At 40.6% G+C, this 60,948-nt stretch overlaps 1 long non-coding RNA gene, 1 pseudogene and 2 gene segments (V, D, J or C); 3 read left to right on the top strand and 1 right to left on the bottom strand.

Annotated features, from left to right (window-relative positions):
• The first annotated feature begins 345 nt into the window (after window positions 1–345).
• LOC138602583 (immunoglobulin gamma-1 heavy chain-like) lies at window positions 346–51,113 on the top strand (annotated as a pseudogene).
• On the top strand, window positions 31,587–34,682 carry LOC138602772 (immunoglobulin heavy constant mu-like). The segment is given in 5 exon segments: window positions 31,587–32,018; window positions 33,062–33,343; window positions 33,511–33,795; window positions 33,906–34,217; window positions 34,325–34,682. Coding segments are annotated over 5 exon segments (1,272 nt in total).
• On the bottom strand, window positions 35,271–37,221 carry LOC138602774 (uncharacterized). The gene is made up of 4 exons (XR_011309215.1): window positions 37,155–37,221; window positions 36,562–36,651; window positions 36,373–36,460; window positions 35,271–35,730 (listed from the first exon to the last, which is right to left on the bottom strand). It is a non-coding gene; the product is annotated as an uncharacterized lncRNA (long non-coding RNA).
• Window positions 51,114–52,858: 1,745 nt separating the features above from the next.
• LOC138602582 (immunoglobulin heavy variable 3-49-like) lies at window positions 52,859–53,265 on the top strand. The segment is given in 2 exon segments: window positions 52,859–52,865; window positions 52,949–53,265. Coding segments are annotated over 2 exon segments (324 nt in total).
• Window positions 53,266–60,948: the final 7,683 nt, after the last annotated feature.

Genomic DNA, 60,948 nt, shown 5'->3' with positions numbered 1-60,948 from the left:
TATTATTCAAACTACAACAAATGAAGCTTTCAATACCAATCTAAACTCTGGGCAGATACCCAGAAACAAAGGAGACAAAACCTCCCACACATGTCGACAGTGAGATCTATAATGAAAGAACATCACGGGCAGTTAACACCTGATAGAGGTTTATATGGGAGCAGATCTTCTGGTGTCAATCAAGAGAAGAACTTACTGCTTCAGTCAGATGAACTGAAAATAACAGAGATAAAAGTCAAATGATATTCCTCCCTGAGGAGGAGTCAATGCAAACTGTGATGTCTTCCTCCTCTACTTATGTGACTGCAGAGAGGAGGACAGAGAACAGTGGACACACAGTTTAACATGATGGACTACAGGACAGGACTGCTGCTGTTAACTGTCTGCTGGGCAGGTGAAGATCATCACTATATTCATGTTACATAGCGTATATATCTGTCAGCAGCTGATTTCACTTGATGTTTTTCTCCTCTCTCCAGGTGTTGATGCTCAGACTCTGACAGAATCTGAACCAGTGGTTAAACGTCCTGGAGAATCCCACAGACTGACCTGTACAGGCTCTGGATTCACATTCAGCAACTACTGGATGAACTGGATCAGACAGGCTCCTGGAAAAGGACTGGAGTGGATCGCTTACATCAGGGGTGACAGTAGCCACAAATCCTACTCTCAGTCAGTTCAAGGCCGGTTCACCATCTCCAGAGACAACAGCAGACAGCAGGTGTATCTGCAGATGAACAGTCTGAAGACTGAAGACACTGCTGTGTATTACTGTGCCAGAGAGCCACAATAACACAAACCATCAGCAGAGCTGAACAAAAACCCCTCAGTGCCTGAACACTTGTAACATGAAGCCACCAGAGGAGGAGCCCTCAGACCACTAATGATTATAACAACAGTTCACTGTTAAGAACAGAACAGACATATTTAGAAACAGGAAAAGTCAAAGATTATAATGTATAAAAAGATATTTAATATACAGTGAAGTGTCAACATGTGAAATAGTGACATTATTTCTCTTCACAACTCTGTCTCAAAAAGGTTTCCATGAAACAAATGAAACATTAAAGATGGAATTTCTGTCTTTGACTAAATAACATGGGGTTAAATGGCATCTATGTTCTGAGGGCTTACACACGTTTCCTCACTTTGTTGTTAAAGCTTCATTAATATCCACAAATGTTTTCTACACATTTATTCCTGCTGTTTTTTTCCTAATGATGTTCTGAGAAATAAAACTGATGAGAACTCAGTGAGAAAATAAACAACAGAAAGAAAAACTCTGAAGGTTTGATTTGTTGGAAAAACTCACTTTGGCAAAACTTAAAAACTGATTAATTGTTGTCAAAGTCGTCACATCATGCAGCCTGAGCTCCAGAACGTAGAGCAGGGGTGTCCAAACTACGGCCCGTGGGCCATTTCTAATTAGCAGAAATTCCTAAACACAGAATGGAATATGGCCCGCATGAGAAAATAAAGCTTGTGCTTGACTGTATTGTACGTCTTAGTTTTGACACTAGGCGGCGCTGCTGTCTTGAACAAGGCAGCTTCTCTGTCCTCACAAAACAGGTGCAATCACTCAGAGAAGATTTTGCCACGGGTGATTAAACATGAAAACCAAAGAAACACAAATTAGCAAGTGAGTGCAGAAAGTTTCAGACACGGTGGGAAAATGAATATTTCTTCATGGAAGTCAAGGGGAAGTGTGTCTGTTGGATTTGCATTGAAACTGCTGCAGTGATGAAAGACTACAATGTTCAACGACACGATGAAACCAAGCATCAGTCCGACACGTCCTACACTGGTGCCGAGCCACAACAGAAAGTTAAGCAAATGGCAGCTAGCCTGTTAGCTCAACAACAGTATTTTTTCCATCCTAACAAAACACAAGAAGATGCCACAGTCACCAGATACGAGGTAGTTCAACTCATTGCCCGACACGGATAACCTTCCTCAGAGGGTGACTTCATGAAACAGTGCCTCACTAAAGTGGCAGGAATAATGTGACCAGAGAAAATGCAGGAATTCAACGTCAGCACGTCCAGAAACACAGTCGCCCAGCGAATCCAAGACTTGTCAGCTGACTTAAAGCATCAAGTGTCAGATGAAGCTCGTGCTTTTGATTTCTACTTGATTGCATGTGATGAGAGCACAGAGGCCACTTTGTTCTTTTTTTGTTTGCAGGAATAGACGAGAACGTTTGACAATAACTCTGTGCCAAGAAGGTCCAGCTTGGCGACGTGATGAACACTTCTGAAAACATATTTCGAGCTCGAGGGCTCTATCACAGAGAATTCCAGGCTCTCCTGAAATCGATGCTGAATACGGGGACCTAATCTTCCAATGTCCAAAGAGCAGTTTGTGCCACAGCTTTACACACACATGAAAGCCTTCTGTGTGAAGCTCCGTCTCTTTGAGACACAATGAGGCAACTTCAATGCTGCACACTTCCCCACGCTTTGTGAAATTTAATCTGCTTTTCCAAAGGCCAACTTCTCTGCTAAGAAAGGGAAATATGTGTCTGGGATCATTTTTCTGCTATTGACAAAGACATCCAGCTGTTCTCTACCTCCTTCTTGATGGATGCAGAAGAAGTGGATGAGAGTCTGCAATTAGAACTGATGGAAATGCAGTGTGAAGACTCTGAAGAATCAACATCAGCTTCTCTTTGTACCCGACTTCTACTGGATCTTGGAAGAGGCCAAGTTTCCTCTGATGAGGTGCCAAAAAGAATGATCAGTCTTTTTGTCTCTTCATACAAATGTGAGCAAACTTTAATACACGAGAGGTGAGGTAAATTAAAGTGGGCCAGTTTCTCTCTGTGAGGAGGAGTCAATGCAAACTGTGATGTCTTCCTCCTCTACTTATGTGACTGCAGAGAGGAGGACAGAGAACAGTGGACACACAGTTTAACATGATGGACTACAGGACAGGACTGCTGCTGTTAACTGTCTGCTGGGCAGGTGAAGATCATCACTATATTCATGTTACATAGCGTATATATCTGTCAGCAGCTGATTTCACTTGATGTTTTTATCCTCTCTCCAGGTGTTGATGCTCAGACTCTGACAGAATCTGAACCAGTGGTTAAACGTCCTGGAGAATCCCACAGACTGACCTGTACAGCCTCTGGATTCACATTAAGTAGCTATCACATGGGTTGGATCAGACAGGCTCCTGGAAAAGGACTGGAGTGGATCGCTTGGATCCAAACTGATAGTAGCGGCAAATCCTACTCTCAGTCAGTTCAAGGCCGGTTCACCGTCTCCAGAGACAACAGCAGACAGCAGCTGTATCTGCAGATGAACAGTCTGAAGACTGAAGACACTGCTGTGTATTACTGTGCCAGAGACACACAGTGACTGGAGGAGGCTGAGCAGCTGTACAAAATCCTACAGGACTCATCTTTACTGCACTGACAGACACTAGGAAACAGTTTAATACTAATATAACATATTTCATTAAACATCACCAACATAACCTTTAATCTCATAACTTAAAAGCTGTCTTTGTGTAATAATCACTTATATAACCAGCTTTTGAAAACAGACTCTGCTGTTCATTATTGTGCGACTCATGGACTGAGTTACAGCACTGCCATTAAATATAGATATTGAGATCAATGTAAAAAGTACATCCAATCTATTTCAAAGGATTCAGAGCTTAACTTCAGTCAACAAAGTGTTTTTAATGTAGAGAACAGAACTTCAAAGTGCACACTCGTGACACTCAGATATCTAAATCATCATCATTAATATCATCATCACATCAACAATAATCATCTGTCCATCCATCCTTTTTTTCTTCAGCTTCTTCTCCCTGTTCACTGTCAGGTCAGTTGCAGTCCCTCCATTAAAACTGTTGAGGGCAGACAAGGACTGACTGTATTCAGTGCTGATCACAGTAATGGCCTCCATGGAACGAGCTGTATGTACAAGTAATGGCCCTGAGGAAAACACTGACAGTTTAACACAGTTAACACCCTCAAACATCCTCTGAGTGTCTGTGATGCTTTCCTCATCCTGTCAACACACATGTATTTAGGTAAAATGGCTTTTGGAATCCTTTCAGGTGACAATATGTGTGAATGTGTTTGTCTCGTGTTTCAACTTGCTTGTTGAGAATGCAACGAGAAAAGTCCAGTCACCATGAAAAAGACAAAGTGGTTTGGAAGCTTGAAAGAATCCTGGTACCGCTCTACAAACAAAGTTGTGTCTCACGTCAGGCTATAAAACTCATTAGTGCAACGTGTCATTAATGAATGAAAGGGGTTATATGTTGCTTCTACTGTCTGTCTGTCTGTCTGTCTGCTAAAATCTGGCACCAAAGACTCGATCCATTCAGTTTGATTTATCGTGCACGTCTTGTCCAACCAGCCCTGAAACCTCCAATAAAAAACAACATGGAAATATGAGGCTAAATCTTCATGCTTCTATTTTCAGCTCTGTGAGGCGGAGTCAATGCAAATCTACATCTCTTCCATCGTTATTAATCTCACTGCAAACTGAGGACAAACCAATCCACCAACCAGACATACAAACACATTTTCACAATGACTTTGGATGTTTTTAGTTTCCATTAGTGCTTATCTTCATTGTTATAGCAGTGCTGATTCTAATAACATTTTCTATTGTCCATGAATGTTAAATTAACATGAAGTAATAATGTTTGTCATTTGAAAATCAACATAATGTTTCAGTATCATATTTCTTTCAATGCAAAACATTCAGACATTAATATTCTGTAAATGTTGGGACATTTAAATGTAAATGAAAATATCACATGTGAAGCAAAGGTGATTTCCAGGCATGTTTCCACTCGACTGCCCCTCCCTGCTTCACACACATAACATTCATAAAAAGGTTTAAATCAAGAATGTCATGAATTAAAATAAAACTATTTAAATAAAGTTATTTAGAGGAACACCAATACACGTATGCATGAAGTAATAATTCTGTAGTGCATTTGAATTTGTGTTTGCAGCTGAGGGGAAATGTAAACTGCAGAAACGAGATAGGCCTGAAAGTATGGCTGACATCTTAACATTAATAAGTCAACATCTGGGTAACATTGTCCATCGACTTTGGCTACAATACAGCCCCAAGCATCACTGATGTAAACACACAGTTTACAATGTGAACAACAGGAGGAGCCCTCAGACCAACAATGATGTCAACATCAGTTCACTGTTACAGCAGAAAGAAAAGCTTGAGACTTCATGAAAGAACTCTTCTGTTTCCATCAATAGAACTGATCATTATCAGAATCATGTGAGCATTGGAAACTGAACCAGAAGTCACCTTTATTATTCAAACTACAACAAATGAAGCTTTCAATACCAATCTAAACTCTGGGCAGATACCCAGAAACAAAGGAGACAAAACCTCCCACACATGTCGACAGTGAGATCTATAATGAAAGAACATCACGGGCAGTTAACACCTGATAGAGGTTTATATGGGAGCAGATCTTCTGGTGTCAAACAAGAGAAGAACTTACTGCTTCAGTCTGGTGAACTGAAAATAACAGAGATAAAAGTCAAATGATATTCCTCCCTGAGGAGGAGTCAATGCAAACTGTGATGTCTTCCTCCTCTACTTATGTGACTGCAGAGAGGAGGACAGAGAACAGTGGACACACAGTTTAACATGATGGACTACAGGACAGGACTGCTGCTGTTAACTGTCTGCTGGGCAGGTGAAGATCATCACTATATTCATGTTACATAGCGTATATATCTGTCAGCAGCTGATTTCACTTGATGTTTTTATCCTCTCTCCAGGTGTTGATGGTCAAACTCTGACAGAATCTGAACCAGTGGTTAAACGTCCTGGAGAATCCCACAGACTGACCTGTACAGGCTCTGGGTTCTCATTCAGTGGCTCCCACATGGCCTGGGTCAGACAGGCTCCTGGAAAAGGACTGGAGTGGGTCGCTTTCATCTACACTGATAGTAGCGGCAAATCCTACTCTCAGTCAGTTCAAGGCCGGTTCACCATCTCCAGAGACAACAGCAGACAGCAGGTGTATCTGCAGATGAACAGTCTGAAGACTGAAGACACTGCTGTGTATTACTGTGCCAGAAGAGCCACAGTGAGAGACAATAACAGGAGAGTCGTACAAAAACTACTTCCTCTATTTATCACCATCAACTTTCAGTTGTCTCAGCATCACTTTATAAAAAGGCCTCTACAACTTATATTAGACTAAATGTAAAATATAACAAATAAAAATGTAATAATGATCGCAGAGTTGAAGTTCATTGATAAAAAAAACAGCTGATCGGTCTGCGGCTAAGCAGCCCCATACACAACAATGTGATGCTCTGTGTGTTCTGACACCTGTCTATCCGAACCAGCATCAACTTTTTCAGCAATTTCAGCTACAGTAGCTCTTCTGTTGGATCGGACCACATGGTCCAGCCTTCACTCCCTCCTTGAGCGTACTGACCGCTGCAGACCGGGAACACCCCACAAGAGCTGCAGTTCTGGAGATGCTCTGACCCAGTCATCCAGCCATCACAACTTGGCTCTTATCAAACTCGCTCACATTCTTACACTTGACCATGTTTTTCTGTTTCCATTACATCAAGTTCGAGGACAAAATGTTCCCTTGCTGCCTAACATATCCCACCCACTGACAGGAGCCATTGTAACGAGGTAATTAGTGTTATTCACTTCACCTGTCAGTGGTCATAATGTTTTGGCTGATTGGTGAATATTAAATGACCCTTGGCTGCTTGATCTCGAGGAACTTTAGTTACAGATCAAGTCTGTTCCAGCTGTACGTTCTGGTGAGGAGGAGTCAATGCAAAACTCAGATGTATCATATGTAAAGCAGAGGTGATTTACAGTCATGCTTTCATTTAGTCAGAGCAACACTGATGCTTCATATGTTTGATTCTATGCAAACTCAGTGAGCTTCCTTGTTACTCGGCTATAAAAGCTTCACATCAGGCTGTCAGTGGAGTTCACAGCACGTCACTTTAACATAAAGCATGTTTTCTGTAGCTCTGCTGCTGCTGTTGGCAGCTGGATGTGAGTCTCTCTGGATTTGTCAAAGTCAACAGTTCTTCTTTTGCACTTTAACTTGATCATTTCTTACAAAACATGTTCTTTATTTTAACAGGTGTGAAGTGTCAACAGTTGACACAGCCAGCCTCTGTGACTGTGCAGCCAGGTCAACGTCTGACCATCACCTGTCAGGTCTCTTATTCTGTTAGCAGCTACTACACAGGCTGGATCAGACAGCCTGCAGGGAAAGCACTGGAGTGGATTGGAATGGCAGCTTCTGGATCCACAACAAGCTACAAAGATTCACTGAAGAACAAGTTCAGTATCGACTCAGACTCTTCCAGCAACACAGCGACTCTAAACGGACAGAATGTGCAGCCTGAAGACACTGCTGTGTATTACTGTGCCAGAGAGCCACAGTGAGAGACAATAACAGGAGAGTCGGACAAAAACTACTTCCTCTGTTTACAACCATCACTGGGAACATTCATTTACTCCAGTAGCTCTTCTTTTTTGTAATAACAATCGTGATAAACTGTCAGAGCTGGAAATGATAGAGTTGATTGAATAACAGAGTCTTATTTCATCTCATGTGTCTGAATGGTAAATACAATTCAATCATTTTCATTTATTTGTGATGTCACAGTTTCTCAATCATGTGAAGATGTTGCCTCTTCCTGCTCCACACACATATGTAGCGTTAAGGGGTAGCAAGATTAATAACTAATTAATAGCAAAAGGATTAAGGTTTACTTTAAATTCAGTGTTGGACGCCACCCAATTTTGACAAAACAGGGAAAACTTATAATTAGTTATTAATGACTTTAGGCTCATGATCTCAGGGTTGCTACGAGGTTCTTGGACATGGTGTACAGTGACTTTACCATTTCATACACACAGAAATCACATGGATCAAGGTCTTTATAAATGAAAGGTTTATTTAACTACTTCTAAGCGGAATATGAATGAATAAATGAACAGGGACAATGAATACAACGATGAACAATACATGAATGACAACGGACCACATTGTAGATGGTATCTGTGACTGGTTTCTTTGATGTTTAGAATTAAATGGGATTTAATGACTAATGCATCGCTCGGCAGTTGAGAGTTTAAAAGGGCACCAAGGAAGATTGTAAAGCAATTCAAAAGTAATTCTAATTTTTAAAGATTTTAGGTTTAATGTTTATTAATCCTAGTTAATTTAGCATCAAGCATCAACACATGGGAGATGTAATTGTATCACCTGATGATCATCTGATGGGTGTGGCAGCAGGTTCTCTTTTGGCGCTCGGGCCTTTTCAGGACGGCTTGTGTCCCTCGTGGCCGATTCGGCTTGAATCGGGTTTCTCCATCTCCCTCTCTCTCCAGCTCAGCAGGAAGCTGAATCATCTTCATCTTCACCCCCCTTTCTCTGGCTGGGGTGAAGTCTGTGGCAGTTTTGCCAGACGTTGTTCGGGAGTGTCTTTTGTGCAAAGTCTCCTTTAAAGGTTGCTAGATTCGGCTTCTTCGGCACGTTCAGTGCGGCACGGGATTAGCATGGTGATACTGGCGGCATTCTGCGGCCCAGTACACAATAAGGCCGTTCTTGACGGCTCAGGACTTCAGGAGAGGTTCAGGCTGCATAAGCTGACAGCAGAACCTGGGACAGGCCATGTGGCCAACCCTCCCCCCCCCCCCCAAGGGGGGGAAGAGAACTCAGAGGACTCAGGAACAAGAGTAACAGGACAAGACACAGGACCAAGAGAGCAAGAGGAAGTTGCTTGGAGCTTTATAACCTTGGGACCAGAGGGGTCTGGTTTCTGGGGTCCCTCTCTAGCCACACCCATGAGGAGAAGGCTCTGAGATAGAGATTATGTCTTTTAAAGCATTAAAATCAATATTGTCTACTTCACATATTTAATTCTTCCATATTTAAAAGTTGGGCTCTGTCAACTACAGAACGATACCAAACACTTTATATTAATTGTTGAATAAAACCTGTTGAAAAGGGATTAGATGAACTAAACAATTAAACAACAAGGTTGATGGCAACATCCATTATGACGACAAATAGTATATACATGTACACGTACACGTCTGCATATGCACAGGTAAACCTTTCTGCACATCACATGAATGGATCAAATGATCTCATGTGTCCACATGTGGTCTTCCTTTGTTAGCAGACAGACATGAGGAGGAGGTGTGATCAGGATGAGGAGAACTGCAGTTTCAGATTCACGTTAAAACAATTTTCTAAGTATTAAAATATGTTCGCTCAGCATAACATTACTTTAAGTACATTTCAATTGCATAGGAGAGTTAGTCACTTTAGTCCTTATATTCTTTGCAGAAAGGATGTGTCTGCATGTGAGTTATCTTCTCTGGATAACTGTGAGAAGGGCCGTAAACTTGGGGGATGGTTGGTACCTAAATTGACCATTTGTACCAGCACTCTTCTTACAGACTCTGCATGTGTCTGTTCCAATGATCAGAATACTTTGTAAAAAGATGCAGAATTAAGGTCAAGGCGATTCACGCTACACATAGAACATAAATATAACTATTTAAAGTTAGAATAACATAAATAAAAATAAAACTATATATAAGGTTATTCATATTCACAGACACCTTTACACAGAGAGGATAAATAATTATCTAGTGCATTTCTTAAAATGTCTTCTAGGGGAATGTAAACGGCAGCAACGAGATCGAGCTGAAAATATTTCTGACAACTGAACATTAACAACTCAACATGTGTGAAACATTGTCCATCAGCTTTGACTACATTTGAGCCCCATGTATAATTGATGCAAACACAGTTTACACCAGAGGAGGAGCCCTCAGACCACCAATGGTTTCAACATCAGGTTACTATTATAGCAGAAAGAAAAACTTTACACTTCTTCTGTTTGTGTTTTTATGTTGGAGCAGATCTTCTGGTGTCAAACAAGAGAAGAACTTGCTGCTTCAGTCTGGTGTGTGAGTGTGTGTTATTTGCCTTCTGTGTTGATGTTGATGGACTTAAGTTCAAGTTAGTGAATTTAAAACAGTGAAAGAAGGAACAAGTGGTATCTTAGTCAAATAGTTGTCACCCTCCTGTGAGGAGGAGTCAATGCAAACTGTGATGTCTTCCTCCTCTACTTATGTGACTGCAGAGAGGAGGACAGAGACCAGTGGACACACAGTTTAACATGATGGACTACAGGACAGGACTGCTGCTGTTAACTGTCTGCTGGGCAGGTGAAGATCATCACTATATTCATGTTACATAGCGTATATATCTGTCAGCAGCTGATTTCACTTGATGTTTTTATCCTCTCTCCAGGTGTTGATGGTCAGACTCTGAAACAATCTGAACCAGTGGTTAAACGTCCTGGAGAATCCCACAGACTGACCTGTACAGCCTCTGGATTCACATTCAGCAGCTTCTGGATGAACTGGGTCAGACAGGCTCCTGGAAAAGGACTGGAGTGGGTCGCTGCTATAAGCAGTGGTGGTAGCGACAAATACTACTCTCAGTCAGTTCGAGGCCGGTTCACCGTCTCCAGAGACAACAGCAGACAGCAGCTGTATCTGCAGATGAACAGTCTGAAGACTGAAGACACTGCTGTGTATTACTGTGCCAGAGAGCCACAATAACACAAACCATCAGCAGAGCTGAACAAAAACCCCTCAGTGCCTGAACACTTGTAACATGAAGCCACCAGAGGAGGAGCCCTCAGACCACTAATGATTATAACAACAGTTCACTGTTAAGAACAGAACAGACATATTTAGAAACAGGAAAAGTCAAAGATTATAATGTATAAAAAGATATTTAATATACAGTGAAGTGTCAACATGTGAAATAGTGACATTATTTCTCTTCACAACTCTGTCTCAAAAAGGTTTCCATGAAACAAATGAAACATTAAAGATGGAATTTCTGTCTTTGACTAAATAACATGGGGTTAAATGGCATCTATGTTCTGAGGGCTTACACACGTTTCCTCACTTTGTTGTTAAAGCTTCATTAATATCCACAAATGTTTTCTACACATTTATTCCTGCTGTTTTTTTCCTAATGATGTTCTGAGAAATAAAACTGATGAGAACTCAGTGAGAAAATAAACAACAGAAAGAAAAACTCTGAAGGTTTGATTTGTTGGAAAAACTCACTTTGGCAAAACTTTAAAGTGGCTATATGTAAGATTTTATTTATATTCATCTATCAAATATCTTTTTTTTTTAATTGCCAATGTGTGAAGGGATAGTAGAGGAAGTGAGATACGGCCCGTGGGCCAACAGCGGCCTTTGGTCCATTTCTAATTTGCAGCAATTCCTAAACACAGAATGGAATATGGCCCGCATGAGAAAATAAAGCTTGTGCTTGACTGTATTGTACGTCTTAGTTTTGACACTAGGCGGCGCTGCTGTCTTGAACAAGGCAGCTTCTCCGTCCTCACAAAACAGGTGCAATCACTCAGAGAAGATTTTGCCACGGGTGATTAAACATGAAAACCAAAGAAACACAAATTAGCAAGTGAGTGCAGAAAGTTTCAGACACGGTGGGAAAATGAATATTTCTTCATGGAAGTCAAGGGGAAGTGTGTCTGTTGGATTTGCATTGAAACTGCTGCAGTGATGAAAGACTACAATGTTCAACGACACGATGAAACCAAGCATCAGTCCGACACGTCCTACACTGGTGCCGAGCCACAACAGAAAGTTAAGCAAATGGCAGCTAGCCTGTTAGCTCAACAACAGTATTTTTTCCATCCTAACAAAACACAAGAAGATGCCACAGTCACCAGATACGAGGTAGCTCAACTCATTGCCCGACACGGGAAACCTTCCTCAGAGGGTGACTTCATCAAACAGTGCCTCACTAAAGTGGCAGGAATAATGTGACCAGAGAAAATGCAGGAATTCAACGTCAGCATGTCCAGAAACACAGTCGCCCAGCGAATCCAAGACTTGTCAGCTGACTTAAAGCATCAAGTGTCAGATGAAGCTCGTGCTTTTGATTTCTACTTGATTGCATGTGATGAGAGCACAGAGGCCACTTTGTTCTTTTTTTGTTTGCAGGAATTGACGAGAACGTTTGACAATAACTCTGTGCCAAGAAGGTCCAGCTTGGTGACGTGATGAACACTTCTGAAAACATATTTCGAGCTCGAGGGCTCTATCACAGAGAATTTCAGGCTCTCCTGAAATCGATGCTGAATACGGGGACCTAATCTTCCAATGTCCAAAGAGCAGTTTGTTCCACAGCTTTACACACACATGAAAGCCTTCTGTGTGAAGCTCCGTCTCTTTGAGACACAATGAGGCAACTTCAATGCTGCACACTTCCCCACGCTGTGTGAAATTAAATCTGCTTTTCCAAAGGCCAACTTCTCTGCTAAGAAAGGGAAATATGTGTCTGGGATCATTTCTCTGCTATTGACAAAGACATCCAGCTGTTCTCTACCTCCTTCTTGATGGATGCAGAAGAAGTGGATGAGAGTCTGCAATTAGAACTGATGGAAATGCAGTGTGAAGACTCTGAAGAATCAACATCAGCTTCTCTTTGTACCCGACTTCTACTGGAGCTACGAAGAGGCCAAGTTTCCTCTGATGAGGCGCCAAAAAGAATGATCAGTCTTTTTGTCTCTTCATACAAATGTGAGCAAACTTTAATACACGAGAGGTGAGGTAAATTAAAGTGGCCCAGTTTCTCTCTGTGAGGAGGAGTCAATGCAAACTGTGATGTCTTCCTCCTCTACTTATGTGACTGCAGAGAGGAGGACAGAGAACAGTGGACACACAGTTTAACATGATGGACTACAGGACAGGACTGCTGCTGTTAACTGTCTGCTGGGCAGGTGAAGATCATCACTATATTCATGTTACATAGCGTATATATCTGTCAGCAGCTGATTTCACTTGATGTTTTTATCCTCTCTCCAGGTGTTGATGGTCAGACTCTGACACAATCTGGACCAGTGGTTAAACGTCCTGGAGAATCCCACAGACTGACCTGTACAGCCTCTGGATTCACATTCGGCAGCTATGAGATGGTCTGGGTCAGACAGGCTCCTGGAAAAGGACTGGAGTGGATCGCTTACATCTACGATGATGGCAGCAGCAAATACTACTCTCAGTCAGTTCAAGGCCGGTTCACCATCTCCAGAGACAACAGCAGACAGCAGCTGTATCTACAGATGACCAGTCTGAAGACTGAAGACACTGCTGTGTATTACTGTGCCAGAAGAGACACAGTGAGAGACAATAACAGGAGAGTCGTACAAAAACTACTTCCTCTATTTACAACCATCACTGGGGACAGTTGGAACATATGTTTGTAATACTGATGTGCCATAATGTAAATTCTTATTATAGATTCAATGTTGAAGTCTTGTTTAATCTCATTCGTCTGAATGTTAAAGTCATTTTCATCGAGAATTCAACATCATTCATTTGTCATTGCACAACAGAGTTCCACAATGATTCAATGTTTTAGCCCATTCCTGCAACACACAGAACAAAAGGACACATTGTTTAAAGTAGAATAGAAAAAGATACATTGTCATATTTGAGTTATTTAGATACTAATACACTGGTTCATTAGCACAATTAAAATTATAATTCTGTTGCACTCTTTTTGGATTTGTTGTTTGGGGGAATGTAAACGGCAGCAACAAGATAGTGCTGATAACTTTATGCTGAAATCTGAACTTTAAAAACTTGACATCTGGGAAATATTATTAACTTTTACAATATTTGAGCACCAAGTATCATCGATAAAAACAGTTTCTCCCCTTGTGATCACTAACATGAAGCCACCACAGGAGGAGCCCTCAGACCACCAAAGATTTCAACATCAGTTCACTGTTACAGCAACAACAGAAACAGTCTTTAGAACATTGGAAATAATAGACAATGTTCCAATCACTGATAAAATAGTGTATGTTGTCACAGTAACAAACTCCACGATACATTATTAAATATTAAAGCATTCAACAACTTATACAAATGAGGTTGATTACTTTGCTCAGTGTTCCTCGTCTCTGAAAGTCAGTTCCTTTTTGAGAACATACTAAAAAATATCAAACTGATAAGTTATCAGAATCATACGTGCATTAGAGACTGAACCGGTCTTTAGCCAAAGTCATGGTGGTGTTTATTATTTAGGACATAAAACATGTGATTTAAACATCAATCTCATGACGTTTGATATGACTGAAGTTTCACCAACTCTTTCTGTGAGACGGAGAGAAAACATTTTAATAAACTTTACTGTCCCATGGATGTAAATAAGCCTCCTTGTGTGTTGCCTTATAAGGACATAAAGTGTCTTCTCCTCTTGCTGGTTTCTAGTTTCTATTCACGGCTGCTCCTTTAGTTTCCAGTAGTGCTCTTCTTCATTGTTACAGCAACGCTGATTTTAATAAATATTATCAATGAATGCTTCTGGTTGTTTGCAATTTGAAAATAAATTACATGATGCTTAAAAATCAAATGTCTCTCAGTGCAAAACATTCAGACATTTATATTCTGTAAATGTTGGGACATTTTAAATGTTGAGTGTTCTGAAATGAAAATATCACATGTGAAGCAAAGGTGATTTCCAGGCATGTTTCTACTCGACTGCCCCTCCCTGCTTCACACACATAACATTCATAAACACGTTTCAATCAAGAATTCATGAATTTAAAAAAAATAAGTTGAGATAAACACCAATACACGTATGCATGAAGTGATATTATATAATAACATTTCCATCAATAGAACTGATCATTATCAGAATCATGTGGGCATTGGAAACTGAACCAGAAGTCACCTTTATTATTCAAATGGTAAATGGACTGTACTTATAGAGCGCTTTTCTCACTCAGAGCTGCTTTTTACACTACATATCACATTCACCCATTCACACACTGATGGCAGAGGCTGCTACTAAAGTGCCCAACTGTCAATCAGATATCACATTCATACCCTTTGGCTATGCCACTTGGTGCAATTTGGGGTTCAGTGTCTTGCCCAAAGACACTTCGACATGTAGCCTGAGGGAGCTGGGGATCGAACCTCCGACCTTCCGATTGAAAGACGACCGACTCTACCACTGAGCCACAGCCGCCCCAAACTACAAAACTACAACAAATGAAGCTTTCAATACCAATCTAAACTCTGGGCAGATACCCAGAAACAAAGGAGACAAAACCTCCCACACATGTCGACAGTGAGATCTATAATGAAAGAACATCACGGGCAGTTAACACCTGATAGAGGTTTATATGGGAGCAGATCTTCTGGTGTCAAACAAGAGAAGAACTTACTGCTTCAGTCTGATGAACTGAAAATAACAGAGATAAAAGTCAAATGATATTCCTCCCTGAGGAGGAGTCAATGCAAACTGTGATGTCTTCCTCCTCTACTTATGTGACTGCAGAGAGGAGGACAGAGAACAGTGGACACACAGTTTAACATGATGGACTACAGGACAGGACTGCTGCTGTTAACTGTCTGCTGGGCAGGTGAAGATCATCACTATATTCATGTTACATAGCGTATATATCTGTCAGCAGCTGATTTCACTTGATGTTTTTATCCTCTCTCCAGGTGTTGATGGTCAGACTCTGACACAATCTGAACCAGTGGTTAAACGTCCTGGAGAATCCCACAGACTGACCTGTACAGCCTCTGGATTCACACTCAGTGACTACTGGATGCACTGGGTCAGACAGGCTCCTGGAAAAGGACTGGAGTGGATCGCTTACATCAGCAGCGGTGGTGGTAGCAGCATCTACTACTCTCAGTCAGTTGAAGGCCGGTTCACCATCTCCAGAGACGACCGCAGACAGCAGCTGTATCTGCAGATGAACAGTCTGAAGACTGAAGATTCGGCTGTTTATTATTGTGCTCAATGACTGGAGAGGGCTGAGCAGCTGTACAGGTCCTACAGAACTGTGTGGTGTTTGGGTCTGTGGGACCTGTTTTCAATGTTGACCAAAAGAAAAATGGCCTTAGTCCATCATGTAGACTGATATGGAAACTGTATCTGTTCAAAGGGGCTGGTGTTTTTTACGTGTTCAATTTCTTAACATTGTTTCATTTAGATTTGTTCAAACTAAACAAGTTTTTCCCCCTATATGTTTAGAGTGATTTTTATGGCTGCATTGATTTAAAAACCCAATAATGTGGTGGGTCCAGCAGACCTGCAAACACTGGCTGAGTAACAAAAACATGAACACTACACAAGGGTTAAGCTGGTGAAGCACAAGCATGAACATTTTGATAATATACATTTGATATGTTAAATATTTCATTCTAAATTGATTGACTAATGTTTTAAAATCTATATTTAACATTAAACACATTTTCATAAAGAAAACTCACTTTTAAAAGGGCCAAAGAAATCACAACCATCTGAAGCAGACATTTAATACAAATGCTCAACAACCTGGCAAATTAAGACACAAAGTCTGTCTCAAAAGGTGATATTAAAGATCTTACAAGATGAACTTGAGAGCACAATATAAATATGATCAACTTTAGGGACTTCACGGGTATCTTACATGTGGACACGGCCAACGGGAAGTCACATGTTTGACTTTTGGAGACACAAGAGATCATGTTTGCAAGAGATGCTGGGCAAATGCTAAGTTCTCAAAGCTATATCCCTTGCCAAGGCTAGTTTATTAGCTGGCTTAGAAGCTAGCATTAAATAATGTTTCCCAAAGGATACATTTTTCATAAATGCTGAGTAATATTTGAAATGTTACAACTGAGTGTGTTATGACAATATCACATGTAAAGCAAAGGTAATTTCAAGGCATGTTTTCAGTCTGCAGATATAAAAGCAGTGAACACAATCTTCTAAACCAACAAGACCCCGAGATACTTCAACACCTTCGCTTAGGGCAATATCTCACTTCCTGCCCGAAGGAAGCACTCTGTTTTCCGACAGACAACCCTGGCCTCAGACTTGAAGGTGCTGGCTCTCATCCCAACAGTTTCACAGGCTGCAAACCGCCCCAGTTACTGCTATAAGTCACAGCTTGATGAAGTAAACAGAACCACATCATCTGCAAGAAGCAGAGATGCAATTGTGAGGTCCCCAAACTGGACACTCTCCTTCCCCCGGCTCCTTGAAATCTTTTCCATGAAAATCACAAAAAGAAGCTGTGACAAGGGGCAATCCAGTCAAACTTGAACTTGTTGTGTTCCTCAAACCATTCCTGAACCATTTCTGCAGTGTGGCAGGGTGCATTTTACTGTTGAGAGAGGCCAAAATAACTTCCGTACACCTGCACATTTTTTCTGCTTCCAACACATCAAATTTGAGGACAAAATGTTCACTTAATTCCTAACCCACCCGCTGACAGGAACCATTGTAATGCGATTATCAGTGTAATTCACATCACCTGTCAGTGGTCATAATGTTATGGCTGATTGGTGAATATTAAATGACCCTTGGCTGCTTGATCTCGAGGAACTTTAGTTACAGATCAAGTCTGTTCCAGCTGTACGTTCTGGTGAGGAGGAGTCAATGCAAAACTCAGATGTATCATATGTAAAGCAGAGGTGATTTACAGTCATGCTTTCATATAGTCAGAGCAACACTGATGCTTCATATGTTTGATTCTATGCAAACTCAGTGAGCTTCCTTGTTACTCGGCTATAAAAGCTTCACATCAGGCTGTCAGTGGAGTTCACAGCACGTCACTTTAACATAAAGCATGTTTTCTGTAGCTCTGCTGCTGCTGTTGGCAGCTGGATGTGAGTCTCTCTGGATTTGTCAAAGTCAACAGTTCTTCTTTTGCACTTTAACTTGATCATTTCTTACAAAACATGTTCTTTATTTTAACAGGTGTGAAGTGTGAACAGTTGACACAGCCAGCCTCTGTGACTGTGCAGCCAGGTCAACGTCTGACCATCACCTGTCAAGTCTCTTATTCTCTTAGCACCTACTGGACAGCCTGGATCAGACAGCCCGCAGGGAAAGCACTGGAGTGGATTGGAATGAGAGTTGGATCCACAACAAGCTACAAAGATTCACTGAAGAACAAGTTCAGTATCGACTTAGACTCTTCCAGCAACACAGCGACTTTAAACGGACAGAATGTGCAGCCTGAAGACACTGCTGTGTATTACTGTGCAGGTGTGAGGGTCCCACATTCCCTCCTTTTGACACAAAGTGTTAACATATCATATTGGGAATTGTATTAAACATTTTACATCACACATTCAATTTGAGTTAAACTGTAAGACTTTTCAAAAAAGAAAAAACACAATACACCACAACAAACTACAATTTCTACAATTACACCACAAATAACACCAAAGATAAGAGTACACCAACAATAACACCATTCAACTAAAACAGTTCTTTTGACATAATTTATATTCGTCTTCTCCTGGGGTCTCCGGACCCTGCGGTGGTGACATGCCAATGTCACTTCCATCTGTGCCCTCTTGCACCCTTAGTAACATTAGTCCATTACCGCCCTCCTTTGATGGGTCGGGTGTATGCATATCAGTATAAATGAAATCAGTTTGGCTTTTGAATGCAAGTGGATCAGTTTGCAGTGTGGTGGGTGTAAGAATATATGAGGACGCTTGAAGTCCAATCCTTATTAGTCTGAGAGTAATACAACTTTCTTAAGTCAGTCAATGCTGTTTCTGTCAAGTCAAGTCATTTTTTTTTTCCATGAGTCATGTCATACATGGGTCGGGAGATCTCCACAAAATCAAAAATCCATGGTCGGCACTAGCCTGCTATGCCTAGAAAGAAAAGATAACCCACTGATCGCACAACAAACTGCAGCAACAACACTGTGTCAGCTTGATGATACTCTTGTGTAGGGAAAACACACCAGAGGTCATCAACATGCTGAACAAGTGTGCTGCCACACATTGGCTTTCAATATATATCACCTAGCATTGAATGTGGAAGCAAACCAGAACTTTGAGTCAGGACAAACAGGAATGCTAAATATGCATTTGCCAAATCAATCACAGAAAACCACCATGTGTTTTGCTTACACCTGTGAAAGACAAGGATGTGAATTAGGGCATTCCACAATGGCACATTGATAAGCTACTTATAAACCTGTTTATAAGTGTCACTGATGCCTGTGTGTGTGTGTGTTCGGCTCAATGCTTTGACCTGCCTCCGCTGTCTCCTATGACTGTGTCAACAGCAATCCTGGGAGTGAACAACAAGTCCAATCGTGTGACATGTGGCCAAAACCTTCACATCTGTAACACCTCAGCTTGCAGCCATACTTTCCTTGAAGTCTTTGATGTGGACCCCATCTCCTTCTGTCTCAGCATGCAGAACGTGTGTCCTAACAGTTGCTGCCATGGACTGTCCACCAACACTTCTGTTGGGGTATGTGTCTCGTTACCAGGAGGCCTGCAGGAATGGAAACAGCATATGGAGGCAGGAGAGCCCTATCTCTTACCCTACATTTGCTTATCTCTCTCTGTTTTCTACATACACTTTCATCCTTGCCCACTTTTGGAAACCTTGCCAATCCATCTGTTTCTTCCCCACTTTCTTTCCCTGTTCTCTTTCTTCTAACCATATTCAATGTGCCTATTAAAGGAAAAAACCCTGTATTATATAGTGCCAGAGTGAAACATCCTCAACCACATTTTTCCCCATTTGTCTACCATCAATTTAACAGGACCTGAAAGAAGGTCAGGTAACTGACTCAGTAGGACAGATATGCTTGCACGTTCAATGGGCTTATCATCCACACAACAAAAAACACAGTCACACTGATCTTCCCATACAAGTATGGTTGGATCTTATCAAGCATACACTACCTTTGGGTAACTTATTCAGCCAGGTGGTTTGTACGACACATTCGTTCCGAGCAACGCACCCCTGTAGTACACATGAATATGTACTAGACACTGAATGAGCAACCACAAAGTTTATTCTTTATATATTTCATAGATTTTTCAATCACACGCCCATTTTATCACAATGTGCTATACCCTTATAATGTGTTAAATTACTGTAATATCATTATGTTCCAACAAACATATTTAACTTCTGTGAGGATTATCTAATACTCCTCCACCCTTTTACCCTTTTTTCTTTCTTTTCTTGATTCCCCTTGTCAGTTCTAACAACCTTTTTTCCGGAATTACATAGAACTGGTCTACAATACCACAAAGGATTTACATGCCAACGGGCTCTGCTCCCCAAGGAAATCCATCAGAGAAATACAACCATACGTTAGTTTCACAACCGCTTGTCTGGAATTACGCTGAAACTAGTTTCCAATACCACAAAGGAATTACAAGGAAACAGTTGTCCTATCACACAACAATTACACAGTTACCATCGAGAAAATGATTCATAACACCGTACTCACCCCGATAAAAATAGATGGAGCATCCACTGTTCGAAACCCTTGTCTGACTTCAGGCGGGTTCCTATCACCCTTTTTTGTGGGGAGGTCACCCTGAGTCTCAATAAAGACCCCTGCCGGCAGTTTACCCTCAGTCCAGACTCAGGAGTCGATCAGCGAAATGTCCATCCCACTTCTGACACCAAATGTGAGGGCAATTCTCCTCCTGAAGATAATTTGTGAAGAACAAGCAAACTCAATGTTATGAATCAAGTCTCTTTACTTACATTTTACATGCAGCATGGAGAGAAGTGCGAAAGTTCTCTCCCTTGCTGTTGCAGTGTTCAAGCTTATATACAACATCAACAACCCCCTACCCCATCCCCACATGGTACTTCACTCAGCCACATGGCCTTCATCAGCAAGATAAGATGATCCTTCTCTGCTCTCTAGGGGGAAATCAGGGGAAACCGGGGTTCACCAAGTCAACGTCATAAACTAAATTGCCCCCCCCCCATATAAATTTAACTTTAGACAAGTTACCCCCTTGATGATCCCTGGAAAATTCCCACACAGGAGACCCACAATAACACAAACCATCAGCAGAGCTGAACAAAAACCCCTCAGTGCCTGAACACTTGTAACATGAAGTCACCTGAGGAGGAGCCCTCAGACCACTAATGATTATAAAAACAGTTTACTGTTAAGGACAGTGTAGGGATGAGCTAGTTATTAAGGCTCAAAAATGTATCAAAAATCCAAAAAGTGCAGTCCAAGTGAATTTATTTGAAGTGAAAAATCCAATCATGTGCAGCAATATTTACAGTGCAGGCCTGGTCCAAATACAAAAACTTGAGAAATTATAATTATACTTAAATAACAAAAGAATCAGTGAAACAAAGAAACTCTATACAAGGCTTAAAGTCTGGTCTCTTGCAGCTTTAAACACTGTGACTCACTTCACCTCAGACAACCCAACTCCTGCCACAACTCAGCTGCGTCAAGGACCTCCAGCCTTCTCTTTTATAAGAGCTGGGTGATAACTACTGACAATTCAAAACCAATGAACTAAAAGGAGCTATATACGCAGTCTTCTACATAACAAAACATGCAATAACAATGTACAGCGTACCAAACACATTTGAAGTAAGTTAATATTCAAAATGCTTTTAAAAGGCTACCTGCTTAGCTGTCACTTCTCTCAGAGGGAAAACCTCAGGGTATGGTGGCATGGTCACTATTGAGCAGGGTAAACTTGTTTCCTGCTTGGCTCCTCTTAACTGGACCCACTACGTCTACTCCTATGCACTCAAATTGGGTACTTATGACAGGAAGTTGAACAAGAGGGACCAGGGCAAGGTCAATGGGCAATGAACCTGTCTGCAACTCTGGACCTGAAAGTTCCTGCTGTCTGCGCCTCTCCAATCTGTCCTCCTGTTTAGCTCTTGGCTTTGCTACAACCTCTTCCCCAAGGAATGGCATTAGCTGCATTGTGTCTATCTAATTGTCTAGTGTGCTTGGTAGTGAGGCTGTTGCTGACACTTCCTCAGGTGCAATGTGAGGGTCTGCCTGCTGTGCTACTGAACACACTGCTGGCAGTCGTACAGAGACTGGAGCAACTGCAACCTGCTTTGCCTTGAAACGAGTTACTGCACCACAGAATATTTCCCATACTGTAGTGAATGAGATCATACAAGACTGGCAAATCTGAACCTAGCAGGATGGGACAGGTGAAGATCATCACTATATTCATGTTACATAGCGTATATATCTGTCAGCAGCTGATTTCACTTGATGTTTTTATCCTCTCTCCAGGTGTTGATGGTCAGACTCTGACACAATCTGAACCAGTGGTTAAACGTCCTGGAGAATCCCACAGACTGACCTGTACAGGCTCTGGATTCACATTCAGTGAGTACTGGATGCACTGGGTCAGACAGGCTCCTGGAAAAGGACTGGAGTGGATCGCCTGGATTGAAACTGATAGTAGCGAAAAACTCTACTCTCAGTCAGTTCGAGGCCGGTTCACCATCTCCAGAGACGACAGCAGACAGCAGCTGTATCTGCAGATGAACAGTCTGAAGACTGAAGACACTGCTGTGTATTACTGTGCCAGAGAGTCACAATAACACAAACCATCAGCAGAGCTGAACAAAAACCCCTCAGTGCCTGAACACTTGTAACATGAAGCCACCAGAGGAGGAGCCCTCAGACCACTAATGATTATAACAACAGTCTCAGTGGGACAAACAGGCTTTAAACAACCCTGATCGCTGTACGAGAAGCACTGAAGCATGTCGGGCTTTAAAAACATTTCCCCTTCAACAATGAAGAATTAACACTGACGCACATTTGATCAATGAAAGTGTGTTTGTCAGCATGTTGGGACAGTTCATCATGACTCACAGCAACAGCTGCATTTATGTAAATACATCATCAATACGACTGAACAGAGAACTGTACTTTAAAAAGCTCTATCACATTATATTCTGTTTTTCTACATAAACCTACAAATACATCTCCACATAAACTTTTACAAGTTTAAACACATTTTCACTGTATGACTCAAATCAGAGCGGCACTACAAGTTTGATATATTAACCATCTAGATGGTGACATTTCATAAAAACAGAACAAATAAAAATGACATTTGTTTATGTTCATTTGAGTATTTTATGTGCAATGTGACAATTTCTGTTTGTCCTATTAATTGTCTTTTTCGGTGAGCTGAAGACATTATTCATTGCTAAATATTTATTGTTGCATTAATGTTTATATTTTTTGGCGTTTAAAATCAGTCTCAGTACGAGAGTGAAAATAATAATGCAGTTCTCTTTATAGAAACACTAGATGGCAGTCAGTGTCCAGTCTCTCTCTTCTCTGTTACTGTAATGAGATCTGCTCATCTCATTGTTCTTAAGTGAGCGACACACAAACCCTGGACTGAAACAGACTTTCATCCTCCTCTGTGAACCCGCTCCACCACAACACAAACACAACATTGAAGTTGCTGGCTCAACAGTTAATGCAGGTTCACGTGTGGACATCGTTGTTGATCACCATCTCAACTTTTCTCGCTCTCTCAAAAATGCAAACGTGAAAAATAAAACAGTTAAAAAAGTAAAAACAGTGGATGACATGTGTCGTCTGTAACTCTCTCTCTCTCTCTGAGGTCATTTCTCCTGTTTGATGAATGTTTTCAGTATTTATCAACAAGTATTTCCAAAATCTGCAAGAAATGCAAATTGATAAATTGATGCACAAGCTCCGCCCATTCTGCCGACACAATATAAATCCCTCATAGTGGAGGAGAAGAGCTCACATCAATCCAGCTTCATCATCAGCCATGTTCTCTGTAGCTCTGCTGCTGCTGCTGACAGCTGGATCCTGTGAGCAGCTTTAAACTAATAAACACATTAGAAACAGGGAATAATCAGATGAATGATGGAGATCATGTTGGTTTGTGTTTCCACAGGTGTGAACAGTATCGACCTCATCCAGCCAGACTCAATGGTTGTGCAGCCTGGACAGTCTTTGACCATCACCTGTCAGGTCTCTGGTTATTCTTTGACTGATGACAACTATGCAACAGGTTGGATCAGACAGCATGAAGGGAAAGGACTGGAGTGGATTTGTCATCGATGGGGAGGAGGAAACTTTTACCAGAATAATGCTCTGAAGAACAAGTTCAGCTACCACACACACACTTCAACGAGCTCGGTTACATTAACTGGACAGAATGTGCAGCCTGAAGACACAGCTGTGTATTACTGTGTGCGATTCAGCTCCACTGTGATACAAACCACCAACACACCTGCACAAAAACTCAGGGCCTCAGCTACCTCACTAAATGTTTATCAGAATCAGAATCAGGTTTATTGCCAAGTAGGTTCACACATAAAAGGAATTTCTTTTGGTGGTTTTGGTGCAGAACCATTAACACAGAACTAGAATAAAATAAGTAAAATACTTAAATATAATAAGATAAAAAACAGGCAATAATAATAAAAATATAAAAAGCAATACGTATAATACAAGATATGTACAACAGGTGTGAATTAAAAATTAAAAACTGTACATATGTGCAGGATATGGGGCCTTGTTGACGAGGCTGGCAGCAGAGGAGAAGAAAGTGTACCTGTGTCGGGAGGTTTTGGTCCTGATGGAGCGCAGCCTCTTGCCAGAGGGGAGGGTCTCAAAGAGACTGTGTCTGAGGTGAGAGGGGTCAGCCACAATCTTACCTGCACACCTCAGGGTCCTGGAGGTGTACAGGTCCTCGAGAGATGGCAGATTGCAGCCAATCACCCTCTCTGCAGAGCGGATGATACGCTGCAGCCTGCCCTTGTCCCTGGCAGTAGCAGCAGCGTACCAGACAGTGATGGAGCAGGTGAGGATGCACTTCTACACCACCATCATTGTCTTTGGCAGGTTGAACTTCTTCAGCTGCAGCAGGAAGTACATCCTCTGCTGTCCCTTTTTGGATGAGGGAGCCGATGTTCAGCTCCCACTTGAGGTCCTGGCTGATGATGGTCCACAGTGGAACAGTAGAGTCACTGATGCTGATGGGGGGCGGGTGTGGCTGCTTTCTTTCTAAAGTCCACAACCATCTCCACTGTCTTCAGAGCATTACACTCCAGGTTGTTATCACCACACCAGGTCACCAGATGGTCAATCTCCCACCTGTAGGCAGACTCATCACCAACCGGAGATGAGTCCAATGAGGGTGGTGTCGTCCGCTTACTTCAGGAGCTTGATGGACTGATGACTGGAGGTGCAGCTGTTGGTGTACAGGGAGAACAGCAGAGGGGAAAGAACGCAGCCTTGAGGGGAGCCGGTGCTGATGGTCCTGGAGTCAGAGACGTGTTTCCCCAGCTTCACATGCTGCCTCCTGCCAGACAGGAAGTGATCCACCTGCAGGTGGAGTCGGGCACGTTCAACTGGGAGAGCTTGTCCTGAAGCATAGCCAGTATGATCGTGTTGAAGGCAGAGCTGAAATCCACAAACAGGATCCTGGCATAGGTTCCTGCCGAGTCCAGATGCTGGAGGATGAAGTGGAGGGCCATGTTGACTGCATTGTCTACAGACCTGTTGGCTCTGTAGGTGAACTGCAGGGTCTGTGATGTCCTTGAGGTATGAGAGCACCAGGCGCTCAAAAGACTTCATTACCACAGAGGTCAGGGCGACGAGTCTGTAGTCATTAAGTCCTGTGGTCCTTGAAGAGGGGGGGTTTCGGCTTGTAGCAGGTGAGCTGTCTGAGACCCTTCCAGTCTGAGCCAGCATCTCCGCCTGAAAACTGCTGTAGTTTATCAGAGTACAGACACTTAGCAAAATGCTCTCTGATTAGTAGATAAGATAAATGTTTATGTAACTCACAGAATCAGAGAGTTCAATATTTCAAAGTATCAAAGCAGATCTAGTTTCACCTTTACTGCAGCCGACATCAGTACAGAAGAATCAGAGAGAAGCTTCATCTTGTGATACCTAGAAACAGTTTGTTTCTGTTTTTATGGGATGGGGCAGAAATTACCATCTGATAATGTAACTACATAACATTATAGCTCCCCGTCTCACACTTTTGTAAATCGTCAAGATAAAAACAGGCTCTAAACTGCTGAACCATGAGTTAAAGATCGTCAGTGAGGAGAGAAAGGTGTATTCTCCTTCTCAGCTGGTTCAGTTACTGTATGAATATATAAGTATTTAAGTCGCGGCTCTGTGCTGCAGCGGTTTTTATTCCCTGAGATCAGAAATCGACCAGTTTTTGAAAGAGAAGGACCGACCTCTTCATGAACCGAGTGACCCTCTCTGGTTGGCAGACCTGGCGTTTTTAGTTCATCCGACTGGTCATCTTGACACACTGAACAAGAGCCCACAAGGCAAAGACCAGTTTGTTCCACAGCTTTACACACAAATCATCACTGCTCCCACTGAGTGCAACGCTCTTCACATCTTCCCTGCTGTTTTGAAAATGAGCTGCCAGAAAAGAACGAAGGACACAAGCTACAATTTTAGGCCATTTTGTTAAAGTCATGGACCACCGAACCCGCCCTCTTTTCTGTCACCTTCCTGAGACATTCATATTCCAACCCTTTGTGCTCAGGAACAAATGAAAACCATTCATGGAAAGCTGTGATGGAGGCTGTTTGTTTCTTTAAGCATATTCAATTACCAAGCATATCTTACCTTCATTGGATTGGTTTCACTAACTTTAATACACGAGAGTTGAGGTATGTTAAAGTCTGCAACTCTGGACCTGAAAGTTCCTGCTGTCTGCGCCTCTCCAATCTGTCCTCCTGTTTAGCTCTTGGCTCTGCTACAACCTCTTCCCCAAGGAATGGCATTAGCTGCATTGTGTCTATCTAATTGTCTAGTGTGCTTGGTAGTGAGGCTGTTGCTGACACTTCCTCAGGTGCAATGTGAGGGTCTGCCTGCTGTGCTACTGAACACACTGCTGGCAGTCGTACAGAGACTGGAGCAACTGCAACCTGCTTTGCCTTGAAACGAGTTACTGCACCACAGAATATTTCCCATACTGTAGTGAATGAGATCATACAAGACTGGCAAATCTGAACCTAGCAGGATGGGATACGGCAAATCTGGGGCAATACCACTTTTCATACTGTAAACCTGTCCTTTAGCTTCCACCGTCTTCCTCAGCTGTTGGGGCTAGTTCCTCGTGTCCATGGACATCGATGACTGGGGATGTTCCTCACTTCCTAGGAACAAGCTGTGACTGAACAAGGGACTGGGAACAACCAGTGTCTAACAGGGCTAAGTGGGGTTTACCATTTAGCTGAGCAGTGGCTAGAGGGGAGACAGACAACTCTACAGGATCAATAATGTTTATTAAGTTTAGAGACATAGCAGAGGCTAGTGGCTTTGTGCTTCCTGATAGGGCAAACTGGGTGTGTATGACCTGCCTCACCACAGTTGTAGCAAACAACCTGTGCTTTGTCAGCTGGCTGAGCTCTGTTCCTAATGCTTTCCTGAGACACTGGTCTACTATGCCTAGGCTGGCTAGGAGAGCTACTGACTGGACCACCACCCTTATACCCTCAGACTTACCCCTGGCTTGGTGCAGTCCATCGTAGTGGTAAGTCCCTGGACCCCTGTGTGCCAAGACATAGGTGTCAACAATGTTGGCTCCCTCTGCCGCTGTCTCAGGGTTGCACTCTCTGACCCAGGTCTTCATCTCTGGATAGAGGACTCTGAGGTTCCGCTACAGGTCCATCTTCTCAAAGATTTCCTCCTTGCTGGCAGCAGCAAAGTTCACCCATTTGTAAAACACTTACAAGATGAATATACAGCTCCTGGGGGGACTCGTCTGCTGGCATGTCGAGGTTATGGAAGTGCTGGCATTAAGAGTCTCTGTTTACTTCATACTTCTTTAGAATTGCCTGCTTCAGTCTTACATAATCTTGAGTATGGGCTGGTTCCATGGCTTCTTCAAGAGCCCCCCCTGTGGCACCCCCTTCCTCCGGAGGCTCTGCTGGCTGCTTCTGCTGCTGCTGACTTGACTGCTGCTTGCTGGGAGGCATCCTGACCTTTTCTTCTGACACCATATGTAAGGATGGCCTCGTGGTTAAGGCTCAGAAATGAATAAAAAAAAAATCCAAAAATACAGCCCGAGTGAATTTATTTGCAGTGAAAAATCCAACAATCACGAAAATAACATTTGAAATAAATTAACAAAACACAAACAAAGAAACGATGGCTCTAGACAAGGCCCCAAAGTCTGGTTGCAGCTTCACTTCAGACAACCAAACTTCTGCTACAGCTCCTGCCACCACTCAACTGCCTCAAGGATTCTTCTTCTTTTGGATTGGCAGACTAGATGTGGCATTGATGTGGCAATGTCTCTGTCTGCCCACATTGACATTTCCCATCAGGATGTTTTTTAATCAGGGCCAGCCCTCTCTTAAACCCAGTGTCCTACTCTCAGCCTCAGGAGCTTTACCTGGTCCTCTTCCTGCCTCAAGGATCTCCAGACTTATCTTTTATAAGAGCTGGGGTATACCAAGAGTCAACAATTGACAATTCAAAATCAACTAATGAGATAATAAAGGAGATATATATGCAGTCTGTTACATAACAGAATACACGCAGTAGCAATATACAGCCTACCAAACACATTTGAAGTAAGTTATTATTCAAAATGCATTTAAAATAACATTTCTTATTTCAACAATACAAAAACACCCCTCCACCTCTACCACATTTGGAGCCTTCCACTGGGAACACCCCCTTTTAAGCCACCGGCAGGTTTCCCTTCTGTTTGGCTGTTCCTGGTCTGAACAGTGGAGGGTGGCACAGGGGGAAACATGTATCAAACAAGTGTACACATGACAAACATGTGACACGGTAAAATACTTTTTATAACAAAATGGTCTTAGTGTGTTTTCGTTCCTTAAGCTACAGTCTTTGTGTTTTTCTTCCCATATGGTATTTTCAGGTGTAGAATAATGGTGACAATGCTAAGTTATGCTATGCTAACATTATCTCAGTTCTCCCAGCTGGCTTGATGTTGGCAATTATGAGAGGAGCTGTGTAGCATCATGTCAGTGTGCACCTAACTTTAGAGGACACAGGGTTGCCCTGTGACTGACATATCAGACATATTTAGAAACAGGAAAAGTAAAATATTCTAATATATAAAAATGATGAACATATGTTCACAACTCTGTCTAAAAAATCTGTCTTTGACTAAATAACATGGGGTTAAATGGCATCTATGTTCTGAGGGCTGACACATGTGTCCTGTATTTGTTAGTAAAGCGTCATTGATATTCACAAATGTTTTCTACACATAAAAACCTCCATCATGCAGCTGAAGCTCGATAACAGAGCAACCAACTTAAAAATGCTTTAGTCAACATATCGCAGAAATGAAGCTGAAACATGAGAGGAACGACTCATCACACTGAACATTCATTCTCCTGTTTCATTAAACAGTAACTGAGATCCAAGTTAAACCCAGGTTCTCTCTGTGAGGAGGAGTCAATGCAAACTGTGATGTCTTCCTCCTCTACTTATGTGACTGCAGAGAGGAGGACAGAGAACAGTGGACACACAGTTTAACATGATGGACTACAGGACAGGACTGCTGCTGTTAACTGTCTGCTGGGCAGGTGAAGATCATCACTATATTCATGTTACATAGCGTATATATCTGTCAGCAGCTGATTTCACTTGATGTTTTTATCCTCTCTCCAGGTGTTGATGGTCAGACTCTGACAGAATCTGAACCAGTGGTTAAACGTCCTGGAGAATCCCACAGACTGACCTGTACAGCCTCTGAATTACACTTCAGCAACTACTATATGAACTGGGTCAGACAGGCTCCTGGAAAAGGACTGGAGTGGATCGCTCTCATCTACCATGACAGTAGCACCAAACGCTACTCTCAGTCAGTTCAAGGCCGGTTCACCATCTCCAGAGACAACAGCAGACAGCAGGTGTATCTGCAGATGAACAGTCTGAAGACTGAAGACACTGCTGTGTATTACTGTGCCAGAAGAGACACAGTGACTGGAGGAGGCTGAGCAGCTGTACAAAATCCTTCAGGACTCATCTTTACTGCACTGATAGACACTAGGAAACAGTTTAATACTAATATAACATATTTAATTAAACTGGCCTTGTAGAACATCACCAACAATAACCTTTAATCTCATAACTTAAAAGCTGTCTTTGTGTAATAATCACTTATATAACCAGCTTTTGAAAACAGACTCTGCTGTTCATTATTGTGCGACTCATGGACTGAGTTACAGCACTGCCATTATATATATCTAGATCAATGTAAATAATAATAAGAATTAACTTTATTTATATAGCACCTTTAAAAACAAGAGTTTACAAAGTGCTTTGACAGCCAAGCAAACAAAGTAAAGCAGAGAACAAGCAGATCATAAAACCAGCAAATCACAAAACCAGCAACTCACTCAGGACCAGCAAATCACACAACAAGCAAAGCACAAAACCCAATACCCAATAGGCAGCAGGAGAACCCACACAACCAAGACCAAGGGGACGAAGAAGTAGCAAGAGTAAATACAATAAAATAAAAATACCTAAAAGAGATAAAGAAAGAAAATAATGCAAAAAGAAATAAAAGCTGTAAAAGCAATAGGAGAGATAGAAACCAGTAAAAGGCAAAAAAAACAATAAAAGAGCTAAAACAATACAAGCAATAAAAAGGAATCAAATCAGTCATTTTCCCTTTTGTAAATCATCAAGATGAAAAATAAGCTCTTTTTTTACTTTCTTGGAGATGTACAACATATAGTTAATGTATTATTTCCTCCTCTGTCATTTGCTGAGGTTTGCTGTTGAAGAGATACTCTGCTGAACTAAATGTATCTGGTTCATATTTAAATTTCCCTGTTAAACCTGCAGAGGGAGGTCCATGCAAACTCTTCCTCTCTTATAAACACACCATCAGTAACCTGTGGCAGAACACCGGGACACTTTAGTTTATTCTGTAACACTGAGATCAGAGAGAACTAAACTACAGGATGGAACTACTGGATGTTTGATAATGATCACAATTCATTTTTCTACAGGAGTTTGGAGTGAGATCAAACTGGAGCAGTCTCCCTCTGAGGTGAAAAGACCTGGAGAGACAGTGAAGATGTCATGTATCATATCAGGCTTTGACATGACGAGCTTCTTTATGCACTGGATACGACAGAGGCCAGGGAGAGCTCTGGAGTGGATTGGGTGAATGAGTACAGGCTCAAACTCTGCTAGCTATGCCAGCTCCTTTCAAAGTCGTTTCATCATGACTGAAGATGTGCCCAGCAGCACTCAGTACCTCCAGGTCAACAGCCTGACAGCAGAAGATTCTGCTGTTTACTTCTGTGCTCGAGAAGACACAGTGAGTGAAGACAGTGGAGCAGCTGCACAAAAACCTCCACAGGGAAACAGCCATGTGATCTCAATGACATCTGGGTTTACATACCATAATCCTTTTTACCAAGTCATCCGGTGAGTTTATGTAGAAACAGTTTATGTAATATCATAGATGATAAAGAATGGTAATGGACATCTAGTAGGTTGGCGTTCAATATATCAATACAAGAGTATAAAGTAATGTGATTTAAATCAAATGCTTTATACAAACTATAATGCAAAAAAGTAAATGACCTATTTAAAGCCTTAAATAGTTCTGCACTGTTTCTTCAGTGCAGGAAACTGTGTTGGGTTTTTGTACGAGGGTTTATCACAGTGTTTTATGGGCTGGGTCACTGAGATACAGAGCCATACAAAAACCTTACAGCAATAATCTCAAACTCAACCATTCATGTGATGGACCAAAGAGCACAGGACGAAATATATCCCTCTAAAAACGTGGTCACTACTGTGTCGATGACTTTGATACGCAGATTTGTGGTTAGAAGTCCGATTTTTAGTCGTTTACAGCCACAGTTAGTCCACAGATGTAAATGTTACCTCTCAGTAAACCTCTACTTTAAAATAATATTTTGCATCACTCCGAGCCGACGCTTACAAGATGACACCAGGGTTTCACACTGACCGGGACTCCTGACCAGGACTTCTGTCTAATAAGGTTTTAACACATTTTTCTGGTACTTCAGGTTTTTGTTCAAGCTTTGAATGGAGGCGTATCACTGTGACTCCTTTGACTACTGGGGTAAGGGGACTCAAGTCAGCGTTTATTCAGGTAAGTCACATTTAATGTAATATATTTAGAGACTAGTTTCTTTTACTTTTCTTAAAATGATCATTGATGTTTGAGAGGTTCAGCTCAGCTCATATTTAGAAAAATGATTTCACTGCAGCCGTTTCTTAGAAAGCATTTAGAAAAGTTCCTCTTTGGCATTAAAAGTTCATATTTAAGAGATGGTTCGTTTTAATCTTTAAATCCACCCGGCCGATTGAAATCCATAGTTTTTGAGAGGTTTGTGTGTTTGAATACAAGGTCTCGATGCCCTTCAATTAAACTCTGAGTGAAGAGATTATTGAGCTCACACTTAAATAAAATGTTAAATATATATTATAAAGTTTCTTTTGAAATTCCAGGAGCATTGACTTTAATAGGACTATATAATTACACTGAACTGTTGATCAGTTTAAGTTCTGAGAAAACAATTCTCATCAAGTGTTTTATATGTCTTGTTACAATTAAACAATAGACCCACTACATTCTAATAATAAATACTTCAATACTTTATTAAAACTGATTATTATCATATACGATTATTATGGCCACAGAACAGTGCAGTGACTTCACTGGCTTCACTAGCTTCTAACATTAAGATTTAATACGCAAGTTCATTATGTAAACATTTTTATTAAATCAGTATGTTTTTATTTATATTACGTTTTATTAAAAATTGTATTATTTAAAGTCTTTTCAGGTTCATGTCTGTGAAATGCTTAAATTTTGTATAAAGATAACAAAATAATTTTAAATTTTAGACAGAAATTGTTCAGTATATCAAACAAGAATTCTTGAACAAAACATTTGGTAGTCGTAGTTTATAGTAGTTTTAGTTTTTAGTGTTTAAGTGTCAGTATCAGAGTCACATCCCTTGAAAGTGTCCACATACTTGGCCAATAAAACTGATTCTGAAATCTGCCGCAATATATTTTATAACAATAGAATAGTTGTTATTTATATATGATTCATATATGATGAGTTGTGATCATTTGTTAATTTCTATTAATTTTATTTTAACCTTATAAAATCTCTCTCTTTGAAAGCCTCTCCACCGACTCTGTTCCCTTTGGTTCCATGCGATTCTGGGACTGGAGATACAATCACTGTTGGCTGTATGGCAGACGACTTCTACCCACAGGGTACTTTGCAGTGGACCGATGCCACAGGGAACAGCTTGACTTCTGTACAATATCCTGCGCTTGTCAAAGACAACAAATATATAGGAGTCAGTTTGGTCAACGTACCAAAATCTGACTGGAACTCCTTCAAGTCTTTGAACTGTTCTGCGACTCATCCTCAAGGCCCCCGAAGTGTGAAAGTTAAAAGTATGTAATTTTTTACCCTCTATCGTGGCTCTCTTATGTGTAGTCTAAACGCATGACCTTGTTTTTATGTTAGCAATTGATTTTCTATTTTAAATTTTTATCTACAAAGTCTACAATGAACAATCTTCTTAACTAATCTTCTTCTGCTTTTTCATTACTACGCGTAGAGGCCTCGACCCCTCCAAAGATAAATCTGGTATCAGTGCCAAGAGGAGACACTCAGACTCTGGTGTGTACAATTGAGGAATTACCTAACAAAGACCTGTCAGTAAAATGGAAGAAAAATGGAATCAATGTACAAGACTTCACTTCTTGCCCCGCACAATCATCCGGAGACCTGTATTCATCTGTCAGTGTCCTGAATGTGGAGAACACAGACTGGGACAGTAATGCTGTTTACACATGTGAGATGACGCACAGAGGCACACCATATACAAAGAAGGCCTCTAAAGGTACAGTCATTACTGCTGTACTATTACTCCAAGTAACCTGGTCGTAAAATAACAGTGAACATTGAGCTAAAATAAGCTAAATGTTTTCTCTGTTTATCTCGTTTATGTAGCTGCTGTCACAATGAGACTCAAACAACCAAGTCCCAAAGAGCTGTTCAATAACAATCAGGCACAGTTGGAGTGTATCGTTACTGGACAAGACAAGGCCATTGTAGATGTGATGAAGATAACTTGGCTAATTGACGGAAACAATGTGACTGACAACATAACAGAGAAAACAGAATCCAGAAACGGTCAACACAGCAGAACCAGCACGATGACTCGGAGTTTCTCCAAGTGGCAGGAAGTTAACAAAGTGCGCTGTTCTGCTGGAGGAGACAACAGGACACCGGTAATTCAAGAATTCACTGTCCACAAAGGAGGTATGTTACCGAGTGATGGAAACTCATTGATGAAACAGCAAGCTGTGTGTAAAATGAACATTAATCTTGTAGATGAACCTCATTGCTAAAACAAGTGTCTCTTTCAGATCAGACGAAACATACTGTGACAGTCAACATCTTCCAAGAGGATCCACTCACTGTGGTGTGTCTGGTCTCCAGTGACAAAGAGCAGGACTACTACATCACCTGGGCAGAGAATAAAGGAGACAAGACTGGCAACTATGTTGATGGCTTTGACCTCCCCCCACAGAAGACTCCAAAGGGCTACTTAGTTACAAGTATTTACTATCCAACTGAGAAGACAAATTTGTTTGTGTGCAACGTCTGGCCTGCTGGCAGCGAAAGATCCTCCATGATTCCAAAATCAGTGTCTCAGACCAAGGGTAACTCGAGTGAATGCGAAACAGTTTAGATTGCATGTGGTATGTAGTGCTCACGTTTTGTTCTGTCCGTGTGTGTAATCTGTGCTGCGGTAACATGTGCACCCTGTGATGTCACCAGTCTTTGTGATTGTAAAACACAACAGTCAACATGTCAATGTAGTTTTGTTTGTCATCATATGGTGTTTCAAACTGTCTGTCACATTGTCTAACAGCTTGAGAAGCATGCTTATTGTTCCAAATAAATGTTGCATGGAGAAAAGTTTGTTACATGTTCATGAATGACTTCTACATTTTTAAACAAACTGAAAAGCTTGCACAAAGTAACTCAATAAATAGGCTTATATTTAAGGCAAATTTAAGGCAATCAATTGCCTTAATTTTTTTAAGTTTATCAACTTAAAAGTCAAGTGTTTTCAGAGCTTAAATATTTGGATTACATGCTACACATACCTTTTGATTACAGTTAAATTAAAGTGCTTATTAAGCCAACTCAAATATTTTTTGTTCATGTGACTTAAAGTTTTGATTCACCTATCCCAAGGGATTAAGTTAACAGAACTTTAACAAAATGAGTACACAAACAAACTCTTTTTTTGTTAACAAAACTCAGTATTTATTAGTCTCTTTTGTCATTATTCTTCATTAATCTCAACACAAACACATTGGTTGTGAAACTTAAAACCATGTGACTCAAAACTTAAAAACTTTGTGGCAAGTGATTGCCTCAATTACATCGAGTAAAACCAACTTTAACAGTTTGAGTAAATGTCTTCTATTGAACAGTATTTTCTTGCCCACTTCCATTTTACACACTGTTACGCCACGGTTAATAGGGATAAGACACAGAAAGACATTTTAGTAGAAAATGTGAGTACATTTTAGAGTAGATCTGGTCCTTGATCTTGGATAGGTGCGGTATAGTGCACAAATGAGTCCAAACATTACCAGGAGCAAGTCTGGTGAGGCTGACCACAATGTCTCTTTGTGACGACACAGATGACGACAGAGATTTTCACCACTTAGCAGTGAACTGGACTTGTTTCATTATCACTGATGACGGTATGGATGGCCACAGAAACATCTCCAAGCTCTGGCTCATCAGACTCGTCCTGAATGAAGGAAAGAGAGATACTAATTACAAACTAGTCCAGCTAGTATGAAGGTAGTTTAAAAAGAAAAAAACAAAATATGCACACTTTACTACGCAGTACTTTTGGGGTGTTTCAGATCAACAGATTTACTTTCACATTCAGACAGTTAGATTCTAAAAATTCATCAGTCAGTGTCCCAAAAAAAGTAGACCACAGTTTCCTTATTTGAGACTCATTAAGTTGTTAAAAAGGAGGTGTCCATTGAAGCCACTTGACTCCTTAAGGTGGGTCGTAGTGTAGAAAAAAAATCAAACATGTTCATTAAGCAAAAACAAAGCTCTACCCAACAACATCTTCCTATGCTGCTATATTTTTTGACTCCAACCTTTGGAGTTATGTTTGTAAGTTATATTTTAGTTAAAAATGTTTTTGAGAGTTGTGTTGTGAGATGGACCGATGCTAAGCTCAGCATATATTTGGAAATGTTTTACCAGACCTCCGTATTGCTGTGAACAAAACAACACTGATCTCATTCATTAGTAATGGGAAGACCAAATATATGGACAGACAGACTGAACAAGGGTAAGTGAGAAAATGTGCATTTTGATGAACTGTTCACTTAATATAGAGTGGTATTGGTAATCATTCAAGGAGACTCACTGTGCAGGTTCTGAAAGACTTCCTCACACAGATACAGAGGCAGGGCATGGAGAAGGGTGGTACACCTTGTGTGGATGTCATGAAGTCCCTAAAACAATAGGGAGAATAGAATAGAAGTGAAGTTTACTGAATAAACCTCATTTTAAACAGTCCAATCAGAATATATATCTACACTAAAAACCTACTCACATATTTATCAGTCGGGGAAGATGGGGGTCAAGCTCAGCGTAGAATGTGCTGGGCAGGCTCTGGCTTGTGATGTTTAAATTCTGCATTCACCTAAATTTAAAAACAGAGCGGAAGGACAATACAGCAATATCAATAAGTCAGTTCAAGAGTAATATAACTAGGTTAATGTGATAGTTGTGGTTCTTCCCCAAACAGTGGTACTTGTTCCTCCATACAAGTGTAATAAATACTCCAAGTTTGACCTGTCAACTCTTTCCCTGTGGCGAGAACGAGAGCATCACCTGTACTGTCAAACAAACATGCAGCGCTTCTTAGTGATTCAGAGACAAAGCGGTTCCACCACTTTGAAAGCAAGAGGGCTGGAAAAGAGCATTGATAATGAATCCCAGACAAATGTGTATTATTGTGTATCCTCAAAAACATTTTTCAGCTCAAACTTGTGGTGGAGTCAAACATGGAGGATCTATCACGCTCCTATAAAGTAGTAACTAGCCACTAAGTGAGTAAGAACCACAACTATCACTTTAACCTCCACAGAATGTGACATATGTTATCAACAAAGAAAAACAGGTAAAAGAGCTAATCCGTATTACCTCAGACTCCATTTTGAGAGCAGCCAAGAGGTCCATGAGCTCTGCGATGATTTTTTAAAATGCTTTCTGAAATGACAGAAGAGAACAGATTCAGAAAAATGATGCTGAAATGTGCATTTAAAGGGCATATAAATGACAGGGCTGACCATGCTCTGCATCACTGATAACTCTGCCTGGGTAGTATCTTCTTTCTTTTTTTTGCATGTCACCGTAGTATATGGTATATGACGGGATTTGTGTAAAAACAACAACAACAACAGGCTGAGCTGCTGCTGTCATTAAAATGAGAATAGCTGTTCCACCTTAAAGGTCAGTCCACCTTAAGTGAGACTGGCCTGAAGTTGTCGCTAGATTCGGAGCTAACCCCCCTCACTTTAAACGGAGTTATAGCATTTATTCACCGACAAATAGCCTAGACTGTACACACACTGACACTGCACCGCTATGTTTACAGCTAACGTTACTGCTAACTTTATACTTAACGTCACCCGCACTGTCTCTCTCTCGCTGACGTTACCCAGTGCGCATTTTCCCGTTGAAAATATGTCTAAAAATAGACGTTTAATTATCTTCAAATAGTCGATGAAAAACGTAAAATTTTCAACCAGTTTTGAAAGTCTTGAACGGAAAAATACGCACTGGACAGGTTCATTACTGTCTGGTTTCAAAGCATCACCAACTGTGGCCCCGGTTTCCCTGAACAATGCTACTTTAAACGATCTTCTGCAAGCAGTCATAATTCCTTCCTCTAATGTTTCATTACTCTCAAACTAACATTTGGACATATATTACAAGTTTATATTCTACAGTACTTTTGTGCAAATAATTCAAGCATTAATGTGAATCTCCTGACTCAACTGCTGGCTAATGTTAGCTAGCAATTATCAACACAAGCTCAACATTATCGATCCCAAAATATCAACAAATGCTTTAAAATATAAAGACATATAAATATTTAACACTTACGGTGAGAGAAATGCTGATTACTGCCGATAAGAGCGTAGTTCCACCTTACTGCAGGCATTTGTGGAGCTTTCTTGACTTCCGAGCCCCGCGTTCCCACAGCCTACCGTTACTGACGTTGATGACGTCAGACGCACGCATTTAAATTGAAACAATATAAATAAGTACAGTGAAATTATACTTTTAGAGTGGTGCTTAATTAATCCGCAAGATAATTCAAGTAAATCAAAAATGATGAGTTTAGCTAACTCAAAAAGGAAGAAAAAGTCACAGGAACTGAAAATATTTAAGTTAGTAGAACTTTTTCCAATAATTAAGTTTACACTAGTTAATGTTTTTAATTAATTTGAACGTTTGGGTTTACAGTGCTGCAGTGAAAATGGATATATTGTGATGCTTTTTAAATTTTGACTTGAAATCTTTGCTTTCTACAAACACTCACATAATAGACAAAAATATATGAGATTATGGGAGACATAAAACTAAAGGGAGAAGGAATGATGGAGTGCTCATGATTAAAAGCTTTTGAGGATTTTGTTGTCCTGCAGACTTCTGTTATCAGTTAAGAGCAGAAGGGTTTTCAATTTCCTGGCGTTGCTAAACATATCATCTTTCGAGAGTCACTTCCAATTTTCTATGCACCTCTGGGACCACACCTGTGGCAATGGAACTTTGTAGAAACTGTCGGAGCTAGTGAGACACTCATCTTTCATTGCATATATTTGCAAATCAGCACGTAACCAAGCGTGAAGAGGCGAATTTGCACACAGCAGACACATCCTCACAGACAAAGATAACATTAAAAAATGTCTAGAGACAAACGTGAAGCAGCAGCATAAATCAGATATATCCAATACACAGAATATTGAAAGCTTGTTAAACAGTACAACAGAACATATGTATGTGTGTAGTGTGTTTGTTTTGCTGTGTGGTGAAGAGTTCTTGGTGATATAGAGAGGGATAGTTTCATATAAGCGTTCTTGGTTTGTAGAACATCATGGCAGCACACATCAGACAGAGCTGGAAGCCTCTGAGGTGGTGTTTAATGAGTCTGACCTTCTCACTGGTTCAATTGAGACCAAAGTTAAGAGGCTAGAAATGTGTGATCTTGTAACCAAATTGGCAGATATGAATGGTGATGACAGAGCCAATGAGCAGTTTGCTGCAGTTACTTATAAGGTATGTCATCCAACATTTCTAACAATGTTTAAATATATGTTTAATGAGCGTAATCAGCCTGGTGACAGTAACTGTTGGAAATGGAAGCTCGCTGCATCCCACTTCCTGATGGCACACACAACCTCACACCGTGTGTGTGCTGCAGGTGAAGCCGCTAAAGTAAACCTTTCGCAGTATGTCCACTCAGTTACCAGCCCGTATCTGTAGCACCGAGACGAGGTGCCGCTGACAAAAGCACGCACCCCAAACGTTTTAGCCCAAACTGGATGAAGATTCAGCTGAGCAATTCATGAAAAAAGCAACTGTGCTTAAAGATGGAAACAACTTCAACATTTAGAAGAACTTCCTATTGCAGAAACGTGGGGTTTAAGCACATCGACGGTATCACCTTTAAGTTCATCACCTTTGTTTACTAAACAAACTCCTTTATTGATTGGGTTATTGAATGATTGTGGCTGCTGACTGTGTGAATGAACACAAGGAATATTGGGCGGTGTTATTTGACCCAGATCGCTACAAGAGCTTAAAGGGACACCTTCCGATGTTTCGGTTTGCCCAACCTTTTGCCAAATCTGAACCATGACATGATGAATGGAGATCCTGATAATAGTTGCCAAGTTAAACAGAAAAAGCTTGTAAGCTGTTTTGACATTGCTTCTTGAAGATTCACAACCGAGAATAATTAAAAATCCTCCCGTAAGAACTGAGTCAGAATGACTAAAATCCATACGTTACCTAAACCTAAAAAGGTAATGGACTAAAACATGAGATACTTTCAGTATGGATGTTGTGGATGATTGAGTGGATATGACAGCCCGATATCATAAACCTATATCCATGTCCAAGTAATGCAGCTAAATAAAGTATATCTCGTTATCCACGCTGCAGTAACTGAAGGTGACAGGAGGATGTGATAAAGCTGTACACCAACTGTTGGCAAACACTTAGTTTTATATAAGCCCCACCACAGGAAAGGAATACCTTTAGGGAAGTGGTTAATAAATGGTACATTGGGGATTGCTTTAGTCAGTGAAACATGTTTGCTTTTCATGGTTTTTTTCATTATAAAAATGTATGTTGGTTAAAACTGTACTCAAACTAACATTTAATCTTTAGTTAAAACATAAGATCAGAGTAAATATTACATATATACACTAATTTACTGAGTAAGTACAACAATTTAGAATATGATACAAGCTCCCAAGTATTTTCGTACTATAGTTCAATTGAAACCTCTCCTTACATTTAAAATGTCATTGATATCACATAATTTGACCTCAGTGGCGTGAAAGGCGTCTTTGAGGTGCTTGTTTTTGTATGTTGGATGTGTTGACATATCACACTGTGACAATGCTTTTGACATCTGGGGAAAAGGAACCATGGTGACCGTCACATCAGGTAAAATAATTCATTTTGGTCTTGATAATGACAATTTGGTGATTACACAGTTAAATATAAGGTATTTTGACCTCAGTGGCTTGAAGGGAGTCTTTGAGGTGCTTGTTTTTGTATGTTGGATGTGTTCACATATCACACTGTGACGGTGCTTTTGACATCTGGGGAAAAGGAACCATGGTGACCGTCACATCAGGTAAAATAATTCATTTTGGTCTTGATAATGACAATTTGGTGATTACACAGTTAAATATAAAGTATTTTGACCTCAGTGGCTCGAAGGGAGTCTTTGAGGTGCTTGTTTTTGTATGTTGGATGTGTTCACATATCACACTGTGACGGTGCTTTTGACATCTGGGGAAAAGGAACGATGGTTACAGTCACATCAGGTAAGCCAAACACTTATTTTGTCTTTTTAATTTGTTTGTTTGATTTTGAAGCAGAATTAGGAAATCCAGTTTTGACTCCGTAAGTTAATGTATATCTGGAATACTGTATGTTAAAGGTGTTAAAATCCATAGACTCAATTTAAACTGAGCGGATCCAATTTCAAAGTTGGTAATTGCAGAGGCCAATGTAACTATGTAATAGGGTAGATTATTACAAAATCACACACTATGGAACATGTAGATGCTTGAGATCCAGGTTTTTGTATGCAGCGGTTAATTATTTGTTGAACTGTGACAACTGGGCTTTTGACTACTGGGGAAAAGGCACTATGGTCACTGTCACTTCAGGTAAGTGATTTTAATATGTTTGATTAGTGAATGAAACTCCCATTGATCCCATTACTAATGCAATTTCATCTTTTTTCATGTGGTCACAAGTGTTGAACAAGGATATCATAGCCAACAGTATTTTGTAGGCTGGCATAGAATCTCTGATAATATTAAAACTCCTGGCTGGTAGTTCTATGGACAGGTTTATATCTTACTTTGGTTTTGGCAACAGTTCAAATCAAACTGTTTGATGAGAAGTTATTATTAAGGGATATTACAGTAAAAAGTAAGTTTTCGTGTTAAGTCCTTATGACTTTCTGAACTGTGACAACTGGGGTGCTTTCAACTACTGGGGAAAAGGCACTATGGTAACGGTGTCATCAGGTAAGATTTGCACTGCTAAATCCCTTTTTAAGTTACATTTAAATTGCTAAAACCTCTAAAGATTTGGAGTGTCACAAAATGAAAGTGTTTTACTATAAGGGTAAAAAAAAAAAATCTGTTTGCCGGTAAAAATTCTCTGAAGACACTGGTGAAGATTTATACTAAGTGTATTTTATTTCATTGGAAGAAAATATATGACAAAGCGAGCATTATTAAAAGTTAGAGTAGAGTAGAGTAGCTCTCAACGTTAGTAGACAGCCTTTTCAGACTAGTGGTTCAGTAATTTCAGTGCTGTGTTACTATGAAGCTTTTGACTACTGGGGAAAGGGTACAATGGTAACTGTTACATCAGGTAAGAATACTGTTTAATCTCAAACATATTTGCCTAATTTAAACAAAAGTTAAAGTTAACAAAATGATATGATGCCATAAACTCAGTACTGTATGTTTGTCAAATGTACAGCTACACTCCATTTAACTTTGAAAAAATAACAATGATTATCATCAAAGTTACGGACTAAAAGTTATCGACATTTATATTTTAAAAAGAGTAGACCACAAATGATATTACTGAGGGAGGCTAGTTCATCAAATAACATCTAAAGAAATGTGATAAGATAAAGATGTATGTACGGAGCGCACTTCTCTCATTCAACATATGAAAAGGTTAAGGTATTAAAATGTATCCTTGATTGCAATGCTTTGCTATGCTTTTGATGAAGTAAGCCAACTTCATTCCATTGTTAACTTATGTTTGATGAAAAATATCTTATTTTAAATGTTCACTTCACTTTTTTAACGGCATTTTTGTTTCTACTTTGTTAGCATGTGTTTCCAAGCCAACCGTGTATCCTCTGATACAATGTGATTCTGGGACTGGTGACCTGGTCACTCTTGGCTGCCTTGCCACTGGCTTCACACCGTCCTCAGTGACCTACACATGGAACAAACAGGGGTCTGACTTGCGGGAATTCACTCAGTATCCTCCAGTACTGAAAGACAATGTTTATACGGGAGTCAGTCAACTCAAAGTGAGCAGACAGGACTGGGACAACATGAAGCCCTTCCACTGTGTTGTGAGAAATACAGCAGGAACAGGACAGGGGACATTCATCAAGCCACGTAAGTCTTGTGTTTAGTCATATATAAATGCCTTTATAGTAGTTGATTTGAAATTTAGCAGGTTAACATGGCAGAGCTGTTAACATATTTTAGCATTGTGAAGGTTTTTAAAAGGTTTTCAAATTGATTGTGATGACACAAAGCGTACATGTATTGCCAGTAGATAACAGTAGAATACAGTACCAAATACATAAGATCCATTTCTTACGGTGCACTAATCAATAATAATAATACATTGATAAATGTTATTGGTGTAATGTGTCTCTACTAGTTGGTTTTATTACTGTGTTCTTTAGAGGTGTTATCAGAGGTAGACTAACCCCGTCATTGTACCTTTATCCTGAGCTGATATTTTGACGTTTGAAGTAAAAGTAAAAGTGAGCCATCACTGTTGTAATTGTTACTCAATGATGAAGGAACGTGAACACAAAGGAGAGCACAAAAAATAATTTAGCTATTAAAAGGTTAGAGTGTTTCTAAGGTTTCTAATGTCATAATGAGCAGACCTGACCGGTTAACCAAACAGTGTGGTGGAATGAGAAGGTTGGCACTTTCTCGTGCACATACAGCTGCTGACTCAGTCTATATTATCTATTACTAATATTCTGCATGCCCTCTGCACCTGCTGAAGAACAAATTATTGTTGTGTGCTCTGCTTCTTTCCATCTATCTGCATAATCATAGTGATGCAGATAGATTGAACCTTTATGGTGATAATTAACGTTCAAGTTAACTCCATGTTTGTTTGCCTGAGCAGTCAATGTATATGCAGAAGCGAGCATCAGAGCTCTGCTGTTCAATTGTATTTTCCTCGAGTCCTTCTGCGCACTTTAAAAACAAGCTAAAGAGATCCTTTGAGTTTTATCAAACTACATGAACCTCTGCTTCTGCATATATATATTATACACACACACACACACACACACACACACACATCCCCTGCTTGCGCATACATATATTTGTTTATATCTTTTTTTTTTTCAGATATGCCTTATCAGATACCAGATGTTAAAGTGTTTGTCTCATGTTATGAGGATCAGGAGGTTGCCTTCACCTGCATTGCCAGTGATTTTTCACCAAGTAATCAAAAAGATCAAATGGCTGAAAAATGAAGCACCAATAGCCGATGAAGCAAATGTGATGAAAAGCTCTTCTGCAGAGAAAAAGACAGTTAATGGACTGTACAGTGTTTACAGTGTTCTCAAAGTACCAGCCAGTGAATGGACTGAGAGCATTAATTATACATGCGAGTTTGAAGGGAAAGGTCAAAATGGTGCAACGTCCAATAGATCCACTGTGTCCTACAAACAGACGTCCTCTCCCTCTAGTAAGTAAATGAATACTAATTATTGAAACATTTTGTGTGAATTTCTATGGTTTATATTCTCATTGGTTTGCAGCCATTCCTGTCCAATAATGTTTCCCTTATTCCTCAGCCCCAAAGGTGACGGATGCAGTGAATTAGCTGCTGACGTAGTGATCAAAGACCCTTCACTGGAGGACTTGTTTTCAAAAGGAAAAGGAACAATAGTATGTGAAGTCAAGGTAAATACGCCATCAGTAGAAGAGGTACGTTGGGAGGACGAGGAAGGAACTGAAATCGCTAATGCCAAATCGAAGGACAAAAAAGGACGTGGAGGCCTTTACAGAGTACCACTCGAGATCACATTTGAGGACTGGACCCGGGGGATAAAACCCAGCTGTGTTGTTATTCATCCAGATTTACATGAACCGCTCAAGAAACCCTTTGAAAGGAATATTGGTAAGAAAACTGAAGTGCTGTCTTTATTTTTTCTAATCATGCCATCAAATCCAGTGATCTTTCTCAGCTGATTATGCAGCAGAGATTTCCTTCAGCACTGTATGTGTGGCAGGAGGTTTAATGTTTCTCTCATGCTTGCAGGAGGACCGACTCGGCGTCCTTCAGTGTTTATGCTGGCTCCAGTAGAACATACTAGACAAGAAATGGTGACCTTGACTTGCTATGTGAAAGACTTCTACCCTCGTGAGGTTTTGGTGTCTTGGCTTGTTGATGACGAGAAAGCAGATTCAACATACACGTTCCATACCACAGAGCCTGTAGAAAACCAAGGATCCTATTCGGCTTATGGCCAGTTATCGCTCAGCCTTGATCAGTGGAAACAGAGTGATGTAGTGTATAGCTGTGAAGTGTCCCACGAGTCTATGGCTCAACCAAACTCAACCAAAGCTATTGTCAGGTCCATTGGGTACAGAATGCATGAAGGGAACAACCTGGTCCACCTCAACATGTTTCGACACATGCCAATACTGCCTTTTTAAAATGCGTTGTTGTCTATTGAATTAACTGACCGAACAACTGTTTAAATCTGGTCTTACCTCGAAGGTTATAAAGTATATAACCCTACAAGAAATGACTCAAATACTTTTGAAATCCAAAAACCAACATTTAGCTTTGAACGTTTTACTTAAACTATGAAGGGCATAATTATGAAGATGTCAGACAAGTACTCATTGTGATATTTTATTATACAGTAATGTAGGCCTAACTGGAAAAGCAGGACTTTGATGACTTTGGTGCATTTTCACTCAACATTTGTTTTCTTTGTCTTCACAGGTTAAATGAAACAAGGTGAACTTTCTGTAAGACTTATTTTGTCTGCCTTTTTTTCATTAACTTAAGAGTCATTATTAAGAGTATTGTGTAAGTATTTTCCTTTGTTTTAATTACAAAAGCTTTATGTCTGCTGAACAAAAATGTTTAAATGTCATTAACCATTGATGTTGATCCATTTTTTGCTTTTCCATTTAATTGTTCATACTATCTATTGTCTAAATGTCTATTTCACCAAAAAATGTTTTAATACGTAACACTTATTTCTTGTTATTGACATTTTAATTGTTTTATCATGTTATTTATTGCATTACTCTGTTTATCATCTCCATTGCATCTGCAAAAGACAAAAGTTCTCAGTTCTATTATTAAGAGACTTAAACCTTCAGCAGGTCCTGACAAGCAATGCAAAAACTATAGTGCATGTACACTGACATGAGAGGACATGAGATATTTAAATGTGCACTCTGTTTCTCTTACTGGCATAACCCCACCTCACACCTGGAGTCTGTGATGCTCCGTTGCTCATAACTTTGTTTCACTTCTGTAATTTGGTACTTTACTAGGGGCGGCTGTGGCTCAGTGCTAGAGCCGGTCGTCTTTCAAACGGAAGGTCGGAGGTTCGATCCCCAGCTCCCTCACGCTCAGGTCGAAGTGTCCTAAATTGCTCCCGGTGGCATAGCCAACGGGTATGAATGTGATATCTGATCGACAGTTGGGCACTTTACGTAGCAGTCCTGCCATCAGTGTGTGTGAATGGTTGAATGTGAAATGTAGTGTAAAAGCATCTTTGAGTGGTCGCAAAGACTAGAAAAGCACACAAGTACAGTCCATTTACTTTATTGGGAGCTGGGTGTTACTCAATGCTTCCGCCTGCTGCTTGCCCTGATCACTCTACCCTGTCATGCTGCAACATCTGTGCAACAGACTTCCAGCCTTCTCTCCACCTAACTTTTAGGACACACACCATCTAGCCTAGACACAAAGGTATTACCATTTACAATTCAGGCCCACATAATGTAAAGGTATGTACAACTGCTGATATGATATCAGCTCATTTTTATAAATAAACATCTAATAGTTAGAAAGAAGCAAGCAAAGGTAAAATAATACTCTCTCTCTCTCTCAGGACCGCAGGTTCTATCTCCAAACATCAATAAAATCAGCAATAAAAAAAGGTCATAACTTTCTTCAAGGATAGGCTTATACTGCAGTACATTGTTCTCACAATACCAACACCCCTGTGTTACTTAGACTGTCCACAAGAGTGAGACAAAGCTCCACGTACAGCAATGTTGAGCTGCATCCTCTGTGAAACACCAGTTGGGTAGACATTTGATGATTCTGAACTGGACTTGCTAAATGCTAAGACACAGAGGTACATTCACTTGAAGAACAGAGACTGTTTTTCTAACCATTTCTGTTCCTCCATACATACACACGCAGAGTTACTGTCAAAGTGTGCACATTCTGTCTTTGAGGTAGAACTGCTTGTTTGTATTGTTTATAGATGCCAATGGTCTCTTTTCCCATTCCCAGTGGAGTGTAGTGCTTTCAGTCTCTTTTCTGCTGCGTCACCATCTGACGTCACAAACGTGCCGGGGACAGGGTTAGTAAAGGTTTTTATTGTACCTATTACTCAGTCTATTTATCAATCTCGGCACCCACAACTTGGAACGATGTTCGAGCGCTGCTTGGAAGGAGACGGGCGGAAATTGTAGCTGAGTTGACAAGGAGTCACAGAAGTTACCGACGTAGCATGGCATTGCGCCTGAAAGGGGGCGGAGATTAGCGTGTCAACATGGTTTTTGTGTTCCCATCAATGCCGATTGGAGACGAGGCGATAATTACCCGGGTCTACTGCAGAGTCATTTGACCCGGGTCTGAATGTTGATTGTAGCCTTTCCCATTAAGAAAAAAAGATGAGTGTTCCCGAGTGTTAGAGGGTTTTTCGACCAGTGGGGAAAGGGCTTAAGAGAGAGTGTTCAAACATGGTTAGATTAACGTAAGTGGTCCATTCAGGAGACAGGGACTCATATTGGCCCCCGAGCCCACCTTGAGGCACAGATCTTATTCAACATTAAACAGAGCTGAATAAAATTCCAACAAGGTCTTCCACAACATCTATACTTTGATGTTACAAGGGTGATTCCTTTCTTCCTAAACCCTCATTTACAAAAAAACATTGAGATTTCAATTATGTTCATTTTTGGAAATAATATAGTGTAATTATAGTTAATTATAGTGTAATAGTGTAATTAAAGAGCACCTGTAAAGTGCCTTTGAGTGTCATGAAAAGCGCAATATAAATAAAATGTATTATTATTTTAAAATTAAACTGAAATTTAATAAGTGAGCCACTTGTCCTAAACAGTCAAAAAGTACATTTCTATCTGATGCTATTCAACAGACAACCATAAAAATATTGTACCGACAAAAATTGTGACAACTTCAAATCTTCAATACAAAAACAAAAAGACACTTCACCCGTCATAGCTGCAAATGCACAGGTGTTACTCATAAAACTGATAGCTGTTTTATCAGTGTCCCAGTGAGCTGTGATAAAAGAGTCTTTGCTACGTCTTAACTTAAGGATGAGCTCTGTCTCCTCTTGGACCCTTTAACAATATAATGTGATTAAAATGTTTTTCTTGCTCTTTACTTTAATTAACGGGTTTTGCCTTTGCCGAAATTTCAACGTCATGATGCGGATTAGTAAGTAGTAAACATGAAGCTTTGTCAGGTCTGTCCTCAAGAGGAAACTACTTTTACAATGCTGGTTTGTTGAACGGAGGTCGGATTGATCATTTCTTATGCATTTGAAGAAGTCGGGAAATCTAAACGCTGAACGGCTTTTGTGACACCGTGTCAGGAAATGTAACTCAAGTTGAATCTTGATCTAGATGTATCTTTAGCTGTTAGCATGATGTCTGTTTATAGAGATTAATAAAACACTAAATCATCGCCAGACAGCCGCTGATGGGAGCCGGGATGTCATCTGCCTGCTTTTGCTCTCCACACGGACTGTTTTTCCTGCATACGCAGCAGCCTGCTGATATGTGATTGGTCACAGCCTACAGATTAATGCAAATATTAGGTCTGTGGGTAACATGAGCTTTTAAAAAGTACGACATATACATGTATATTGACAATATGTTTATACTGATGACATGTTGGCACTGCAGTAAATATTGTTTGAGAAACTGACCTTGCTTGTTTTGTTCATCTTCTCGTTCTTCGGTGGAAAAAAGCAGCCAGAGTGTTAAGTTTATTACTGCCACCAAACCATGGATGCATGTGCTTCCTGGAGTGACCTTTGTTGTTACTCACTCCTGCAGTCCTTCCAGGGTGGATCGAGCAAAGTTCCCTTCAGTTTTTCAGACAAAAGGAACTACACTTGTTGGCTGCGGGGATACCCCAACTCATGGGAGTAGACACATGAAAGGCATCTTATGTGAAGTCTGCAGAAAGTTTGCTCTGAGGCCTTCGTGGAATGGATGAAATGTGGATTTGGAGAGCATTTCAGAATGTGTCCAAAGTGAAGAGACATTTACGAGACAGAACTGATGAATGTCATTCAGGTTTACTAAAAAAATAAATCACACCGACACATTACTGCTTATGTTGGCATTAGAGTATTTGTCAACTAGCTACCATGCATTTTGGCCTGCAGGCAGATAGCATTGTTGACTATTATAGACTCATTACACTCTATTTAAACAGTTTTACTCAGACCCTAAACATTACATGTAGAACCGTGCGCATGCTCTCATTTGAAGGACATTAAAATAAATCCAAATCAATCTCTAAATCTAATCTTGTTTTATTAACATGTTACATGATATTTTAATTGCAGGACTTCAGAGAGTTTTTCAGTGATCATCATCATTAAAGTGCTCAAACATACTTCCTGTTTCTCACTAAAGTTACTTTCTCTGTAGTTTCCTCGTGAGTGTGAAATCTAATCAAACCAGCATTACTGTGACTCACATTCATTCAATTATCTGGCAGTGATAGAAATTCCACTGATTGACTCAATGTTGGGATCTTTTTTCATCTCATTCAGCTGAATCTGAAATTCACATTCAACCTGAAAATCAACATTAATATAGAAAGTTGTTTTTTCTCTTATGAAGAAAAATAATGTGTGTGTGTTTTTACTGTGAAGCAATGTTTACAGATGATGGACAAAGACTGTTTTCTGTTTGACACTATGTTGATTAAATTCTCTGTATTTGAGGTGAAACTGTGTCCACATATCTTCAAACAGTCCTTTACTGTCCTTTGAACAACAATCACAGTGAGGCAGTCATGGCAATAAATCTAAATATTCAGGCTCCATTCATCAATGAGTTTATCACATAACAGAAATGTATTGTGTCCCTATGGCGTCAAAAACGAGGAAACAACACATTATTCTATAATTCTTCATAGACACTCAAAACAGTCATGTGATGAGTAGGAGAAACTTCTGTCCAGTTTAGTAAATATGAGGACTTAACCCTGAAATCTATGTGGTTAAAAACATTGAAAAACCTTCGACTGTCTCTGATTGCACTGAAACGTTTGTTCATTTTATAGAGTCACAAAGAAAGGAAGGGTTTCTGTTCATGTGTCAGAGAATGAGAAAACTGTAGATCTGCATTTATTACATGAAGTCTGTGGTTGTTATATTTTCTATTCAATTCTGAATAAAGTTATAAGAAGAAGAAACTGGATCAATAATGACAAAAAATGTGACAGAGAGAGAGAGAGAGAGGGAGAGAGAGAGAGAGAGAGAGAGACAGAGAGAGAGAGAGAGAGAGAGAGAGACAGAGAGACAGAGAGAGAGAGAGACAGACAGACAGACAGAGAGAGAGAGAGAGCGAGAGAGAGAGAGAGACAGACAGAGAGAGAGAGAGAGAGAGACAGAGAGAGAGAGAAGAGAGAGAGAGAGACAGAGAGAGAGAAGAGAGAGAAGAGAGAGACAGAGAGAGAGAAGAGAGAGAAGAGAGAGACAGAGAGAGAGAAGAGAGAGAAGAGAGAGACAGAGAGAGAGAGAGAGAGAGACACCATCATCCTCTCAGAAAAGAAATTCATGCAAACTGTGATGTCTTCCTCCTCTACTTATGTGACTGCAGAGAGGAGGACAGAGAACAGTGGACACACAGTTTAACATGATGGACTACAGGACAGGACTGCTGCTGTTAACTGTCTGCTGGGCAGGTGAAGATCATCACTATATTCATGTTACATAGCGTATATATCTGTCAGCAGCTGATTTCACTTGATGTTTTTATCCTCTCTCCAGGTGTTGATGCTCAGAATCTGACACAATCTGAACCAGTGGTTAAACGTCCTGGAGAATCCCACAGTCTGACCTGTTACGCCTATGGATTAGACTTCAGCATCTACTGGATGGCCTGGGTCAGACAGGCTCCTGGAAAAGGACTGGAGTGGATCGCTGCTATAAACCCTGGTAGTAGCACCAAACACTACTCTCAGCCAGTTCAAGGCCGGTTCACTGTCTCCAGAGACGACAGCAGACGGCAGCTGCATCTGCAGATGAACAGTCTGAAGACTCAAGACACTGCTGTGTATTACTGTGCCAGAGACACACAGTGACTGGAGGAGGCTGAGCAGCTGTACAAAATCCTACAGGACTCATCTTTACTGCACTAGGAAACAATTTAATACTAATATAACATATTTCATTAAACTGGCCTTGTAGAACATCACCAACAATAACCTTTAATCTCATAACTTAAAAGCTGCTTTTGAAAAGAAACTCTGCTGTTCATTATTGTGCCACTCGTGGACTGAGTTACAGTACTGCCATTAAATATATATTGAGATCAATGTCAAAAGTAATAATAATAATATTAACTTTATTTATATAGCACCTTTAAAAACAAGAGTTTACAAAGTGCTTTGACAGCCAATCAAACAAAGTAAAGCAGAGAACAAGCAGATCATAAAACCAGCAACTCACTCAGGACCAGCAAATCACACAACAAGCAAAGCACAAAACCCAATACCCAATAGGCAGCAGGAGAACCCACACAACCAAGACCAAGGGGACGAAGCAGGAAGAAGTAGAAAGAGTTAATACAATAAAATAAAATACCTAAAAGAGATAAAGAAAGGAAATAATGCAAAAAGAAATAACAGCTGTAAAAGCAATAGGAGAGATAGAAACCAGTAAAAGGCAATAAAAAGAGCTAAAACAATACAAGCAATAAAAAGGAATCAAATCAGTCAAGCATGAAAGAGATTAAAGAAATAAAAGCAATAAAGGAGATAAAGGATCAATAAAAACAAGGAAAGAAGGAAAAGTAAGAATAAGGTGAAATAACATTTAAAAAACATAAATAAGAGCCAATAAGAAGACGTGTACATCCAATCTATTTCAAAGGATTCAGAGCTTAACTTCAGTCAAAAAAGTGTTTTTAATGTAGAGAACAGAACTTCAAAGGTCACACTCGTGACACTCAGATATCTAAATCATCATCATTAATATCATCATCATTAATATCATCATCACAACATCAACAGTAATCATCTGTCCATCCATCCTTTTATTCTTCAGCTTCTTCTCCCTGTTCACTGTCAGGTCAGTTACAGTCCCTCCTTTAAAACTGTTGAGGGCAGACAAGGACTGACTGTATTCAGTGCTGATCACAGTAATGGCCTCCATGGAACGAGCTGTATGTACAAGTAATGGCCCTGAGGAAAACACTGACAGTTTAACACAGTTAACACCCTCAAACATCCTCTGAGTGTCTGTGATGCTTTCCTCATCCTGTCAACACACATGTATTTAGGTAAAATGGCTTTTGGAATCCTTTCAGGTGACAATATGTGTGAATGTGTTTGTCTCGTGTTTCAACTTGCTTGTTGAGAATGCAATGAGAAAAGTCCAGTCACCATGAAAAAGACAAAGTGGTTTGGAAGCTTGAAACAATCCTGGTACCGCTCTACAAACAAAGTTGTGTCTCACGTCAGGCTATAAAACTCATTAGTGCAACGTGTCATTAATTAATGAAAGGGGTTATATGTTGCTTCTACTGTCTGTCTGTCTGCCTGCTGAAATCTGGCACCAAAGACTCGATCCATTCAGTTTGATTTATCGTGCACGTCTTGTCCAACCAGCCCTGAAACCTCCAATAAAAAACAACATGGAAATATGAGGCTAAATCTTCATGCTTCTATTTTCAGCTCTGTGAGGCGGAGTCAATGCAAATCTACATCTCTTCCATCGTTATTAATCTCACTGCAAACTGAGGACAAACCAATCCACCAACCAGACATACAAACACATTTTCACAATGACTTTAGCTGCATGTGTGACGTTTCTCCTGCTATCATCAATGTCTGGTAAATACATACTTATCCTCTTGTCTTTGTATGTGTTGGGGTTTATGTGTGGCTCTGCTCTGATCAGTCTCTTCTTTCCACAGTTGTTTGCAGTCAGACTCTGACTGAGTCTGAACCAGTGGTAAAGCGGCGAGGAGAATCCCACAAACTCACCTGTACATACTCAGGAATATCAGATGGAGATGCTGCTATCAGCTGGATCAGACAAGCTGAAGGGAAAGGACTGGAGTGGGTTGCCCACATTTCTGCTCCGAGTGGCAGCACTAAAGCTTATTCCACATCAGTCCAGAACCGTTTCACTGTTTCCAGAGACAACGATGTGGACCAGGTGTATCTGCAGATGAACAGCCTGATGACTGAAGACTCTGCTGTTTATTATTGTGCCAGAGCCCCACAGTGATACAGGAAGCCAGAGAGCTGCACACAAACCGCTGCAGGTGTCACTGTCACAGTCTCATAGAAAGTTCTGTGAAACATCACGTTCAGGTTTTGTTTAGATACCACTCAGAATATGAAGCCTCTCCCGACACCATGCATCTGTCACTATTTGGCCTAAACTGAAGAGTTGATCACACAGCACACTGTGATCATCTGCAGTCATTAGGCTCAGCTGCACTTTAAGACTTTGTCTTACTGTTGATCTCAAATCTACTGACGGCTGAAAGGACAACTTTAAATTAAGCTCTCATCAATTTCAAACGATCGACCATTTTTATTTATCAATGTTAAACATATTCGCCTTCATTTTTCACCTGTTTGATTCAGTGTGATCTGTCCTGTTTAATGATCTTTAAATGCCTTAAACCACCAAGACTTTGAAAGCTTCTAGTTTTTCTTTAATATCTTAAAAGTACTTACAAAATGTTGCTATTGTTAGAAAATAAAAAGGTGTTGTACAAAAATGTAGATGTTTAAACTAATGTAGAACAGTAATGGCAGTTTACTGGTTTGGTGTTGTTATTATTTTTCATTTTGAATGATTGAATAAAGTTAGTCAGCTGATCTACTGTCCTATGGATGTGAATAAGCCTCCTTGTGTGTTGCCTTATAAGGACATAAAGTGTCTTCTCCTCTTGCTGGTTTCTAGTTTCTATTCATGGCTGCTCCTTTAGTTTCCATTAGTGCTCATCTTCATTGTTACAGCAACGCTGATTTTAACAAAAACATTTTATATTGTCCGTGAATGTTAAATTTGACATTAAGAATCATAATAATGATGCTTTTGGTTGTTTGCAATTTGAACATAAATAAAATAATGTTTCAATATCAAATTTACTGGCTATAAAAGCTTCACATCAGGCTGTCAGTGGAGTTCACAGCACGTTTTACATAAAGCATGTTTTCTGTAGCTCTGCTGCTGCTGAGGAGCCCGGACCTTCTAAACCTTCCAACAAGGACTCTGCAGCCAATACAGTACCAACTCTAACATTAAACTACATAAACATTCTATAATAACTGCACTGATACAATTTTGTCGTGTTACAAAGTGTTCTTCAAACTCTAGAGGGCAGTCTAGGACTGACTGAGTTTGATACAGGTTACTTGATTTGTCTTATGTGACATGAACACAACGACTGATGATGGTTCATTTGTCCAAATCAAGCCCATGTTCCTATGTCACCTGGTCTGATGATGTAAACTACTAATCCATCAAAACACTGACCTACAAATACTAAATGTCTCTTTGGCTGCTTGATTTTGAGTTTTATCAGAACTTTACATCAAACTCTGTGAAAAATTAAAGGAACAGATCAACTCTGATCCAGGTTTATCCTCCCTGTGAGGAGGAGTCAATGCAAACTGTGATGTCTTCCTCCTCTACTTATGTGACTGCAGAGAGGAGGACAGAGAACAGTGGACACACAGTTTAACATGATGGACTACAGGACAGGACTGCTGCTGTTAACTGTCTGCTGGGCAGGTGAAGATCATCACTATATTCATGTTACATAGCGTATATATCTGTCAGCAGCTGATTTCACTTGATGTTTTTATCCTCTCTCCAGGTGTTGATGCTCAGACTCTGACACAATCTGAACCAGTGGTTAAACGTCCTGGAGAATCCCACAGACTGACCTGTACAGGCTCTGGATTCTCATTCAGTGACCACAGCATGTATTGGATCAGACAGGCTCCTGGAAAAGGACTGGAGTGGATCGCTTACATCAGCACTGGTGGTAGCAAATTCTACTCTCAGTCAGTTCAAGGCCGGTTCACCATCTCCAGAGACGACAGCAGAAAGCAGGTGTATCTGCAGATGAACATTCTGAAGACTGAAGACACTGCTGTGTATTACTGTGCCAGAAGAGACACAGTGAGAGACAATAACAGGAGAGTCGTACAAAAACTACTTCCTCTATTTGCCAGCACCACATGGGACACTTGGAACACATTTTTGCAATACTGATTGTGATTAACTGTCATGTTCGTTCTAACGGTGCCCCAATTGGTCGGCCACCGATCGTGATATACATACTAACTGCTTTGATCAGTGGCCTGTATTAAAGGCCGATCATAAGAGCTGATCAGATGATGCAAAAAAACAATTTCTCTAAGCGACACTTAAATGGCGTCACCGGTCTGGCGGTTTTACTTGGTGTCTAAAGAAGATAATAAATTAGTCATTTGCAAGGTGTGTTCCAAGTTAGTACCTCGTGGGGGAACGCAAACGATAACATTCAACACCACAAATCTCAGACGTTTGAGGTTGAGTCACGTCAAAGAATATGACGAGTATTCAAAGCGAGCTTGTAGCACTAAGGAGAGAGAGCAGCTGGCATCAGCAACACTGCCACGACTCACTCAAACATCTGCAGCAGAGACATTTCAATGACAGCAACCAGAGAGCAAGGTCAGAAAGAAATCCACCAAAATAATGGTATTGATCACCAGCCGCTGTCAGTTGTGAAAGACGAGGGGCTCAGATGACTCATGTCATACATGGATCTACGTTACTCTCTGCCGGGGCGTAAATATGTCACAGATGTACGCCAGCCGCAGTTACACCAAACAATCTATACGCTTATCGACAGCCTTATGAAGAACAAGATCACTTTGATAAGTTTCACAAGTGACATCTGGAGTTCGAGTGTGTGTCTCATGTCCATGTTGAGCCTAACTGGGCAGTTTATTGATCAAAACTTCAAACTAAACAAAGTTGTCCTTTATCCTCAAGAGTTCTGCAGGTCACACACCACAGTTGCATTCAGTGACATGTTACGAGCAACGGGGATACCGAAGGAAAAAGTGCACGTTATTCTAAGAGATAATGCCAAGAACATGGAAAAGGCCATGAGGGATACGGATGTACCCAGCCTGCCGTACATGGAGCGTACACTCCAGCTTCCCGTTGCCGAAGGAGTTTCGTCACAATGAAGCATCACATTTGAAGCATTTAATAGCCTCTGAAAGACGCATCGTTGGCCAACACTCCCAGCTTGCCTACTGGCGACTTCAAAGTATCCAGAAACAACTGGGTCAGCCTATCAAAAGACTTGAGCAAGACGTACCCACCCGATGGAACAGTTTGTTATTTATGCTACAGAGTCTACTTGAACAGAAACGTGCACTGTGCGCTTATGGAGCTGACTACAACAGAGTTGTTGAGACTGTTGATCTCAAATCTACTGACGGCTGAAAGGACATTAAATTAAGCTCTCATCAATTTCAAACAATCGTCATTGCATCAATTTTGTTTATCCTTGTTTACAGCCTCTGGATTCACACTCAGCAGCTACTGGATGCACTGGGTCAGACAGGCTCCTGGAAAAGGACTGGAGTGGGTCGCTGCTGATGCTGGCGGCAGCACCAAATCCTACTCTCAGTCAGTTCAAGGCCGGTTCACCATCTCCAGAGACGACAGCAGACAGCAGGTGTATCTGCAGATGAACAGTCTGAAGACTGAAGACACTGCTGTGTATTACTGTGCCAGAAGAGACACAATAACACAAACCATCAGCAGAGCTGAACAAAAACCCCTCAGTGCCTGAACACTTGTAACATGAAGCCACCAGAGGAGGAGCCCTCAGACCACTAATGATTATAACAACAGTCTCAGTGGGACAAACAGGCTTTAAATAATATACAATCATATTCGGAAATAATTTTAAAAATGTAATGGTCATATCAGATATTAACAAAAAGTCTGAATCTTTTCATCAGTGATCATGAATGAAAAATGTACAAATAGAACATAAAACAAAAGTTGTATTCAAATGTGTTAGTGTATGAATTATTAAAACATGTTTAAATGTAAGAGACTCAGATTAAATTAAATTGACCTGCTTCAGTTTAATAAATGGAGGATGTATTTTAAATGGATGTGTTATGAAATGATTGAGCATGAACCTGTTACTTCAAACATCCAGCATAGATGGACAATCAGCTACATGAAATGTTGAATTGAACTCTAACAGTGCTGAGTTCAGGAGCCACTCCCTCTTGATGCAAATGTTCAGTGTGTGCAGAGTACTTGTGTCCTGCTGACTGCTCTCGTCCTCTGTGTGGAGCTTCAGAGGTCACATCTCCAGCCTCAGGATGATGAACACACTCACTCTTCTGCTGGTTGCTCTCTCTCTGCCCTGTGAGTTCTCCTGCTTCTTGCTCTTTAATATTTTATCAGACAACATCGCCTGATGGTCAGTCAGTGATTCCAGATCCCCGTCTCACTTTCTCCTGTGGTTCCTGTCTGCTTTCCTCTCATCAGGTTGTACAGGTCAGAGTATGGAGTCCATTCCTTCCAGTTCAGCGGTGAAAATGCCCGGGGAGACTCTCAGTCTCTCCTGCAGGGGATCTGGCTTCACTTTTAGCTGCTGTGTTATGAGCTGGATAAGACGACCTGCAGGAAAAGCCCTGGAATGGATAGGGAGCAGTTTCTCTGATGCCAGCAAGAACACTTATGCCAGCAGTGTGCGAGGACGTGCAGAAGTCAGCAGAGATGACAGCAGCAGCATGGTGTATCTGAGACTGTCCAACTTAAAGCCAGAGGACTCTGCTGTGTATTACTGTGCCAGAGACACACTGGTTACAAGAAGCACAGAGGCTTTACAAAAACGTCTCAGACAGTGTTTTAACAAAGACCTACAGGTGGCAGCAGAACACATGTAGTCAGATGACTCTAAGGAGAGTGTAACACACTCTAAAACACACATGCAGGAACACACTGAAGGCAACAGCTGTAGTTGTGGTTTGTGACTTCCTGTTTCTTAGTGTCACATTAAACGAATGTTGACCCTGACCCTGCAGACCCTGACTCAGTCTGGACCAGTGGTTAAACGTCCTGGAGAATCCCACAGACTGACCTGTTACGCCTCTGGATTCACATTCAGCAGCCACTGGATGCACTGGATCAGACAGGCTCCTGGAAAAGGACTGGAGTGGGTCGCTGCTATAACTGATGGTGGTGGTAGCAACAAATACTACTCTCAGTCAGTTCGAGGCCGGTTCACCGTCTCCAGAGACGACAGCAGACAGCAGCTGTATCTGCAGATGAACAGTCTGAAGACTGAAGATTCTGCTGTTTATTATTGTGCTCGAGACCCACAGTGACCGGAGGAGGCTGAGCAGCTGTACAAAATCCTGTTTCATATTCTTTATTTTACATTATAAACATTATTTAAATAACAAACAAAATATAGAATCCTTCAAACTGCTCCTAAAATGTTTCTAAGAAACACAATAAAGATCACTGGCTCGAACAGGCCGAACACAAAACAACAGTTTGGTTGCTGAAATTATATTTTGTAATATTTTTTTTATCTTGTTCACACAAGATAATAAAAGATTATTTCCACAAGAGTTCAAACACAAGACACACACAGGGCAGCAAGTTAATACATCTCTGAGAAGATGATCGCATTGTGCGCACAAGATTTGCATCTGGTCTCAGATCCTCTGGCCTGCTTGAAGTTTCTTGTATTTCTGTGTCTTTAAACTGTGATAACACTGACACCTTTAAGAGTCTGTATGCAAACCTGCAAAGCAGCGCTATTAAATATGACTACTATTTACATGATGCTGACTGACGTCACTGTATTTCTGTTAGCAGCAAATGAGTAGAGTTAGTGAGAAAATACATTCATTCATAAATGCTACAATTAGAAACAAAGCTGTTTATAAATGTTCAAAGTCAATCATAAATTTAATGTAGCAGGCGACCGGTGATAAATTCTGTCAGGAAAACTGCTGAAGTAATATTTAAAGTGGATTTTAATCATTTGTAAACTTAGTATTAAACTTACTGTAAATGTGGCTCATAAAGTAACAGATAGACAGCTGCTCCTTTAGACTCCATTAGTGCTCATCTTCATTATAGCAATGCTGATTTTAATGAATACATTTTCTATTATCCCTGAATGTTAATGTTAATATTCATAAGAGGAATAATTATCCTTATTGTTGTTCTCAATATGAACATAAATTACATTATTATTATGTTTCCAGTCTGCAGATATAAAAGCAGTGAACAGACTCTTCTATCGGCTCCACTTAAACCAACACTGATGCTTCATATGTTTGACTCTATGCAAACTCAGTGAGCTTCCTTGTTACTCGGCTATAAAAGCTTCACATCAGGCTGTCAGTGGAGTTCACAGCACGTCACTTTAACATAAAGCATGTTTTTTGTAGCTCTGCTGCTGCTGTTGGCAGCTGGATGTGAGTCTCTCTGGATTTGTCAAAGTCAACAGTTCTTCTTTTGCACTTTAACTTGATCATTTCTTACAAAACATGTTCTTTATTTTAACAGGTGTGAAGTGTGAACAGTTGACACAGCCAGCCTCTGTGACTGTGCAGCCGGATCAACGTCTGACCATCACCTGTCAGGTCTCTTATTCTCTTAGCAGCTACCGGACAGCCTGGATCAGACAGCCTGCAGGGAAAGGACTGGAGTGGATTGGAATGAAATACACTGGTGATTCATACTACAAAGATTCACTGAAGAACAAGTTCAGTATCGACTCAGACTCTTCCAGCAACACAGTGGCCCTCATTTATCAAACGAACGTACGGCAGAAAACTGTGCGTACGACCATTTCCATGCAAGCTTCGGCATTTATCAATTTAGACGTGAGCGGAAGCTACGATCAGATCTCACGTCAGGTCTGAGCTTGTGTACGCAAATCTGAGTCTGTGGATTTGCGGTGCAGCACAGCAAAATCTGGCTGAGTCTGAAAGTAATTATTAAACAAACCTCAGCTGTCATCTAAGCATAAGCAGCCACATATTCAGAACAGATCAAAGAGGATTCTTAAAACGAATAAAACAAAATGATTATTTTTTTAAATCCCACGTTTTTACTGATACCACTTTTTTGTAAAATAAAAAAAATATGATAGGCTAAATATCCTTAACATGACAACTAATTATTCAACATTAAAATTTGAAATAATAATAAATACAAGCAGAAATCCGTGTTTGCAAATGAACTCAAAATAGCCTTTGGTAAAATTGTGCAATTGTTTTTGAGCACAGGTTCAACAGTGCGCACACACGCACACGGGTCACAGTGGAGCGCTGCTTCGGGTTGCTCAGGGGCAGGTGGCTCTGTCTTGGACCAGCGGGGGGAACGCTGCTGTATACCCCAGAGAAAGTGTGCGAAATGATTTTGGCCTGTTCAGGATTGCTCAACATTGCATTGGTAAATGGAGTGCCTTTTGATGTGCCGGCGCAGCCAGAGGAGCCAATGCCCAGGGAACCGTGGCCAGCACAGCCTCCACTGGGGGCTATACGGAGGAGACAGGACCTCATCAATCGCTTTTAAAATGTAAAGTTTACCTTAAACTTTTGCAAACGTGCTGCAGTATTTAATCAGTAATGTGATGAAGTATCTTAGGTGAAATTGGCTAAAGGCATACTAAACACAGACAATGGACAACATTTAGTCATTTAAACATTTTATTAAGGCTTTTTTAGGGTTTCGTTAATTTCTTTTAATGTGTTATTTATCGCCTCAAGTGTGCCGACAACTGAGGCAGCGCAGCACGGGGGGCGGAGGGCACGCGCTCGCTCTCTGCAGCCTGACTCTGTGGGTCTGGCTCAGTGGGACCGCTCTGGGGAGGAGAGCTGGCCGACATACTGCTGGTGC

Source organism: Semicossyphus pulcher, unplaced genomic scaffold, assembly GCF_022749685.1.
Source record: "Semicossyphus pulcher isolate SPU_LCO1_2020_fin unplaced genomic scaffold, fSemPul1.0.p SCAF_23, whole genome shotgun sequence".
Lineage (NCBI taxonomy): Eukaryota > Metazoa > Chordata > Actinopteri > Labriformes > Labridae > Semicossyphus > Semicossyphus pulcher.
This window is presented reverse-complemented; position numbering and strand designations above follow the sequence as displayed.